Source organism: Perognathus longimembris, chromosome 6 (assembly GCF_023159225.1).
Source record: "Perognathus longimembris pacificus isolate PPM17 chromosome 6, ASM2315922v1, whole genome shotgun sequence".
Lineage (NCBI taxonomy): Eukaryota > Metazoa > Chordata > Mammalia > Rodentia > Heteromyidae > Perognathus > Perognathus longimembris.
The window spans coordinates 15,840,725-15,912,813 of record NC_063166.1 but is presented as its reverse complement, the minus strand read 5'-3'; the positions used below and the strand labels follow the sequence as shown (position 1 = coordinate 15,912,813).

The 72,089-nt window shown below is 37.6% G+C and overlaps 4 protein-coding genes and 2 pseudogenes across 4 annotated transcripts; 3 read left to right on the top strand and 3 right to left on the bottom strand.

Moving 5' to 3' along the window:
• The first annotated feature begins 11,311 nt into the window (after positions 1–11,311).
• On the top strand, positions 11,312–12,274 carry LOC125353594 (olfactory receptor 2W1-like). The gene has a single exon (XM_048349281.1). The coding sequence runs from the start codon at positions 11,312–11,314 to the stop codon at positions 12,272–12,274; it is 963 nt and encodes a 320-aa protein (XP_048205238.1).
• Positions 12,275–17,063: 4,789 nt separating this feature from the next.
• LOC125352229 lies at positions 17,064–17,974 on the bottom strand (annotated as a pseudogene).
• A 7,134-nt stretch (positions 17,975–25,108) lies between these two features.
• Positions 25,109–26,047, top strand: LOC125352228 (olfactory receptor 2B11-like). The gene has a single exon (XM_048347353.1). It carries the CDS (start codon positions 25,109–25,111, stop codon positions 26,045–26,047), a length of 939 nt encoding a protein of 312 aa, XP_048203310.1.
• An 11,547-nt stretch (positions 26,048–37,594) lies between these two features.
• On the top strand, positions 37,595–38,533 carry LOC125352227 (olfactory receptor 2B6-like). Its single transcript, XM_048347352.1, has one exon. The coding sequence runs from the start codon at positions 37,595–37,597 to the stop codon at positions 38,531–38,533; it is 939 nt and encodes a 312-aa protein (XP_048203309.1).
• Positions 38,534–42,097: 3,564 nt separating this feature from the next.
• Positions 42,098–43,027, bottom strand: LOC125353593 (annotated as a pseudogene).
• Positions 43,028–50,856: 7,829 nt separating this feature from the next.
• Positions 50,857–51,795, bottom strand: LOC125352226 (olfactory receptor 2B11-like). Its single transcript, XM_048347351.1, has one exon. It carries the CDS (start codon positions 51,793–51,795, stop codon positions 50,857–50,859), a length of 939 nt encoding a protein of 312 aa, XP_048203308.1.
• Positions 51,796–72,089: the final 20,294 nt, after the last annotated feature.

The window sequence follows — 72,089 nt, the reverse complement described above, 5'->3', positions numbered from 1 at the left end:
AGTCTTCTTTATGTTTCTGTTGACTGAGTGATCATTTATTAATATGTTGTTCAATCTCCTTTTGTTTGATTATTTTCAGTGGGTTCTTTTGCATTTATTTTTATGTTAGTTTATTGAGACCTGATAAAATATCAGGATATTTCAATTTTCTTAAAATGTTAAAGACCTGATAGTGACTTGGGGAACCTTTCGTGAACTTCTGAGTATTTGCATTCTGCAGCGATTCATTGGAATATTCTTTGACCCTCACCGACCTGGATATTTACTTATTTGATAAAATAATGCATTTCATATGACACACACACACACACACACACACACACACACACATAAAACATACTTCTATCTTACATTCTCCCAATCACACTCTCTTTACATGGTCCCTACTTATTTCATCTCCAAATGATTCTCCAGAATCTGCCTGTGTATTTGTCTTTAGGCCTATATTCCACATGTGAGAGCAAACATAATATATTGGGCTTATTATGCTTAACAGGATGAACTCCAGGTCTGTTGATTGTTATACAAATGGCAAAATTTCATTATTTTTTTAGAAGCAATATTCTATTGTATATATACATTTTCTCTATCCATCCATTATTGCACAGCTAGACTTAATCCACATAATAAACTTCCAGGGACCAAGGCTAAATATCAATGTACAACACACACATGTTTAACCAAGTTTCTTGTTAAGATTTTATTATATTTCTTTGGCATTTTGAAGTGCCCTTTAAACTCTAGTTAAAGTTGAAAGGTTGGATAAGAAATGTACTTGCCTTACATAGAAATTGTAACCCCTCTGTACTTCACTTTGACAATAAAGAAGAAAAAATAGAAAAAGGTGAAAGGTTCATTTGACACTATGCTAGAGTACCATAAAATTTTTTCTACACTTCATTCTCTTTCTTTTTTTTTCTCCTTGGTGTATTTTCAGGTAAAGTCTTTGAGTACAGTGATAATGTCAGCTATTGATGCTGCATAAACATTTAAAATTTTGCTTAATATATTTTTTATTTCGTGAGAGACTTATTTTTTAAAAACCTATAGTCGTATGTTTCTTCGGCTTTTACAAATAATTTATATTCTTTTGAAATTCACTGAGTTTTTCTAAAGGAAATGTACTAAATGTAAGAGTTCACCTATACTGGTTGATATCTAATCAGTTTTTGGTATTTTATTGGGTTAGGTTTGGTTATGTTTTCCTGCAAGCGCTTGGTGTTTGTCCATGTGTGCTGTGTCCTGCATAGTGAAGGATTAGTGAGGGATTAGGCATTTATTTCAATCTTTGTAGTCTGGCTTTGTTTTCTGGCTGTTTTTCTAGTCAAAACTGTTATCTCTGAACCGGTAGTCATTTTCATTATTCCAGCTATAATATTGTATATTTCAGTTTTGCTGTCATCTCATCATATCTTGTCTGCATTTCAACACTAGAGGGCAATCCAAGGTCAAATTTGTTCTTTGTCTGATGTTGATGTGTTGTCGCTTAGCAACCAGCCACAAATAATGCTTGCTTGAGCAAAGTCTGATACATTGTCTTCAAGTGTTTGCTAGACATATTGACTGTTCCAGAGACTTTACCCATAGGTACTGGCTTGTCTTTTGTCTGGACCTCTTGGACCCCTTCTCCCCTGTCTCCAGGGGAAAATGCCCGAACCCCAGAAACTATGAAAGAACACTGGCCTTGTCTTTCGCCAGCAGAAGGCAAAGGCGTACCCTCATGGGTTATGCTAACTTGAGGAAAGGTTGCTGATGCCTCCCCTCCCTCCGGTCCTCTCATGTGTCAGGAGCGGCAGACGGGAAAGACATCAGGGAGATGCCTTGATGGTTGAATGGGTCTCACAGGATTTAATTGGGAGAGGGTTTATATAGTGGTAATGGCGGGAATGGAGGGGGACTGGCCAAAGGGCCAATCATAGGCTAAAGACCATGTCCATCACAGTGATGTCACGAACTTCCTTTGGGAAGATTTTGGAGGGGAGTTTTTGGAGAGGGAAGGGATCTGACATGGAGTAGTTTAAGCAACTGAGAGCCTGGGCAGTGAAGATCCAGCAAGAGCACATCCCAATGCCTAATGATCACTACAGAAACAGCGCTGAGCCCACAACTGGTGGAGTGCTCTGGTTCAAGCAGCTGCCCACTGGCAGTGCAATTTGCCACCAATTATAGTTTGAGGCTGAGATTTTCTGTGACATTGGCAATACCAAATGATCACAACGGAGGGAATCTTGAAAACCAGTACCACAAGGTCTGGGAGAAAGAAGCTTACAAGGAGTGGTATGGGGGCTGGGAACGTGGCTTAGTTGTAGAGCGCTTGCCTAGTGTGCATGAAGCCCTGGGTTTGATTCTTCAGCACCACATGAACAGAAAAGACCAGAAGTGGTGCTGTGGCTCAAGTAGCAAAGTGCTAGCCTTGAGCAAAAAGAAGCCAGGGACAGTGCTCAGGCCCTGTGTTCAAGCCCTAGGACTGGCCAAAAAAAAAAAAAAAAAAAAGTGGTGTGGAGAGGAATAGGGTCTGATGGGGACCCAAAGACAAACTCTGATTGGTGACCCTGCTACCCTAACTTACAAGCCTTACTGCCTGAGGATCACTGCTGCTAGCACCAAGCCTGTGACACACGGAGTACAATGGCCTTGGAAGTTTCCCACAAGCCTCAGACATTTCCTACAGAACCAAGTTTAACTGGTGGCTCATGCCTGTAATCCTAGCTCCATAGGAGGCTGGGATCTGAGGATCGCGATTCGAAGCCCGTCCAGGGCAGTAAAGTTGCGGAGTCTCTGATCTCCAATAAACCACCAGAAAACCAGATGTGGCACTGTGGCCCAAGTGGTAGAGTGGTAGCCTTGAGCTGGAGAGCTCAGTGACAGCACCCAGAGTTCAAGCCCCATGACTGAAAAAAAAAAAAAGATAAGAGAAAAAGAAAAACAAGGACTACAGGATCTCAGAATAAAATAGTGGTAACCAGGCATTTATAATAGAGTTGGAAGAAGATTGAGCAAAGATAATTGGAGCAGTATGAAGTTATAGCTGGAGGACTATTGCATATTAGGGTGACTATACATAACAGTGAGGTGCTATACATATACGTTTCAAAAACTAGAAGAAAAGTTTTGGAAGTATTAACTAAAAATATGATAAACGTTTGAAGAGATAAATTTTACTGTGATGAAACTCTATGCATGTACAATATTGCAAGATGTCTCTTATATGAATGCATATGTGTAATTATTAATTTTATGTATCTGTGAAAGTTTAATTTAAAATAATATTGTGCTAACTATACAAAAAAGCCTATATAATAGACAATGACAGGCAGAGGACGGGTCAAATGAGGAGGAGGAGGAACAAATAAGCTAAGTAAGCATGGTGTACTGCAGAAGTCATGGAAGTCAAGAAGAACTTGAATTTTATTCTAACTGGCTGGGAAGTCTTGAGGAATTGCAAATAGGTACATGAACATAATTTTAAAAAGAAAAAAGTAATACAAGTAAACTAAATTTTGGAGTTTATTGTTGGTATTTTTTTAAGGCATGGTCTTAAGGCATGTCCTCAACTCTTTTTAAAACTTTAAAAAAGTTTATTAAAATTAATTTTTATTTATTTTATGTGGTATTAAGGAATTGAACCCAGGTTCTCATGCATGCTAGGCAAGCACTCTACCACGAAGCCACATTCTCAATCCTGTCCTCAAGTCTTGATCCTCTTTTCTTAGCCTCCTGAGGTTTGTGTTGACAAGCCTGTATTACAACATGTATTTTTGACTCGTTTGGTTTTAGTTTGGTTTGGTTAGACTATTTTTTATGACAATGAGAAGTATAGACTAACAAGGAAGCACATTAGCTTAGGGATATATGGTAGGACTCATTTGTGTGATTCAGCAGCCATGGCTTGGTTTATGTTGCTAATAGTAATAGAGAAAATAGCTAGACTTGTGAATGGTTCACATTTTGAAAGTGAAGGCAGAGAAGTAATTAGGATAGCTTCTAGGAGTTCTAGCTAACAATTGGTAGATGTTGATATCATGTGATGCAATGAATAAGACTTGGGTAATAGCAAATTTCATATGGAGGAAATCAAGACTTCCATTTTAGCCACCTCCAAATTCATACTTTCATTACAACTCCAGGTGTGAGTGAGATGAGGCCATTGGAATTATATGTTTGTTTGTTTCATTTCTCATTGATGGGATTTTTTTTCTTATTTATTGTCAAAGTGATGTGCAGAAAGGTTATAGTTTCATACGTTAGGCATTGGTACATTTCTTGTACTGTTTGTTACCTCCTCCCTCTGGAATTATATTTGATATTCAGTGGAAAAGAATTTTTATTTTTACTACATTCACCACCTAGAAAAAGATGCTTAACAAACATTTAGCTTTCTTTCCTATTCAACATTTTGTACCTACTAAGACAGAATTAGTGAAATATCAGGTCATAAAATAGTTCTCCAAATGCGTTCTCCGCTGGCCTTTTCTATGGTACTATACTGGAGTTTCAGGCAATATTGGAAATTTTTTTTCAAATTTTTATTATCAAACTGATGTACAGAGAGGTTACAGTTTCATATGTTAGGCATTGGATACATTTCTTGTACTGTTTGTTACCTTGTCCCTCATGTCCCCCTCCCTCCCCCCCTTCCCCCCCCCCCCCCCCAGGTGTTCAGTTCACTTACACCAAACAGTTTTGCAAGTATTGCTTTTGTAGTTATTTCTCCTTTTTTACCCTGTGTCTCTCAAATTTGATATTCCCTTTGAATTTCCTACTTCCAATACCAGTAAACACGGTTTCCAATATACTCAGATAAGATTACAGAGATAGTGTAGGTACAACCATAGGAAGGTGATACAAGAACATCATCAATAATAGAAACTACACATACACATAGGACGTTGAAAGTAGTTACAACTGTGATATAACAATTGTTTCCATAACATGGAGTTCATTTCACTTAGCATCATCTTATGTGTTCCTAAGGGTATAGCTATTGGGCCTTGTGATGCTCTGCTATGGCTTGCCTAAACCTGTACTAATTATTCCCAATATTGGAAATTTTTGTCCAACTCTTATTCTGCATTACCTGCTTGCTTCTTAAGTTTCTCTATAATCAAGAGCTATTTGCATGTTCATTTAAATTCTGAAACAAGCACTAAGTATTGGGGATGGTTTCATCCCCTCACCTGCAGTCACATGGTAAAGAAGGAGGAGTCCTGAGGAGAATTTCTACCTTGCCACACTTTGGGGCAAGCACAGTTGGCAGTGTCAGGGCAGGGATATCATGATAGAGTACAGCCATGGACGGCAAATGCTTAAATAAGGTGTGTTTCTACACTGAGGACTCAGTCATGGTGGAGACTAGGATATCAAGGTGTGTGAACTATGTGAACTATGGTAACATCATTCTCTGGTACTTCTTAGAAAATCATGTGCCTGGGATGGGAAAAGAAATCTATAGGAAGCTAAAAAGACGTTCATCCCTGTGCATGCGGATTCTGCAGATTTCCTCTCAGAAGCCTGAGAAAAAAGTATTGTACATGTCTGAAAAAAAATCCTTTGTTACTTATATTACAGAGGAAAGATTAAATTTATTCATTATTATAAGGGAAATAAGCTACTTCTTGTTCTTGAACTTTATGTATTTTAGAATATACATAACTTGATATATTTTGTATATTAAAGTTTATATATACTATAAGATATAAATATATTTACGTATAGGAAACTGTCCCAAGTGCTTACCACTTGTTTTTGCCTTTATATATGTATAATACATAACTGATAGATCTTATTTACATATTAAATATACATAAATATAAATAGGACTTAGATCTTTTAAGTCATGTACACTTTTCATAATGTGAAGTATTAAACTATCTGAGGATTTTTATTTAGGACTTTTATTATGCATAATAAGGATTTTTATCACTTCCTGAATTAATCTGGGGGGGGCTATAATGGAAATTATTATGCAATTCACTTCATTCAATCGATTTTAATTTTGTTTTCCTTTTTATTTTTAGGAACTTTTCATTGATGCTTGTTTTATTCAGAACTTAGGCATGCTTATACACAGCAATGTGCCTGTCAAGATAAATATTATTTATTAATTTTTTGTTAAATTATATTAATATTAACTAGTAATTTCTTTACTATTATATGATAAAACTATTGTAATGTATGACAGATTGCATCATGTTTTAGAGAATTATTACTTTTTTTTCCATAGCAGAACTCAGGCTTAAATGATTGTTTCCACAGAGATGTTTCTCAGGCAATCATGAAATAAATTCTTTTTTAAAATATTTTTTATTATCAAACTGAATTACAGAGAGGTTACAGTTTCATACATTAGGCATTGGATACATTTCTTGTACTATTTGTTACCTCATCCCTCATGAAATAATTCTTATACCTACCCTTTAAAAAATATTTTAAACATCTAGCATAGTAACTTTTGAATCATGACCACAATTTTGAATCATTTCCTCATAAGCTTCAAGAAAAATATTTAAAATTCCTAACTTGCAAAGATTTAAGCAAGGATAGAGATGGAGATATTAGTTTGCTATTTTTATTTTTCAATCACCATCAGTTTTTCATTACTTTTTGGGGCAGATTGACATATTAAAAACCTATACATTTTTAATGCTTACAGTGAATCTGGTGATGAAGCCATCACTGCAATCTTTGTCACAAGTCTATCACCTCCACAAGCTTCCTTATGCCCTCCTGGTGTGTGTGTGTGTGTGTGTGTGTGTGTGTGTGTGTGAGAGAGAGAGAGAGAGAGAGATAATAGTGATAATGATGATGACAGTGCCATAAAATTTACCTGGCTATCAAAGTTGTAAATGCCCAAGACAGTACTGGATTGAGCCTTTCTGTGTTTGTTTTGTTTTTTGCCAGGCCTGGGGCTCAGGACTCAGGGCCTGAGCACTGTCCTTGGCTTCTTTTTGCTCAAGGCTAGCACTCTACCACTTGAGCCACAGCGCCACTTCTGGCTTTTTCTATATATGTGGTGCTGAGGAATTGAACCCAGGGATTCATGTATATGAGGCATGCACTTTACCACTAGGCCATATTCCCAGCGATTGAGCCTTTCTGGATGCTCTTATCCTCTGAATGGCAGTGGGGCTTATCTTCATGTACTTCATGACCAGTATTTCTGCTGGTAATTTATGGATTAGTTGTCCCACTGCTGTAGGTTTTAGGAGTGCTGAGAAGCTCAGACTTATCTAGAAGGACTGTGGATAGCACTTGATTCATCTATCAAGTGGAGAATCACGGTTTACATTACTTTCAGCAAACTGAATATGGTAGTTGTTATTATATAGCTTTAAGTCACACTATTTCATGCTCACTTGGCACTTAACCACCATGACATGCAGGTAAGGTCCCAAACCACCCACCTAAGTTTCTAATGTAAAAAAGCTGAAGATTGTAAAGGTTTGAGTATGCTATGACTTAGAAAACTTTCATCCAACTTATTTCTCTCTTCAACACATTTATTAGGAAGTTCTTACATAAAATTTAACTTAGAATTAAAAAATCTAATTTACTAACTTTGTATTTTTTACTATTATTTATAGTATGACTTGTCATATATTAAAATTACAGCTAGAAATATGAGCATGTTTTAGATATACAGGATAGAGGGAAGAACATGTATCTTGTCTGTTTTCTTCTTTTAAGATACATATTTTCTTTGACTAGTTGTACAAAGGAGTTGCCATTTAACAAAATAGTTAATGAACACAATGCATCTTGATTAATGTCACCCCTTCCAACATTCTCCCCATATCTCACAACCCTACCTCCTTCCCTCAATTAAAAAAATTATAAAGGTGATATACAGAAGGGTTATTTATAGTTATACATGTCAGGTAATGAGAACATTTCTTTTTCAACAGTGTCACCTATTCCCTTGTTTTCTCCCCAATTTTTCCCTCTGACCTCTCTTAATTAAACATTAAGTGGATGTTTAATTCATTTTTGACATAATGTGTCATAATGTGTGTATCATTGCTGCATTTGTTTACCCTTTGTCCAACCATTTCTGTGCTTACCCCTTATTCTCCCCACAAACTTACATCCAATATGAAAAGTACAGAAGTAAAAAACAGTGACAAAGGGGAAAAATCTACAAAAAGTAAAATAACAAAAAACCTCTTGTTTCCATTTCTTGGAGTTCATTTTGTTAAACATCATTTTACATGATTGTATGCACAAAGCTACTGCGCCTTTGTGAACCTCTCCTGAGAATATCCTCCTCTGGTCTCACGGTGTGAATGTTTAGAGTCCTGTTTAGTTTATCATGTCCAAGTGTAATTTTTTTTTAATTTTTTACCGTCCAATGTGTTTACTTGTAGGTTGATAGGCACATTCCAATTATTACAACTGAGGGAAACCATGCAACCTATGTTTCTTTAGGTCTGGCTTACTTCACTTAATATGATATTTTTTCCAAGTCATTCCATTTCCTTAGGAATGGAGAAATGTCATTATTTCTGATGGAAGCATAGAATTCCATTGCATATCTATACCACATTTTCTTGATCCATTCATCTTCTGAGGGACATTTGGTTTGATTTCATATCATAGCTGTGGTCAATAATTCTGCAATGAATATAGTTGTGCTGATATCTTGGGTGTGGTCTTGTGGTTGTTTGGGTAAATGCTCAGGAGGGGGATTTCTGGGTCAGAGGGGAACTATATGTTTAATCTTTTGAGGAAACTCCATACTGCTTTCCAGAGTGGTTGAACAAGTTTACATTCCCACCAACAGTGTAGCGTGCCCTTTTGACCCTGTCCCTGCCAGTATGTGTTATTGTTAATTTTCTTGACAATAGCCATTCTAATTGGGTGAGGTGGAATCTCAATGTTGTTTTGATTTGCATTTCTTTTTATGGCTGAGATGTTAAACATATCTTCATGTGTCTATTGGCCATTCTTATTTCTTCTTCTGAGTAGTCTCTCTTTAAATCTTTAGCCCTTTCTTTATTACTTGGGTTGTTTCTTTGAGGATTTCTTTTTTTTTTTTGCCAGTCCTGGGCCTTGGACTCAGGGCCTGAGCACTGTCCCTGGCTTCTTCCCGCTCAAGGCTAGCACTCTGCCACTTGAGCCACAGTGCCGCTTCTGGCCGTTTTCTGTATATGTGGTGCTGGGGAATCGAACCTAGGGCCTCGTGTATCCGAGGCAGGCACTCTTGCCACTAGGCTATATCCCCAGCCCTCTTTGAGGATTTCTTTTTTTGAGGGGGGGTTTAATTTTTTGAGCTCTAACTATATTTTAGGTATGAGGCACTTGTCTGATGCATAGCTAGTAAAGATGTTTTCTCATTCTGTGGGCTTTCTATTTATCTTACCAGCTATGTCCTTTGCCTTGCAGAAACTCTGCAGTTCAATGAAATCCCATTTATCTGGTCTTTTCTTGATTTGTTGTGATTCTGGATCTTAAGTTTTTAGGATGTGCTTTTAATTTTATGAATGGATTCTCTCCTGTTTCTTCTTTTCATTCATTTTCCCACTTTCCCTCTCTCCTCCCCACCTTCACCACTTTCAAGTACCCAAATTGTCTGTTTTCTTAAAGACTCAGTGTCAGGAGAGAATGCTCAACATTTTCCTATATTTTGTGTGATTGTAGTTTGTTCTTATAATAATTCTGGTAACTAAGGATTACTTAGGCATGCTATATTACAAGTATTACTCTGAGCCCCTTGCCATTTATTATTTATATTATTTTCCATTCCCAGTCTGGGCATGTCTATAATCCATGTTTTTTATATTGATGAAACACTGAGCTCAGCCGTGTTATGGATCTTATCTGGAATGACAAGATTTTATTGAGTGTTGTAATAACACAAAGTCATAAGATGGACCTCAAAGAACAAACACTCTCATCAGCATGTAGAAAAGGGATCATAGACATTTAGTTTAGGGAAGTGTAGTGGAAATTTTTTGAATTTTAAAATCTTTAAATAGTTGTACAAAGAAAAGTGTTGCCATTAAACAAAGCAGGTTATGGATACAGTATGTCTTTATCTTTGTCACTCCTTTCGATATTCTTATTCACCCCTCCCATTACACCCTTTCCCTTACTTTCCAATACAGCACAAACAAGGCTATAGTAAAGTCACCAGCACAGTAATGTTCATTGCAGCACTATTTACCACAGCCAAGATATGCAATCAGCCCAGATGCCCTCAGTGGATGGATATATCTACAAAATGTGGTGTATATACACAGTAGAATTCTACTCATCCACCAGAAAGAATGATATTGTACCATTCCTGAGGAAATGCAAAGACTTGAAAAAATTATATTAAGTAAAGTAAGCCAGACCCAGAGACACACAGGTTGCATGGATTTCCTTATTTATGGTAGCTAGAATGGGCCCATAAATCTATAAGCATACACACTGGGTGTGTAAGCCATTACAAATGAGTTGACTGAAGTATAACAGACACTGTGGAGAGTTCGAATAGTACCATTCTTCAGAAAGACTAAGTCAAAGGCTCAAAAAATATGTACCAGGAACTGGGTACTTACAAAATGGGGAGTGAGACCAAGGGGAGAGGAATAGCTGAATGAATCAGGAAAGGGGGATGGAGATGCAATCAAGAATTCATTGTATGTACCACAGAACTGAGAAAAATAAGGGAAGAGGTGAGTCGAAATGGGGGTGAGAATGTCAAAGAGATGACACAGATCATAAACTGATAAATAGAAAAAATCTTAAAGAATTCATTTTGCATTAACTTTAACAGATTTAGTGATAATAACAGGTTAAGGGTGAAATAAAAGGGCTAAGGAGAATAGCATATGTCTTAACCTGACAAATTGAGGAATCAATGATTCTATTTACCAAAGATGGGAAAAGAGGAATTCTTTCTTTCACTCTGACATTAGCTAAATAGTTCACTTTGATAAGTCAATTCACTGACCAAGAAAAGAACATGTTCACTATATCAAGTTAACTGGATTTGTTTTAAAAAATCACAGGTTACATTGTTTTAGAACCATATCTATTTTAAGCTTTTAAATCTGTATGTAACAAAAATCAGATCCTGTGTTAAGAGTAAGATCTAATATTAAACTCATTGCTATAAAAGAATCTAAAATAGATTCCTTAATTGGTAGAAACTTTCACCTTTGATCCAGTAATTTCACTAAATTTCAACCTAATTTTCTTTAGTCTTTTGATTTTTTAAAGTGTTTTAGAAAGTCCACATTGACAAATTGTTTCTTCTGTCTTCTTCCTTTTTCTTCTCCTCTCCTTCCCCTACCTTCTCCATTTAGGATATAGACTTTGAAGGACTATGGATCAAAGCAATCACAGTGCTTTATATAATTTTATTCTGCTTGGCTTCTCTGACCATCCTGAACTGGAGAAGATCCTGTCAGGAGTTGTCACCATCTTCTACTTTATCATACTGGTGGGGAACACAGCTATCATCCTGGCATCTCTCCTGGATTCTCATCTTCATACACCAATGTATTTTTTCCTCAGTAACTTATCTTTCCTAGACCTATGCTTAACCACCAGCATTATCCCTCAGATGCTGGTTAACTTGTGGGGACCTGAGAAGACCATTAGCTATGTGGGCTGTTTCATCCAACTCTATGTTTATATGTGGTTGGGCTCCATCGAGTGTCTTCTTTTGGCTGTCATGTCCTATGATCGTTTCACAGCCATTTGTAAGCACTTGCATTATTCTGTAATCATGAACCCCCATCTCTGTCTCAAGATGATTATCATGGTCTGGAGCATTAGTCTGGCCAATTCTGTAGTACTATGCACTCTCACTGTGAATTTGCCTAGATGTGGAAACAACCTTCTGGATCATTTCCTGTGTGAACTGCCAGCCATGGTCAAGATAGCGTGTGTAGACACCACCACGGTGGAAATGTCTGTGTTTGCCTTGGGCATTGTCATTGTCCTCACCCCCCTGGCCCTTATCCTTATATCCTATGGTTATATTGCCAACGCTGTGATGAGAATGAAGTCAAAGGCAGGACGGCGCAAAGCAATGAACACCTGTGGATCTCATCTCACAGTGGTGTCCACATTCTACGGCACAATTATCTACATGTACCTGCAACCAGGTAGCAGTGCCTCCAAGGACCAGGGCAAGTTCCTCACCCTCTTTTACACCATTATCACTCCAAGTCTCAACCCCCTCATCTACACCTTGAGGAATAAGGACATGAAGGATGCACTGAAGAAGTTGATGAGGGTTCAGCAGGCATCTGCAAAGCTGAAGAGGGCCTGGAAATCATAGAAGCTATGAAAGCAAATCAGGCAGTGCAGTATGCTTTCTAATTACCTTGCTTTTGTGTGTGCCTGTTCTGGGACTCAAACTCAGGGCCTGGACATTGTCCCCAAGCTGTTTTGCTCCATGCTAGTTCTCTATCATTTGAGGCACAGCTTCACTTATGACTTTTTTGGTGGTTAATTGGAGATAAGAGTCTCAGGGACTTTCCTGCCCAGACTGGCTTTGAACCACTCTATTAGCCATGTAAGTAGTTAGGATTACAGGAATTGCAACCAACACATGGCTTTTCTTTTAGTTTTCCTCAATCAAATAGCCCTATGATTACATAGGTGAATTTATATAATAATTCTTATAATACAAGCACATTGTTGCTGCCAACAATATTAGAAGCATTATGCTTAGATTTTTGATATCTCCAATTAACTGTATGGCTTCAAGATATACAGGTTATTAGGAATTTTTATATTTTTTTATAATTTAACATAAAGTAATGTTAGACATAAATTTGAAATTATTCTAGTAAGCTTAATTTATTCTTAAGCCCAGGAGAATTTGCTTTGGTTGTCCTGTTTTGTTACTTCAGTGATAATGATCATACGTTACAATAGACCTAAATGGTTTCATATATACTGTGCTTTCCACATTAAAGAAAAATATGAAAATAGGGTTTTGTATTAAATGTATTGTGATATTTTCAAAACATTAAGTGTGTTTGATTTGATCCAGGCAATGCCTGCTCTTTGGCCGTAATTGTTACAAGCCCCATCTACAATAACTCACTCAGTTGAAACTTGATTTTAATCTCTCTTGTGGAACAAGCACAGTGGCTCATGCCTGTAATCCCAGCCACTTGAGAGGTGGAGCTTGGGAGGTTTTAGGTTAGCATGGGCAAAAAGTTAGGAAGTGTCCACCTCAAAAAGCCAGGTATGGTGTTCATGCTTGTAATTGAAGCTACACAGAAGGCATAATAGGAAAATTGTGTTTTAAGCAAAGAAGTGTGTGATCTTTTCAGATATGGATCTGAAAAGTAACAAAAAAGCACAAAGAGCAAGAGGTTGTAGACTGCTTCCTTAGCAAACAGTATTGGAAAAACCCAACTTTCATAAAACATGTTTAAGTGTATTACTGACTTTACCATTTTATAAGGGATTGAGAAGGCCCAACTTAGAGTCTGAAGGTGACAACGCAGTCTTCCTTATTTCTCATTCATTCACTTGACTTTCACTCGTGATGTGTTAACTTTTTAGAAAGTCTATATGACTAATTAGGCTTTTGACATACCCCTATGGGTTTATATAGCTGCTGTATAATTTGAGAAATGTAGGATTGTTTCTGTGCTGTGGAATTTCATAAAATAAATGAATCTCTCTGTATTTGATTTTGGTACGCTGGGTATTGTATATATGTTTGTCTGAATCAGGAAAGGGAAAGGGAACATCAAAACGGTGAGACAAAGGGTAGAAGGTGAACCAATGGAACAGCAATACTTACAAGACAATATGTTGTAAACCAACTGCACAACTTTGGGGGGTGCGTTGGGGAGGACGGAAGGTGGGAGAAAAATGAGGGGAGGAGATCACAAGTTTGAGAAGAAATCTACTCACTACCTTACAAATGTAACTGTAACCCCTCTGTACATCACCTTGACAATGAAAAATTTAAAAAGTGAATCTCTTGCTTTTCATTTTCCTGGATTCGGTACTTAGCTTTAATGTAGAAATGTAATTTTTGTATTAAACAAGCATTTCTGAAATCTGATGTTTTTCTCTGAAAGGTCACATTTTTGATAAGTTTACCCGTCATATCCAAATACCTTACTCAAATCTAAATGTAATATACTTTCTTCTCCATCACTTTATAGTTGTTGAAATGTAAAGAAACAGATAAGGGATAATTACTTATTGCCCGAGCAGAAAAACAATATAATAATGATTCACTTCAAGTATGCTGAATATAATACAGGACATTGCTGATATTTTTACCTTCTCTTACATTGTCTTCAAAAACCGTACACAAACTGATAAAAATAGTCTACAGAGAAAATTTAAATTTTGTGGTCCAGATGCATGAATAGTATTGCTACCATTATATTTGGAAAGTACACACTTAACAATTGTAAGATTGATAATACATAATATTTGCAGTACATTTATAACTTATTACTACCACCAAGTAACTGAAGTTAGTTCATTCACTTCCTTCAGTAATCCAAGTGTGACAAAAATATAATAGTTCATGAAATTATAGATGAAAAAGAATTCTATAACACATAACAGGACACAGAAAGCCACAAATCAATACACTTTCCAAATCCATTGATTCTGTCATTAATAGGTGTGTTTTTTTCTTTGAGTTTCAGATGTTATAAAATTCTTAGCTTTACGATTGAGGAGACTAGAATTTGCTCATCTTACCCACATATTCTAAGAGTTTTACTTAATACTCAAAGTATGTTAGGATGGATACATGAGTTAAAAGTAATCAGGTAGGGCTGGGGATATAGCCTAGCGGCAAGAGTGCCTGCCTCGGATACACGAGGCCCTAGGTTCGATTCCCCAGCACCACATATACAGAAAATGGCCAGAAGCGGCGCTGTGGCTCAAGTGGCAGAGTGCTAGCCTTGAGCGGGAAGAAGCCAGGGACAGTGCTCAGGCCCTGAGTCCAAGGCCCAGGATTGGCAAAAAAAAAAAAAAAAAAAAAAAGTAATCAGGTAAAAACTTAATAGGGCTAAGATAGTACAGAACAATTTTAACTTTCAACTTAAACAACATTCCATCTTTCTACAATCAGTGTTCTACTTAGTACAGTCAAAGATTCTTCTTTACTTTTGGTGGGTCATTGGGTTGGAGTCAGGGACTGGGCACTATCTCTGTGCTTTTTTGCTCAAGACTGTCACTCTACCACTTCGAGCCAAAGCTCCACTTTTGGGTTTCCGGTGGTTAATTAAAGATAAGAGTCTCACGGATTTTCCTGTCTGGGCTGGCTTTGAACCATGGTCCTCAGATCTCAGCCTCCTGAGCAGCTAGGACTTCAGGGGTGAGCCACTGGCACCTGGCAGGATCTTTAATCTATCTTTTAATCTATCTCTTCTTAAGAGAACTTCATTTCTTAGAAGCAACAGCATCAAATATGAAGAATCACAATTTTCTGAATGTATAAAGTATTTAATTTAGATTACACAGTATACTCAAGTTGATCACATAGACTTGGGGCAACTCAGACTGAGTGGTGTAATATCGTTCAGGTGATGGTTTTGGAACCAACTGGTGGTTGTTTGACATTATATTGCCATGGTGAATAGCTTGAAAGAATAAGTAAAATGTTAAATTTAAAACTATTTAACACAGTATAAGAAATGTACCCAAGACTTAACGTATGAAACTGTAACCTCTCTGTACATCACTTTGACAATAAATAAGAAACACACACGCACGCACACACACACACACACACACAAACCAAAACTATTTAACACAGTAATTTCTTCAGTAGTAGGAACCAGAATAGAACTATTTAATATCTACCTCTCCAATTCAGTGTATTAGCTGAGAATTATCCTTGCTTAACATGATTATAAGGAATATGAGAAATATATGTTTAGTAAGAAGACCATGATAGTTGCGAAGATTAGGACACAAGAATGAGTCATAAAAGAATTCCACAAAACCTACTGCAGTTGTTGAATAATCTTATTTGATGTTACCACTAGTGCCTTTCTGACAATGTTTCTTAACAGCTTGCCTAATGCCATTTAAAAAAATTTTAATTTAATTTTGTTGTCAAGGTGATGTAGAGAGAGGTTATAGTTACAAACACAAGGTAGTGAGTACATTTCTTGTCATACTTGTTACCCCCTTCTCATTTCTCTCTCCTCCCATCTCCTAATGCCTCTCCCCCTGAGTTGTACAGTTAATTTCCAACATATTGTCTTGTGAATATTGCTGTTGGATTGGTTTGTCCTTTATCCCTTGTCTCACGATTTTGAAGTTCCCCTTCCCTTCACTAATTCAGATAAATCTGTATACAATACTCAGGGTACCAAAATCAAATACAGTGACAACAGGGGCTAACCCATAGGAAAGAAAAACAAACGAAAAAAATTTACATAGTACATTAAAAACAACAACAAAGAAAAACCTCTTGTTTCCATATCTTTTTTTCCCCAGTTTCAACAAAGGATTATTTTTTGCTGATCACCCAAGAGCAAAATTCAGAAAATAGCAGCCCCCTGTGAGAACAGTCCTGTGACAAACATTCATAACCACCTCCCCTCTCTTCATAAGCTGTGCCAGTCACATGCATCTGTTACTGGAGAGAGGTGATCAGGGAATACTCAATGGAGAACATTGGTACTTGTCCTGCTCATATCTTCATGTACACCATTCCCTGCCAGGAAGCCTTTTCTGCACACTCTCCATTTAGAAATTTATGGCAATTTCTTTATAGCACATTAATTAAAGACTCTTCCCTGTCACTCTTCTAGTTTCAGCTATTACTAGAGAAGTACAGAATTAAAGTTTTCCCCCCAATCATGATTAGAAAAATACTGAGTATTAAAGAATAAGAGTTTCTCTAAGTTCTTAAGTTATTTACTCAAGACTTACAGAGGAATTGGAACCTCTAATTCTACTGTTATCCAAAATAAGCAATGGAGGAGAAGATTTATTGGATCAGGTCTACTAGAAAAATTGGTAATCACCCCATGACTGAGTGAAGCAAGCTTCCTCACCCAACACTGTATATGACCTTGCTGATTTATAAACCCCGCAGATACAAGATTTAAGTTGGCGAGCCAGCCAGCAGAGTGCTGAGATGGAGGAACAAATAAAATGCTGGTGAAGGCACAGAGTACAGAATCCCAAGAAAGTTTTAGGTCCACTTCCATTTAATAAGCCAGTAGTACAGCAGCATGACGACGCTGGCTGTGATGGCACTGATGTTTCCATGCAACTGCTGGGCAGACTTAGGGCTGGGGAGTGTAGCCGAGGTATTTCTTGCCAGATGGGAGCTCTTTGGTGAAGACACCTTTAGGGAGCAGCGTTTTGGCTTCTTCTTCACGGTTGGTTGGACGGACCATCACACTATCCCCATCCTTCCAATCAACAGGAGTAGCAACCCTTTTCTCTGCTGTCAGCTGGAGAGATATAACTACTCTGAGGCTCTCATAGAAGTTTCTGTAAGTGGTAGCGGGGTACAGGATAGATAACTTCAGTTTCTTATCAGGGCCAAAAATAAACACCACTCACTGTCACAGGCATGCCCGTTCATCCTTCTCTGCAGGGTCCAGCATGCCTAACTTGATGGCAAGGTCCCGGTTCTAATCATCAATAATGGGAAAAGGTAACTTTTCTGTGGGCTCATCACCGTTGTAAGCATTGATATCCTTGCTCCAGGCAAGATGGTCCTCCACACTGTCTATAGAAAGGGCGATCATTTTAACATTCCTCTTGGCAAACACTGGTGCCAGCGTTGCAGCTCTGCCAAGCTCGGTGGTGCACACCGGGGTAAAATCTCGTGGATGAGAGAACAGAATGTCCCATGAGTCTCCCAGATAGTCGTGGAAACGGATGCGGCCGATGGTGGTACTGGCCTAGAAGCTGGGGGCCACGTCCCCAAGAAGGAGCCCTCCGGGCATGGCGGCAGCGGTGACGCGGGGGAACGAGGAGGCGCAGCCACTGCAGCAAGCAGCCCGCTGGCTCCGACACCCGCGCGGCAGAATCTCTTGTTTCCATATCTTAGAGTTCATTTCTTTTGTCATCTTATATGCTCATATGTACAAAGCTACTTAGCTATTGTGATCTGCCATTTTTAAATGCATTTTAAAAATTGTTATTATAAAAGTGATGTACAGAGGGGTTACATAAGTCAGATAAAGAGTACATTTCTTCAGGAAAAATGTCACCCTTTCCCTCATGCTCTCCCAGTTTTTCCTTCCCATTCCCACCCACAAGTTGTACAGTTCATTTCTTTTTTTTTTTTTCAAATTTTTATTATCAAACTGGCGTACAGAGAGGTTACAGTTTCATACGTTAGGCACTGGATACATTACTTGTACTGTTTGTTACCTCATCCCTCATACTCCCCCTCCTCCCCCTTTCCCTTTCCCCCCCCCATGAGGTGTTCAGTTCACTTACACCAAACATTTTTGCAAGTATTGCTTTTGTAGTTGTTTCTCTTTTTTTACCCTGTGTATCTCAATTTTGGTATTCCCTTTCCATTTCCTAGTTCTAATACCAGTATACATGGTTTCCAATATACTCAGATAAGATTACAGAGATAGTGTAGGTACAACCACAGGAAGGTGATACAAGAACATTATCAATAATAGAAGCTACAGATACACATGGGACGTTGAAAGTAGTTACAACTGTGATATAACAATCGTTTCCATAACATGGCATTCATTTCACTTAGCATCATCTTATGTCATCATAAGGGTATAGCTATTGGGCTCTTGTGATCCACTGCTGTGACTTGCCTAAACCTGTACTAATTATTCCCAATAAGGGAGACCATAGAGTCCATGTTTCTTTGGGTCTGGCTCACTTCACTTAGTATAATTTTTTCCAAGTCCTTCCATTTCCTTACAAATGGGGCAATGTCATTCTTTCTGATAGAGGCATAATATTCCATTGTGTATATGTACCACATTTTCCTGATCCATTCATCTACTGAGGGGCATCTGGGTTGGTTCCAGATTCTCGCTATGACAAATTGTGCTGTGATGAACATTGTTGGGCTGGTGGCTTTACTGTGATTTTGTTTGTGTTCTTTTGGATAGATACCCAAAAGTGGGGCTGCTGGGTCATAAGGGAGTTCTATATTTAGCCTTCTGAGGAATCGCCATACTGCTTGCCAGAGTGGCTGAACCACCAAGGAAGTTCCCACCAAGGAAGTAGGGTTCCCTTTTGGCCACATCCCCTCCAACAATTGTTATTGTTAGTTTTCTTGATATATGACATTCTTACTGGGGTGAGATGAAATCTCAATGTTGTTTTGATTTGCATTTCTTTTATGGCCAGTGATGTAGAGCACTTTTTCATATGTCTTTTGGCCATTCTCATTTCCTCATCAGAGAAGTCTCTTTGTAAGTCTTTAGCCCACTTGATGAGGGGGCTATTGGTTCTTTGCAGTTTTGTTTTGGAGGAAGGTAATTTTTTTAGTTCTGCATATATTTTAGATATGAGGCCTTTGTCCGTTGAATGGCCGGTAAAGATCTCCCAGTCTGTGGGCTTTCTGTTTATCTTGCAAGCTATGTCCTTTGCCGTGCAGAAGCTCTGCAGTTTGATGCAGTCCCATTTGTCCAACCTTTCTTTGATTTGTAGCCTTTCTGGGTCTTTGTTAAGGAAGTTCCGTCCTGCGCCAAGGAGCCCAAGTGTTTCTCCTACTTCTTCCTTTAGTGTTTTCAGGGTGTCTGTTTTGATTTCGAGGTCTTTAATCCATTTGGAATCGATTTTGGTGCAGGGTGATATATAAGGATCTAGTTTTAGTTTGTTGCATGTGTTGAACCAGCTTTGCCAGCACCATTTGTTAAAGAGGCTATCTTTCTTCCAAGCTATTGTTTTAGCTCCTTTATCAAAGATTAAGTAGGCATAGTTCTGTGGGTTCATTTCTGGATCTTCAATTCTGTTCCATTGGTCTTCAGGTCTTGTACGGTTCATTTTCAACATAGTGTTTAGTGAGTAGCATTGCTGCATTTGTTCACCCCTTGTCCCACCATTTCTGTTCCACCTCTTGCCAACTGAAAAGAAAGATAAATGAACAAACAATACAAAATGAAAAAACCCACAAAAACAGCAACAAAGAAAAGAATCTCCTGCTTGCATTTCTGGGAGTTCATTTTGATAAATATTATTTTATATGACCAGATGAATATAGGTATTCCCCCTTCTCTCTTAAGAATATCCTCATTTGGCCTCACTGTGTATGAATAACTACAGACCTGTATAATTTACTATGTCCCAGTGTATGGAGATGGGGTATGTGACCAGAAGAACAAGGAATAGAGGAAGTCTAGCCAAGGCAGGTCAGCAAAACTTAATAGAATGAACTCCTGAGGATGACTTTGATTAATGAATACCATCTTTGCTATTTTGCTTTTCCTACAATATAGATGTTGAAAGAATGAGCATGAGGGACAAGGCAACAAACAGTACAAGAAATGTATCCAATACCCAACGTATGATACTGTAACCTCTCTGTACGTCAGTTTGATAATAAAAATTTGAGAAAAAAAAAGAATGAGTTATGAGGGACAATAATGTACTATAATGTATTGATTATGCACAGACAGAAGCTAGATTGTAATGACTCTTTGGGAAATAGTATCAATGTTCTTGTACCAAGTTATCTAATTTCTTTTTGCAACACTATCAATTAAAATCGGCTACCTTCAACAAATAGCATCACCATTCTGCAACTGAATTTTTTCCTCTGTATAGTAAATCTATGGACATGAATTCTGACTGGGATTGAATGAAAAGTACAAGTTATTGGACTTTGAAAACTGGCAAAGTATACTTTTCAAACTTTGACTATATAAAAATTAGGAGAGTAGGCTGTTGAAAATATTACTTCCTATCTTCAGGCATTTTACAGAATAGATGTGGCTTCAATTTGCTTTGTAGCTACAAAACAAAACAAAACACCTCAAGAAAATGGTGTCCAACCTCAGTCACTCAGTGTCATAATTTTAGCCAGAGGGAGTCAAATATTCTTTGCTATTAAACAATCAACATAAGCTACTTGGAATGGAACAAGGATTCAAAAAACATTCAACCAGCATTTGCTCCATTATGGATAGAGGCAGTTAGCTATGATTAGAAGATTTCCCATGCTCAGGGATTTGACTTCCATGTAATTTTTTCTTGCATAATTACTTAGTTTGAGCATTGGGTATTTGATTTTATATGTTGAATATGAATAAATAAACCCAACTTATAGGAATTTTCTTTGATTCAGTGGGATCATCACCTTGGTATTTTTTTTGGGTCAGTCCTGGGGCTTTGGACTCAGGGCCTGAGCACTGTCCCTGGCTTTTATTTGCTCAAGGCTAGCACTCTACCACTTAAGCCACAGTGCCACTTCTGGCTTTTTCTATATATATATGGTGCTGGGGAATGGAACCCAGGGCTTCATGTATACGAAGCAAACACTCTACCACTAGGCCATATTCCCAACCCAATCACCTTGTTTTTTAATAGGAGTTGAGCAGTGTTGTGACCACTGAGTATGTACAATTAAGCCTGCAATTGTGAATGCCAGGTAACTGGATAATTGAGTAACTGCAGAAACCAGTGTCTTAATTCAGAGGGGTTCAGAGCCACAAGCTGTTTTACATTTTGAGGACATACATCTTCCTTTGTTTTTAGCAAAAAAAGAGGCACATTTGAAACAACAAAATCCAGTACTTGAGTACGGCAGCATTGTGAGATATTAAATGATGAATGAACGATTTTGTTTACATTGTGCAAATCCTCTAATGGGGAAGTGTTTCCTGAAAGCCACATGTGTGTGATATTCAGATGCAAAGTAAAGATAGGATTTAGTGACAAAACTCCAAGTTACTCTACAAACCAGTTACATTATTGTGGTTACTAAGTACACTTTGATATTTTTCACTGAATGTTCAAGACCATGCTGTGACATGCTATGCTAAGAGACCAGTGCAACAGTGAGTCTTTGATTGTACAGTATTCTAGACAGAAGTGTTCAATAACAATAATGATCCCAATGAATGCTAATAATCTGTTTGTCAAATATTTTAATAAGGTTTTTGTATGCATTCAATCAATTTATAACTAGGACCTACTCAAAACTTATGATAAATGAACTTTTTTCTTTTTTTTTTTGGCCAGTCTTGGGCCTTGGACTCAGGGCCTGAGCACTGTCCCTGGCTTCTTTTTGTTCAAGGCTAGCACTCTACCATTTGAGCAACAGCACTGCTTCCAGCTTTTTCTGTGTGTGTGGTGATCAGGAATCAAACCCAGGGCTTCATGTATACAACGCAAGCTTCATGTACACTAGGCCATATTCCCAGCCCCTAAATGAACTTTTATTATATAGAAATATAAACATATATCACTATGTACCAACTAAGAACAATAGTGAAATATGACATCATAGAATAATTCTGTAAATGCTTCCTTAGCTGTCCCTTTCTATGGCACCAAATTGGAGTTTCTGGCAATATTGGGATTTTTTGGTCCAATTCTTATTCTGCATTACCTGGTTGCTGCTTACATTTCTCTATAACCAAGAGGTATGTGCATGTTCGTTTAAAGACTAAAGCAAGAACTAATCAGTGGGAGGGTTTTGTGCCCTCCTGTGAAATCACATGGTGCTGAAGGAGGAGTCCTGAGGAGACTTTCTACCTTACCACACTTTGGTGCAAGCAGAGTTGGCAGTGTCGGGGCAGGAAAAGCATTGGAGAGGAAAGCATGCAGCCATGGAAGGCAAACACTTAAACAAGATCTGTTTCCACACTGAGGGCTCAGTCATGGTGGAGACATAGGACATCAAGGTAACTGTGTGAACTGTAGTAGTGTCATTCTCTGGTGGTACTTAGAAAATTGTGTGCCTGGGCTGGGAAAGAAATCCACAGAAAGCTAAGAAGATGTTCATACCCTGTGTGTGCTGATTCCGTTGATTTCCTCTCAGAAGCCTGAGGAAAAAGTATTGTACATGTTTGAAGAGAAATCTTTTCTCATCTATGTTATAGAGGAAAGATTAAATTTATTCTTATTATAAGTGGGAAACATGAAACTATTCCTTGATCTTTATATATTTTAATATATCTAAATGGATATATTTGGTACATTAAAGTTTATATATAATATACAAATACATTTCATGAGTGAAACTATCCCAAACTATTATTCATATTTTTGCCTTTATATATATAAAATATAAGTTGTACATTTTATTTACACATTATATATATAACTTAGTACTCAGATCTATTTTTTCTGTATATATTTCTTTTTCTGTTGTCAAAGTGAAGTACAGAGGGGTTACAGTTTCATATGTAAGGCAGTGAGTATATTTCTTACATTTCATGTCCAACTTGTTACCCTCTCCGTTTCCCCCACCTTCCCTCCCCATTTCTCTCCCCACCATGAGTTGTACAGTTGGTTTACACCATATAGTTTTGTAAGTATTGCTGTTGCACTGGATTGTCTTTTTTTATCCATTGTCTCTGGAATTTGGTATTCCCTTTCCCTTCCCTAGTTGCAATACACGTATATACAATATTACAGTGATATCAGGGGTAAAACCATAGGAAAGGAATACAAAAAAATGGCACGGTTTCACATGGCATGTTGAAAATAACTACAATGATATACCACTTGTTTCCATAACTTGTAAGCAAAATGAACTTCAAGTCACTCAGATCTTTTAAAGTATGTATAATTCTCATAATGTGAAATATTAAACTATGGGAGGATTTTTATTTAGGACTTTTATAATTTTTATAATAAGGTTTTTAATAATTATTTTTAACACTTCCTGAAGTAATCTTGGGGAGCTGTAGTGGAAATATTACGAAATTCAGTGCATGCAATTGATTTTTATTTTCAGAGTTCTCCTTTTTTGTTTTTAAGGTCCTTTTCACTAGTGCCTGTTTTATTCAGAAGTTGGGTGTGCTTATACAAAGCAATGTACCTGTTAAAGTAAATTTTATTTATGGTATTAATCAAATCAATATTTATTTTTATTATTAGAAGTTAATTTCCATACTATGATATGAGAAAACTAGAGTAGTATTTGACAGGTTGGATCATATTTTAGAGAATTATTACTTTTTCATTCCAGCTGGATCCGGAGGAGAACTCAAGCTTAAATCATTGTTTCTAAAAAGATATATCTTAGACATTCATGAAACAACTTTTATACCAACTGGCTTAACCAAAATTTTAATCAGTTAGTATATAAAAGTTTTGAATCATGACCACAATTTCAAATCATTTCTTTATAATCTTCAAGAAAAACACTTAAAATTCATACTTTGCATATAGCACAACTTGTAGAGAAAGAGACTAAGAGGATAGAGATGGAAATACTAGTTTGCTATTTTTATTTTTTAATCAAATACCTTAGTTTTTCATTACTTTTTTGAGTGGACTGATATATTTAAGACCTATACACTTTTAATGCTTACAGAGAGTTTGGTGCTGAAGCCATTACCACAATCTTTGTGATAAGTCTATCAATTCAAAAAGCTTCCTTTGGGCCACCTGGTGTGTGTGTGTGTGTGTGTGTGTGTGTGTGTGTGTGTGTGTGTGTGTTTGTTTGTGTGTATATGTGTATGTGTGTATGTTGGGGGTGGTGATAATGATGATGACATGATCATAAAATCTACTTGGCTATCAAAACTGTGAATACCCTTGGTAGTATTGCATCAAGCCTTCCTGGATGTTATTTTCTTCTGGAGTGGGGGGGTTATCTTCATGTACTCAGTGACCAGTCTTTCTGGCAGTAATTTGTGGATTAGTTGTCCCATTGATGTAGGTTTTGGCAGTTCTGAGATGCTCAGACTTGTCTTGAGGGCTTGGATCTGTATAACATTAGTGATTATCATGCCCATTGTGACGAGAAAACAGGAATTTCCAGCCTAACATACAAAAGAGGACATTCAGTATCTGAATGGCTTAAGAAAACTGTTTCTAATATGTTTCTGTTGGAAGGAAACCTAAATCATCCAGTGTTAGATTATGTTAGGAGAATATCACGTAACCCTCTTTCTATGACTAAGCAACCAATGTGCTATCCTTGTCTTTTCACCACTTTGTTAAAACTTCCCTAGCACTTCTCTGTCACAGGTGAAATTAAGTGAAGAATATGGCTCTCATTAATGGAAGTCACCCTAAGGAGTTCATTCTACTAGGATTTGCTGACAGACCTTGGCTGGAGCTTTGTCTATTCCTTATTCTTCTGATCACATACCCCTTGGCCTTGATGGGAAACATCATCATCATCCTGGTGTCCAGGTTAGACCCCCGGCTCCACAACCCCATGTACTTCTTCCTCACCAACCTCTCCTTTTTGGACATGTGTTACACCACCAGCATCGTCCCTCAGATGCTGTTCAACCTGGGGAGCTCTACAAAAACCATCAGTTACATGGGGTGTGTGGTTCAGCTTTATCTCTTTCACATAATGGGGGGCACAGAATGTTTCCTCTTGGCTCTCATGTCCTTTGACCGCTACGTGGCCATCTGCAGACCTCTGCACTACACCCTCATCATGAACCAGCGCCTCTGCATCCTCCTAGTGTTCACTGTGTGGCTGTGTGGAATGCTCATAGCTGTCTCACAAGCCACTCTAACATTACAGCTGCCCCTGTGTGGCACAAATATACTGGATCACTTGTTATGTGAGATTTCAGTCCTGCTAAAGACTGCCTGTGGTGAGAAGAGGGCCAATGAGCTCACATTGTCTTTAGTGTGCACCTTTCTATTGGCTGTTCCACTGTGCTTAATACTTGCCTCATATGCTAGCATTGGACGTGCTATCCTAAAGATTAAATCTTCTGAGGGAAGAAAAAAGGCCTTTGGAACATGCTCCTCCCATCTCATTGTAGTTTTCTTATTTTATGGTCCAGCCATTAGCATGTACCTTCAGCCTCCTTTCTCTATCACAACGGACCAGCTGAAGTTCATGGCTCTCTTCTATGGAGTAATGACTCCTACCCTCAACCCCTTCATCTACACCCTAAGGAATAAGGATGTGAAGGGGGCAGTATTTAAGCTGGTGAGGCACATCTCCCATTCAAAGTGAAAATTTGTATCTTAAGTTAATATTTTAACACTCAGGTTTCTGTCATTACATTTTTGTTCATCTCTTAAAATGTGTCATTTTGGACTAGGAATGTGGCTTAGCGGTAGAGTGCTTTCTTAGCATGCATGAAGCCCTGGGTTGGATTCCTCAGCACCACATCAACAGAAAAAGCCCAAAAGGGCCCTGTGGGTCAAGTGGTAGTGCACTAGCCTTGAGCAAGAAGAAGTCAGGGACAGTGATCAGGGCCTGACTTCATGCCCCAGAAGTGGCAAAAAGCAAAAAAAAAATCTGTCATTTTACTGATGTGTGCTATAATCACGTTAGAAGGGATTATACTTAGCTAGTTTGCATCACTATGGCATCACGCTCTGGATACTTTACAAATATGATTTAAGCCAGACATGTGTATGACTAGTTATCCCAGCTACTTAAGAGGCAGAGAACAAGATTGTGGTTAAAGTCCATCTTGACAGAAAACATGTAACTCTCTTTGAAAATTAACTAAAGCAAAAACAGATCACAAGCACAAGGCACAGAGCTCCTATCTCACCAAAAATAATAAAAAATATTTTTATTTGCGTTAGTACATAGTGAACAATTCCATTTATTAAGCAGACAAATATTCATAATATAAAATATTATGCATAACTCTGCTAACACTAAAAAAGAAAATAATTTAATTAGAAGCAGCCAATTAATTTAATTACAGTTAATTGGATTATCATAAAAATAGCAGTACAAACATTTACTAGCTGGTTTCCTACCTGTGTCATATGAGAAATCTGTCACTCTCTTCTAGTTGTCCTAAGTCTCTGGGAAGCCTGGCTATAGCTCTCATTTTTTGCCAAGTACTCACAGCTTAAAAAAATGTTGTATTTTATATGTCCTATATCAATTTATGTGGATTTTATTGCTCCTCAAAAATGCATTATTATGTATCATGTTTGGCTTTCTGATTTTGTCTTACCTCCTCCAGTTCTACACATTTTTCTGATAAAAAGTATTATTGTGTTTTCTTTGTAAGCCCTCTGTGTAAGAATTTTAGTTTAGGAATTTTTACTGCCTTGGCGTCTGAAATTATGAAAAGACATCTGAACCACATACACACTGAAACAATAATGCTAGCTTAAAGAAATGTAAATATTCGATCCCATATGTTGCACATCAGTTTGAGCAATGGTCAGGAATGCAGACAAGCCAGAACTGACTTAGACTTTGGAATAAATACTTTCTCTTCCTCCCTCATATCCCTGGATCCCATGCTTCTCTTTAAAACATTTATTGGTGTTATTTCTTTCTTTTTTTTTTTTTTTCTGCCAGTCCTTGGCCTTGGACTCAGGGCCTGAGCACTGTCCCTGGCTTCTTTTTGCTCAAGGCTAGCACTTTGCCACTTGAGCCACAGCGCCACTTCTGGCAGTTTTCTATATATGTGGTGCTGGGGAATCGAACCCAAGGAGGGCTTCATGAATACGAGTCAAGTACTCTTTCCACTAGGCCATGTTCCCAGCCCCTATTGGTGTTATTTCTGATGATTTTTTTATATACAACATTATGGGGAAAGATTGAGTGTGCCCTAATAGTGCCCGCTATGTAGCCTTTTGGCATATTGGTTCTTGTTTCCTCTCTGGGGAGACCAGAAACTGTTATCACAGAGCTGAAGAGAGTATACATGTGTAGACTTCAACCTAAGAGCTCCCCTAATAAAATAAAGTAAAAAATAGTTTCTTTATGTAAGTGTACATTCTTCAGAAGAGGACTAGAGATACTATTGTAAATTAAATGGACTCCCTACTTTTATTACTAAGTTTTACTTATATATGGCAGGACATTTATTATTTTTATTTGTATAAAACATATCTTGTTCATTGAACTGTTATTGGCTAATTTTTTTCCGGTGAAATTAATGTGTTTTTCTCAATAAAAGACAATATCTCCTGCATATAAAAAGTGTATGGTTATTTTTGCTTCATGCATAATATGCAGTCATTTTATATGCTTAATTAATAAAAATATCAGTAAATATTGAAAGGGATGAATAAAAAGTGGGAGAATTTTGACTAATTTCTTAAAATATTTTGAGTCTTTTGCACCAGTGAAAGAACAAGGCAGTTCTATCATTATTGGAAACCTGAAAACTTTTCTGTGTATAAATTTAAATAAGAAGTAATATCTTTTAAAAGTACAAAAGACTAAATTTGAAAAAGCAGTAAGACTATAATTTATAATAATTTATTTCTTTGATAAACAACATGAGTGCCTGTTGATAATATAGTCTGGACATATGTATTGTTACAATTTGAAAGTGTTAAAACACATAGCTAGGACTCATTCCAAAAAGTTTGAACTGCTGCCAAGTCTGAGCCCGCCTGAGGCCCAGAGCATGCCAGCGTGGGGCCGAGAGCACACCAGTCAGCGCTGCAGCCCCTCACTCCAAGGACAATAGATACCAGTTTGGGATGGAGAAGGCGCCAGATTGTAGTGGGGACAATTTCCTGCAGTGCCCTGTGGGAGCCCGACCCCTTCAAGGCCCGCAGCTGCCACAGTCAACCTCCCATTAAAACATAGTAGGGACCTGCACTCCTCCCCCAGGGTCAAGTGAGATCTGGGAGCTACCCCTGGTCCCTCTGAAAATAGACGCTAGTTCAGGACTCAGGCAGGAATGAGTTCTTCACTCTGACTATTGGGAATCTGCTACCTCAGACACAGAACTGGACCAAGACATTAGACTATTGTGTGCCACATAGTGGGAACACAACACTGGGCTTAAACCTAGGCCAGGACACCAGGCTACCCTGCACAGTACAGAGCCCCAACAACGGACCAGGACCCATTATACTATCTGCTCCACCCAGAGCTGAATGTGGCCAAATGCAAAGTCTGACAGAGATCCATCCAGTGAATCATACTCCACCAGTGCACTTCACCACAGTCTGAAACATCTTGACAATCCCTGAACTCAAATGTGTAAATCACAATGAAAGATTACAAAATTCACCAACAAAAACCAAATCCAAAAGCCAATACACCAAGGAAGGTCCCTCGTGAGAGTGAAGGAGTTGAGATGGAAGAACAAAGAACCATTAGTGTAATGATGAGGATATTGGCCAACAAAATAAAAGGAGATATAAAAAAATTGAAGAATGAAAGGAGGAAATGACAAGAAATATACAGGTAACCCCAAAAGCTATGGAGAGAAAGATGGAAATGCTACACACTTGACCTCAACATAGACCTTAGAAGCATTAAAGGTTCAGTTTCCCTATTGCAAACCACATTTGACAGCATTACTAATAGAATAAATTAAATAGAAAATAGAGTATCAGGAGTTGATGATAAAACAGAGCAAAAAATCAAAAGCATGGAAAAAACACTCAGAACAAGCCAGTGGCAAATCCAACAATTGGCAGTTTCATCCAAAAGGTCAAATTTACACATAGTTGCGATTGATGAGGTTGAAAAATTAAGACTAAAGACACTGAAAACCTATTCAACAAAACAATAACACAAAAGGTCCCCAATCTCAAGAGAGAAAATCTCACCCACCTGACTAAAGTATACAAAACTCCTATTAGACAGTACCCAAAAAGAAATACTCTAAGACACATCCTAGTGAAAATTCTGGATTTAAAAAAGAGAATTAATTTTAAATGCAGTAAAATCAAAGAAAGAGCTATATTGTGGAAAAAAAGACCAGAATCACTGCAGATCTCTCCACACAATCCCTTAATGCAAGGAGAGTCTGGAATGGTATACTTCAAATCTTGGTATACTTCAGTCTTCCAACCCAGACTGGTGTACCCAGCAATCATTCTCAATGGATGATGGAACCAAGATCTTCCATGACAAACAAAGAGAAAAGGAATTCATGGACATGAAACCAGTATTACAAAGAATACTAAAGGGAAGCATAATATCAGAAGATAACAATCAAGTCAACCAAATACATTAGACAAAAACCTCTAGAAGACTAGTATAGTAAGTATAAGAAGAAGAAAGAACTAAAATACAGGAAACCAAGAAAACAGCAGGAAAATCAACACATCAATCCATAATAAACTTTAATAGACTCAATTTCCCAACCAAAAGAAGAAGAGCAGCAGATTGAATGAAGAAACATGACCCATACATCTGTGTCTCCAAGAGACCCATCTCAAAGTCAAAGGTAAAAACAAATTCTGAGTGAAGGGGTAGAAAAAGTTCTTTCATGCAAATGAATCTTCCAAGAAAGCAGGAGTAGCCATATTGGTATCCAATCAAATAGATTTTTTTAATTAAAATCAGTACAAAGAGACAAGGGCATTACATATTAACGAAGGGAAAAATCCATGAACAGAAAACATAGCGGTCAATATTTATGAGCACCAAGCAATGGAGAACCTAAACACATTAAACAAGCCCTTTTGAACTTACAGAACATGATAGACCCTAACTCAACAATCTTAACAAGACCCTAACTCCATCTCACCAAAAGACAGGTCAAAGAACCCTCTGAATTAAATGATGTTATAACCCAAATGGACTTAACAGATATCTACAAACTATTTCACCCACCAACAACCCAATTCACATTCTTCTCAGTAGCCTAAGGAGCATTCTCTAATATTGATTATATCATAGGACACAGCAAGAACCTGAGGAAATATAAGAAGATTGGGATAACACAGCATCCTTTATGACCGCAGTTCTCAACAACAAAACACACTGGAGAGAAAACCCAAATGCATTAAGACTGAATAACAGCTGAATAACACATGGGTCATAGAAGAAATAAAGGCAAAAATTACAAAGTTCTTGTAATTCAACAAAAATAAAAACATATCACAACATAAACTCTTGGATACAGCCAAAGCTGTGCTGAGTGGAAAATTTATAGCTCTAAGTGCACACATAAAGAAAACAGAAACAGCTCAAATACATAATCTCATGATGGAATTAAAAGTGCTAGAAAAACAAGAACAGACTAAACTCAGAACCACTAGATGGAGTGAGATAGCAAAGGTTAGGGCAGAAATCAATGAAATAGAGACTTAAAAAAACTATACATAAGATCATTGAAACAAAAAGGTGGCTGTTTGAAAAATTAATACAATTGGCAGACCACTAGCAAGACTGAATAAGAAGAGAGGAAAGGGGCTGGGAATATGGCCTAGTGGCAAGAGTGCTTGCCTTGTATACATGAAGCCCTGGTTCGATTCCTTAGCACCACATATATACAAAAGGGCCAGAAGTGGCACTGTGGCTCAAGTGGCAGAGTGCCAGCTAGCTTTGAACAAAAAGAAGCCAGGGACAGTTCTCAGGCCCTGAGTCCCAGCCCCAGGACTGTCAAATAAAAAGAAAAAAGAGAAAAGAAAGGGGGGGTGGGATTCAGTGACTCCATCGGAAACATTACAATAATCATCCAGAAATCCAAATGCTTATAAAGGACTACTTTTACAATCTATAATCAAAACAGAAGAAAAACCCAGCAGATATGGACAAATTTCTAGAAACATGCAACTGCTAAAGCTGAACAAAGAAGGTATAAACCAGTGAAACCAGGCCCATAACATGCAATGAGATTGAAGAAGTAATTAGAAGTCTTCTAACAAGATATGGTAAGGACATCTGCACATCCATGTTCATTGCCTCACTATTCCCAATAGCCAAGATAGGGAAACAGCCTAGATGACCCACAGTGGATGAGTAGATCCAAAATATGTGGTACCCAACACAGTGGAAATTCACACAGTCATTAGAAAGAATAAAATAATATATTCAGGGAAATAGATGGAACAAGAATAAATTGTGTTAAGTGAGTTAAGCCAATCTTGGATAGATGAACAGCACATGTTCTCTCTGGTATGCAGAAATTACATCTAAAATTCACTGGACTATGATAAATTATACAGGATTCTAGATGCAGCAAGACCAAAAGAAGGTACTCTAAGGAGAGAAACACAAAGACACAATGTGTAAGTGCCTTTTCATATTTATATAAAATAATATACATTTTGAACAAACACCAATGTATGGGAACAAGAGATCTCTCTTTTTTCTTTCTTTTTTTTCCTTATTTATTGTCAAAGTGATGCACAGAGAGGTTACAGTTTCATATGTTAGGCATTGGGTACATTTCTTGTACTGTTTGTTACCTCCTCCCTCATTCCCCCCTTCCCCCTCCCCTTTTCCTTCTCCCCCCATGAGTTGTTCACTTGGTTTACAACAGTTTTGCAAGCATTGCTTTTGTAGTCGTTTGTGTTTTTATCCTGTGTCTCTCGATTTTGGTATTCCCTTTCACTTTCCTAATTCTAATACCAGTATATACAGTTTCCAATGTACGCAGATAAGATACACTGATAGTGCAGGTACAACCACAGGAAGGGGATACAAGAGGATCATCAACAACAGAAGCTACGGTTTCACATGGCATGTTGAAAGTAATTACAACAGTGATATATCACTCATTTCCATAACATGGAGTTCATTTCACTTAGCACTATCTTATGCATTCATAAGGGCATAGCTATTAGGCTCTTGTGATCCTCTGCTGTGACTAGCCTAAACCTGTGCTAATTATTCCCTATGAGGGAGACCATAGAGTCCATATTTCTTTGGGACTGGCTCACTTCACTTAGTATAATTTTTTCCTAGTCCTTCCGTTTCCTTACGAATGGGGCAATGTCATTCTTTCTGATAGAGGCATAAAATTCCATTGTGTATATGTTTCTTTGTTTTTTTGTTTTTTAGTTTTTGATGATTCTGTCTCCTTTATGTGTGGTGTTATCAAATGTACATCTTCAGAAGGCAGCAGTGAAAGTGAACTATTCAACTCATGGGTGGAGACAGGAAGGAGAGACGGAGAGAGAATGAAGGAACAAAAGACACTGCATGAAAAGAAATGTACTCATTTTCTGACTCATGTAATTATAACCTCTCTGTACATCACCTCTTTGATGAAAGGGTACTAGACAGAAACAGAAAGTCAATGATCTTGAATGTTACAAGTAAACATTAGACTTCATTGTCATGTTATAATCATTTTTATGACTAAAAATAACCTAGTTTTAAAAATATTTTTGCACTGTTTGGTGTAAGTGAACTGAACACCTCATGGGGGGAAAGGGAAAGGGGGTGAAGAGAGGGGGGAATGAGGGATGAGGTAACAAATAGTACAAGAAATGTATCCAATGCCTAATGTATGAAACTGTAACTTCTCTGTACATCAGTTTGATAATAAAAATTTGAAAAAATTTTTTGCTCAATAAAGTAAAAATTTCAAGAAATTCTCACTTAAAATCCTCAGACGTATTTTCCCATAAGCTCATTTTCATGTGTACACTATTTTAATCTGGTGTTCAGTGTGCTGGGAAATTGAATGTTTATTTCAAAACACATCCAATAAGAGAAGATACTTGCTACTGACTCAGCTCAGCAGATACCTAATGGTGCACAGGAACATTTCCATAGAGTTCTATTCCCAGGATCTGTCTTATCTGGAAGAGGAATTTATGAGCGTCCTGTGAAAAAATAAGGCTCAAGGGGCCTCAGGCATAGCAGTCAAATAGCATACTCACAAACCTTTGTGAGTTTTTTCTATATTGTCTTCCTTAACTAAACATTTTCCTAGTTAGTATATTAACAGTTCTGTAGAAGATTTCTCTGTCCATCTCTCAAAGTTTGAACAACTCAAGTATCTTACTTCATATTTTTTAAAATCCAAGATTATCAAAATAAGGTGCGTAAAAAGATCATGTGATCACAATGGCTAATGCATATGGTCAAGAAAATCAAAGTCCAGCCAGATTAAGCACCAGGAAGCTGGTACTTGAATCAAAGGGAGAGTAGTAGATGAATGAAGAGGAGAAGAAGGGGAGAATACAGTCAAGAATTTAATGTATATCCTACAAAATTATGAAGAGTGAGGGAAGGAATTGGTAGGAGGGATGATTAAGAATGATGAAAGAGGTAACCTTGATTAAAATACATTATATTCATAAACTGCTTTGTTAAATGACTCCTCTGTATAACTAGTTACAGACAATAATAAAAAGAAAAAAATAAAATTTACAAAAAGGAAATAGCATTTATTTCAAGGAGCTTCTTCTAAACTTTGGAACGATTTCATTCAGTGGCTCTCAGGAACAATTAGACTTTTATTTGTAGTCTCTCACTTGAAAAGTATTTAAGTTTGTATTAGTGCTACTTTTCCTCAAAATAAAACACTAAATCTTCAATGTATGAAGTCTTCAATCATTTAAGTTTCTAAAATATATTTTCAAAATTTGATTAATAGACTTGCCTATGTGTTTCATTCAAGTTCTATGGCCTCTAATTTATTTTATTTATTCTTACGGTTTATACTCTAAAAAGCTAAGATATGTTATAAGTGTAAATGAAATACAGTGTGATGAAAATAAAGTGTGACTAAGGCACAATGTAAAAAAGTATTTGGAAATACAAGCAAGATGTTACAGCCAGGTGATTTATTGGAGAAATGTTGAATATTCCTGGAAAAATTGATCCCTAGGTATTGACATAGTGATTAAAAACTCACTGGAAGTACAAAATTCAAAAGTTATGGAATTTAAAAATGAAATAGCATGAAAAAGCCCACAAATCATGAGAATTCAAAGGATAGGAATACAGACTTTAGATAAACCACAAGAGTAAATCTGAAGGAAAATATCAAGACCAATAGCAAAGTGCAAAGGGATTACCAATCACAAACAAAACTGCTCTTAATAAGTAATTAATAAAACCCAAAGGTACAATGCCTAAGTGCCCATTCATATTTATATAAAATAATATACATACCAAAATGAACTCCAAGGTATAGAAACAAGAGACCTGTTTTTTTCTTTTTTGTTTTTTTTTATGCTTCAGTTTTTGATGATTCTGTCCTCTTTACCTTATGTATGTGTATTCAAATGTACATCTTCAGAAGGGATGGGGGAAGGGCACAGAGCTTGAGGGAAAAGGGGTGAAAAAGTGCAGCTGTGGAATTCACTGTACACTGATGGGTGATACAGCTCATGGGTGGAGATGGGAAGGAGGGACTGGGAGAGAGTGAGGGAACAGAAGACACTGGACAAAAGGAAATGTACTCATTATGTGACTTATGTAATTGTAATCCCTCTGTATACCACCTCTATAATAGCAATAAGGTAAATTGATAATTTTTAAAAATAAGCAAAGAATATGAAATCAGCCTCTCAAACAACACAAATTTGCTATTGTTGCTGAGGCATTCTGAATGAACACTGCTTTTTTTAGGCTTAGATCAAAGGAATTAGAGAAAAATTGTTGGATATTCAAATTTTGAATTTCTCTTTAAAAAGTTACTGGCTGATCCAAGCCTATATATTTATAATACAAGAATTTAACAATGATAAACGAATTCATAGCAGGTCAAGTATCACAATTTTTCTGTTACATGGGTAGATCACAATATTCATGATTGTCATTTCATAATCAAAGTAATTAGCATCATTTTTATTTTATATCTCATGTACAAAACAGGATATTCATGAAAAATAACTTAGGTCAGAGATGATTCTAAATGGCTGTGCAGACATTACATTTTGATCATTGGGCTCAAAAAATTTGTAGGGGCCACAGTACTTCAGGTGATATTCTTAGAATACCGATGCTTTCTATAGACCCTCAAAGTACTGTGTTCGTGGATGATCACAATATCTAACTTAAGGCATAGAGAACAGATGGATATTTAGATTATTCCCAGTTATTTAGTAAACACTGAAATCTATGTTTTAAAATAGCCTATGATGCAGATATAATATTTCCTATATTGTACATTTGGGGTGAGCAACAGATAATTTAAAAGGATGAGGAGCGTTGTGGAAGAGTTTAACATAAATTACACACTAAGAACTTGTTGGAATTATTACTTTATAAGTTATGACATTAGTGTTATTTTTACTTCATATTAACGTACAATGAAAGGGCAAGGCTCACATTTTGGCACAGAAAAATCTTGGGTGGCAACTCCTAGGGTGTTTTTGAAAATTTCTCAAAAAAAGAGTAAGGAAATTTTACCTTGTAGCTTCAGAATATAATCTAGGGCAATGAACTATATGACTACAAGAGTAACAATGGATATCATCATCAGTGAGATATTTTCTTAATTTGACATCTAAATATCCTTCCCTCTACAGAAGATTTTTGCTTTCTCTGAGACACTAGTGGAGGAAAATAGGCAAATGAAATTTAACTCTTCCTCTCTTAAATCACTGTTTTCTTCCTCTCATCCTTATGTCATTTTAGATGAAAAACAAAGAAATTCATCCTGAAAAGGCAAAGTAACTGAGATTTCAAAGTCACTTAGCTTGAAAAATGATCTCTTTTGACATGTTTACCAGCAGTTGAAAATGTATTTGTAAAACAAATGTGTACCTATACAAAGACTTATGTTAATAGAAAATAATAAATAATATTTATTAAAATGATTACAAAGGAATGGAAACAAGAGTTCTTTTCTTTGCTGCTGTTTTAGTTTCTTTTCATTTTTTTTCTTGTTAATTTATCTGTATTTGGGAAGGTAAGGTGGAGCACAAAAATAGCGGGATAAAGGGTGAACAAATGCAACAGTGGTACTAGACACTATGTTGAAAAAGAACTATACAACTTGTGGGTGGGGATGGAAGGCAAGAACTGGGAGAAAGCACGAGAAGAGGTGACACTGTTCAAATAGAAATGCACTCTTTTTCTCACTTATGTAACTGCAATCCCTCTGTGCTTCACTTTTATAATAAAAATTGAAAAATACATGAAATGAGGTCTGAATGTGGCTTAGTGGCAGAGTGCTTGCCTAGCATGCATGAAGCCCTGGGTTTGAGTCCTCAGTCCCACATAAACAAAAAAATGCATGAGATGAAAGAAAGTAATATTATTGGTAAAAACATTCTGTGCTGAATAGATAAGCAATGAAAATCCAACATAAAATATTAAATACCAAAAGTTTGACCAAGCAATTATAGAGAAGTACATCATGCAAAAATAAATCCTCCTTGAAGGGTGCTCAGAGCCTTAAAATTTCCAACCTCGAAAATGAGTGGCTCACTAATAATTATACAAACATGACACGGTCAGTTTTTAAATTTCTTTCTTAATTTCAAAACCCAAGATAAATTGCATTAAAATTCAAAGTCTTCTCTCTCCCTGTAGAGAAGACACAATTTTTTTGAGAAGACATAAATTTTCATATAACTAAATCAAGGCAGCCACATGTATTTTGCTGATTGTATAACTTCAGGTTTTTTCGACATCCTTCTTATGTTATTTTATACTATCACTACCTTAGTACTTCAGCTATTGTCAGACTTGCCCACAGAAGAAAAAATTCTGTGTGAAGGCATTGGATTACTTATTTAGCATAATTTCTTTGAATTTTTAGTATCAGGATCTGGTGGCAGATCCTTTATGCTATTTCAAGATGGCATTACTATTCAATTTTATATGTTATGTTGCTTATGAGTCAACAAGCTTTGTTATTTCTCTCTATGCTACATTTGTTAACACTGCCTTATTGCAGGAAAAAATTTGAACATAATGGCTCTTGTTAATGGAAGTCACCCTAAGGAGTTCATTCTACAAGGATTTGCTGACAGACCATGGCTGGAACTTTGTCTATTCATTGTTCTTCTGATCACATACCCTTTGGCCTTGATGGGAAACATCACCATCATCCTGGTGTCCAGGTTAGACCCCCGGCTCCACAACCCCATGTACTTCTTCCTCACCAACCTCTCCTTTTTGGACATGTGTTACACCACCAGCATTGTCCCTCAGATGCTGCTCAACCTGGGGAGCTCTAAGAAGACCATCAGCTACATGGGGTGTGCAGTTCAGCTTTATTTCTTTCATATCATGGGAGCCACAGAATGTTTCCTCTTGGCTCTCATGTCCTTTGACCGCTACGTGGCCATCTGCAGACCTCTGCACTACACCCTTATCATGAACCAGCGCCTCTGCATCCTCCTAGTGTTCACTGTGTGGCTGGGTGGAATGCTCATAGCTGTCTCACTGTCCACTCTCGTATTACAGCTGCCCCTGTGTGGCACAAATATACTAGATCACTTGTTATGTGAGATTTCAGTCCTGATAAAGACTGCCTGTGGTGAGAAGAAGGCCAGTGAGCTCACAATATCTTTAGTATGCACTTTTCTATTAGCTGTTCCTCTGTGCTTGATTCTTGTCTCATATGCTAGCATTGGACGTGCTATACTGAAGATTAAATCTTCTGAGGGAAGAAAAAAGGCCTTTGGAACATGCTCCTCCCATCTCATTGTAGTTTTCTTATTTTATGGTCCAGCCATTAGCATGTACCTGCAGCCTCCTTCCTCTATCACAACGGACCAGCTGAAGTTCATGGCTCTCTTCTATGGAGTGGTGACTCCTACCCTCAACCCTTTTATTTACACCCTGAGAAATAAGGATGTGAAGGGGGCAGTATTTAAGCTGGCGAGGAACATCTCCGGTTCAAAGTGAAAACATTGCTTTCATATTTTAACACTCAGATTTCTATAGTAAAGTCCTTGTTCTTCTCTTAAAATATGTCATTTTACTCATGTGTTCTATTCATGTGTCAGTAAGGATTGTACTTGACTAGTTAGCATTGTGTATATTATACGAATAAGATTTAAGTCAGGCATGTGTGTGACCCAGCTACTTAAGAGGGAGAGAAGAAGATTCTGGTTTAAGTCCATCTTGGCAGAAAACACGAGACTCTCTCTGACGTTTAACTACAAACAAGAAAGGTCACAAGTGGAAGGCACAGAGTTTATATCTCAGCATCCCCACAAATAATAAAATACAAATAAATAATAATTCTATGTGAGTTAGTACACTGTAAAAATTCACTTTGTTAAGTAAGACAATATTCATAATCTAAAATATTCATAACAAAATATGTATGATTCTGGTAATAATATAAAATAACACAATAATTACAGGTAATTAGATGATCATAAAAGCAGCATTACAAGCATTTACCAGCTGACTTTTTACGTGTGTCATCTGAAAAACTTCATCACTTTCTTCTAGGTATCCCAAGTCTCTGGGCAGCCTAGCTATACAGATCATTCTTTGTCTATCACTCACAGCTTAAAAAAACCCTATGTTCTATATATTTTACTTCAATTTATGTGGATGCTTTTACTCCTTAAAAGGTACATTTTTTGCTGAACACATAATATCCACTAATTTTGTCTGGTGAATGAATGAAAGTATTGGTAAAATTGAAAGGAACAGAATAAAAAGGTGAGAGTTTTGAGTAATTTCTTAAAAATATTTTGAGTCTTTTGAACCAATGAAAGAACTAGGAAATGACGTGAATTTTGACAATCTGAAGAAATTTCTGTGTATGAAATCAAATAAGAAGAAATACCTCTTAAAATTAAAAAATGATGAAACCCCAAAAAACAAAACATTATAATGTATAATTATTTATACATTGTTACTGAAGAAGATTGCAAGTCTAGGCCAGTTTGGCGGAAAAAAAAATCAAAGCCCTATCTCAAAAGTGACCAGTGTAAAAAGGGCTGGAGGCATGGATCAAGCAGTAGACTATTTTTCCAGGTGAAATTTTTTTTTTTTCCAATCTTGAGGCTTGGGGCTCAGGGCCTGAGCACTGTCCCTGGCTTCTTTGTGCAAGGCTAGCACTCTATCACTTGAGCCACAGCTCCACTTCTGGCTTTTTCTGTTTATGTGGTGCTGAGGAATTGAACCAGGGGCTTTGTGCATGCTAAGGCAAGCACTTTACCACTAAGCCACATTCCCAGACTTGAAAACTATTTTTCAAGGTGGAACTCAAGTTGAAATTCCAGAACCATACAGAACCATTTCTGTTTTTCTGTGTCTGTTCCCACACACATATATATTTGTTGAATATGTAGATGATGTTGAGATATAAAATTTGCATATACATGAGTATATTATTTTGAAAAATGAATCCAAATATATCCTATAGTAGGTACAAATGGAAAGAGTTCCTATGTACAATTTCTTCCTTTGATCTATGATTTCAGTTCATCATCTCAACATGCACATTTGTACTCTATGAGTCTGTATTTTACTATGCTGAATGTTTGCTGGGCATTTCCCACTATTTCAGGTGCTCTCTTATACTCTAGAGGTATTCTTTCCCCCAATATACTCTTTGTGAAGAGACAAAATAACAACAGATTTATTTACAATAACAGTGGATTTATTTACCTTTTTTATGATTTGTGAGTCAGTACAGCTTCCATTGTTCAAAACAGACAGAGGAATCTCTGGATAATGGCAGAACAAAGGGTTTTCAAAGTTGGGGACAAGGAAAGAAAACAACAGAAAAAATGAATTCCTGTCACTAGGTTACTATTATTACTACTACTCCTGCCATTAGGTTACTATTATTATTTTGGGTGGAAAGAGGGCAAAATGGAGCACATAGTCCTATTTCATTATATCACATACACCAGTGTCATATCTTTTTAGGAGAAACTGGTTTGCTTTGGGACTGATCTATCTTAATGTTTTAGATAAATTATAAGACTATTAGCATAAGTGACTATTTTGGTTTGATCTGTTATATTGGGGGGTAAAGCTGGAGTTCATTTTAGAAAAAAATAACCTTCCATACTTAATAGTTTCTTTACTGTGTTCTCACAGAGGGTGGATTAAGAGGCTTTCTCAATATCTGATTTTTGATTATGTTCAGCTGAGATTTAGAGGATAGAGTGCAGCTAGACTGAGGTGTGGCTTTCTAGCTCCTTCTTAGCCCAAACACACCATTCTTCCTCTGTTGTTCAGTCAATGGTCACTGCCTTATAGGTGATCTTGTCTATTTAGTAGTTACTCTTTTCTCTTTCTGATCTCCAATATGATGTTTGTTATTCTAGGCATTGGTTTGGCAACAAGCTCCCCAATGTTGATAGATTCAAGGAAGATTGTTAATGATATATATGAAAAAAAAACCTGACTTGTGTTTCCCCAATTTTTCCTAATGTCATGTAAATGCTTCCCTATTAAACTTCCCTCCACATCTGGTTTGGTGTGTGTAGTCTATTTTCTGTTGTGACCTGGGTGGTACAGTTCTCTATTCTAAATTGAGATAATTTTCCCCTCTTTCAGTTTTTCAATTTTTTTAAATTAGTAAGAAATCACCTATCATTTCCATGTGTCATGTAATGTTTTGAGAACATGACTATTGTGTAATGAATGAATCTAGTGGTTAACATATGCATTATGTCACAGTGGTGATTCGTGTGTGTGTGTGTGTGTGTGTGTGTGTGTATGTGTGTTGAAAACATGGGTATCTTTTCAGAATCTGTCAGTAACATATTGCCATTGGCTATAGTCAGCATGGTGTGGACTGACAAAATCTAATTGAGAGTAAGTATAGGATCAGAATCATGATTTACTCAAAGCAGCCAGAACATGAAGAGTAGCCAAGGCTTTGCACATAGACACATAATTCTCTAATGATAAAATGTTTGTCCAGTGACATTGACTGTTGATGAATGTTATTGTGAAGATTAACTTGAATGAATGAACTTGTTTTTCATTTTTGTTTTGTTGTCTTTTTTTATGCCTGCCTGAGGATTAATTCATGGCCGGGAGCTGTCCCTAAGCTTTTTTTTTGCACAAGGCTAGCATTCTACCAATTGAGCCACAACTCTATTTCTGTTTTTATTTTTGTTTTTTTTGCTGGTTAATTGGAGATGAGATTCTCACAGACATTCCTGCTGGGGCTGGTTTCAAACTGTGATCCTCAGATCTCAGCCTCCTAAATAGTTAGGATGACAAGTATAAGCCCTGTGCCTGGCTGTTTCAATTTTTAAACTACCACATACTATTTCAATATATAGGAAGACTAGAATTAGTTATTCAGAAAAGAATATATCATCTGAGTAATAGTTTAACGAACAGAATTAAAGAATGTGAGAAATGTATGTTTTACAAGAATAATATATAACACGAGATGTGAGTATGATAGAAGAATGAATTATAAAAAATAAAACCAAACAAATCCATTCTAATGTTCAAGAAATTTTTTTTTAGGTATTTGTTTTAGGTATCACTTGACACAGATGTTCCTCCCCAGTTTTGCATTGCCCCCTTGGCATCCTTATTCCTCAGGGTGTAGATGAAGGGGTTGAGGGTAGGAGTCATTACCACATACAAGAGACCCATGAACTTGGGCTGGTTTCTAGACATGGAGGAGGGAGGCTCAAGGTACATGCTAATTCCTGGGCCATAAAATAGGAAAACTACAATGAGGTGGGAGGAACATGTGCCCAAGCTCTTTTTCCTCCCTTCAGAAGATTTTATCTTCAATGTAGCATGTCCAATACTAGTATAGAAAGCAAAAATTAAGCATAGAGGAATACTGTTATAAAAATGCATGCTACAGAGAGTGCAAACTCCACAGCTTGCTTATCACCACAGGCAGTCTTTATTAGAACTGGAATCTCACAAAACAATTGATCCAGTTTATTGTTGCCACACAGGGGCATCTGTAAAATGACAGTGACCTCAAAGACTACATAGATTGCTCTGCACAGCTACACGGTGGACACTAGTAAGATGCAGAAGCATCAGTTCATGATGAGGGTGCACTGCAGAGGCCAAGTAGCGGTCAAAAGACGTAATAGCCAAGAGCAGAGATTCTGTGGTTCCCATTGTGCTGAAGAAATACAGCCGAACTGCACACCGCATGTAGCTGATGGTCTTATTAGAGCAACCCAGGTTAAATAGCATCTGTGAGACAACCCTGGTGCTGCAACAAATTTCCAGAAAGGAGAGATTTGTGAGGAAGAAATACATGGGGCTGTGGAGATGAGGGTCTAATTTGGACATCAGGATGATGGTGGCCTTTCCCATTATGGACACAGGTTATGTTATGAGAAGAAGAATGAACAGAGGAAGCTCTAGCCAGGGTTGCTCAGCAAAGCCCATTAGAATCAATTCTTCAGGGTGACTCTTGTTAATTGCTGCCATTCTTTTCAAGTTGTTTCACCTAAAATAAGGAAGTGGCAAAAAAGAGAGAGACTCATGAACACTGATATAACATGATTTATGCCTTCATTATGTACTCATTGAAGAAGGCATGCAAAAACATGTGAGGCTATGAATATGATTTATGTGTGCTAATTACCTACAGTCTGTTAGCCATTCATTCTAAAGAGAATTTGTTCTTTTCAATAAGCCTGGTAATGGATATTTGCTTTAGTTTTATTGAGGATTAAATGAAAAGTCCATGTGAAGATATTTGGCAACTTCCCAAACAATAATTATTATTTTTTTATTGCTACAAAACTCAGCTGAGGTGTAGTTAAAATGACTGTGATTTTCTATCCATAGGCCTTTGACACAGTAGATATAGCATCAGGAGAATGGCTTAACTATTTAGAAGAATAAAGATATTCAGACAGCAATAGTAGAAGAAGAAAGAAAAACCCCGGTACTATCAAATAGTTGTTTGAATGTTCTTATCTCTGTGGGAAGGGAAAGGACTTAAGTTTAAACAACTATGTCTTGGCTCTGTTATTAAGCAAAAGTTCCAACCTTTTATCATTTGTTTTTTACAGTATTAAGATAAATTTATGACACAGGATTTCCAAAGGATTTATTTTTGCATTCCCCCCCCCCTCTATTTTAGGAAACACACTCTCTTTGAATGTTCACTTAATGCTCATCAAAAATCAGGAAAATACTTATCAACAGACATTTAGTTTTTCTTTTGATATTTATATTAAATTTTAGTGCATTTGTCTTTAAGAATTTTTCCATTATAAAGTGAGCTTATCCTGTTCTCATATTCCAGTGTTATCAGTGACCAACTGATGATATATACCTCTATATCTTTTTTTGTAGAAGTCCATGTACCTAAATTCAGGAGAGAATTCAACATCCCAATTCAGACCTAGAGGCTTATTCAGACTCACCTATTATTTTACATTTTCAGGATATAGATATTCCTTTGTTTCTAAAGTAAATGCTATGCTGTAGCAAAAAAAATCAAGTAGGTAAATAAGATGGCATTTTGTAAAGATAAATGAAGAAAATAAAGGTTATACACACAGGCACATACCCACACGCAATCTAGATGTTCACTGAGGGACATCTAAGTTGATTCCATTTCATGGAATGCTGCAATAAATCTGGTTGTGCTCGTGACTATAGTTTGGCCTGGTTTGTGGTCCATTGGATAAATGCCAAGGAGTAGAATTTCTGGATCTATATGTTTAGTCTTTTAAGGAAATTCCATACTACTTTCCAGAGTGGTTGAACAAGTTGACATTCCCACCAACAGTGTAATAGGGTTTGGCCACATCCCCACCAGCATTTGTTATTGTTAGTTTTCAGTTAGCTTTCCAACTGGAGTGAGATAGAATCTCAGTGTTGTTTTGATTTGCATTGCTTTTATGGCCAGATATGTAGAATTATTCTTCATGTGTCTATTGTCCATTCCTTATTGATTGGATTGTTGTGTTTTTGAGGGTTGATTATTGTCTTTTTGAGGGTTTATTTTGGGGGGTTTAATTTTTTGAGCTCTAAGTGTATTTTGGATATGAGGTCCTTGTCTGATGTATAGCTAGTGAAGATTTTCTACCATTCTATGGGCTTTTATTTATCTTGCTAGCTATGTTCTTTGATAGGCAAGCTCTTCAGTTTTGATATAATCCCATGTATCCAGCCTTTCTTTCATTTGTTGCAATTCTGGATCTTTGTTTAGGAAGTTTCACCCTGTGCCTCCAAGGTTTAAGGTTTCTCCTACCTCTTCCTGTAATATTTTCACAGTATCAGGAATTACATTGAGTTCTTTGATTATTTAGAGTTGATTCTGGTACAAGGTGACATGTGGGTATGTAGCTTCAGTTTTCTGCAGGTAGATAGCCAACTTTGCCAGCACCATTTGTTGAAGAGGCTGTCTTTCTTCAAACCTGTGTGTTGTTGCAGACCCTGGGGTGCCAGGAGCAGGCATGTTGTGAGCAAAGGCTCCACCACCACTGACTCCAACCCTCAGGGCTGCCAATATTCACCCTTTTGTGTTGGGGGAGTGCTTCTTTCAGCTTCTGGGTATGGGGCTTACCTGGGGGGAGCATGGTAGACAAGGATTGATTGAAATAGAATGAGGAAGGATGCCTGTAGTCTGCACTTCCTCGCCCACTTCCAGTGGGGGTCCTAGGACAACATTATGCAAACGTGATAAATATAGAAGGTGTATATAGCCAAGGCTTTTTGCTAAAATAAACAAACAGCAGCCTTCTCTCTGCCTCCATCATCAATCACCTTGCCCCTGGGAACCCTTGTTAGTGCTGTAGCTGGCAAGGAAATCATTGGAAGGACTTTTCTCGCACAGAACTAGGGAGGTAAGGGGACCGCGAAGTGCAGTCACGGAAAAGGAAATAGAAAAAGAAAAAGAGTAAGAATAAGAAAAAGAAAAAGGAAAGACAGAAGGGCCCTTCTAAAAACAAAACAAAACAAAACAAAAAAAAAAACACCTTGTAGCCCTGAGCGTTGGAGTCAATGGCGGTGGAGCCTTTGCTCACACCGTGCCTGCTTCTGGCACTCCAGGGTCTGCAACAGTATGTTTTGGCTCCCTTATCAAATACTTGGTGGCTATGTGTTTGTAGGCTTATTTTTGGGCCGTCTATTCTGATTCATTGATCCTTAGGCCGATTTTTGTGCCAGTATTAAGCTGTGTATTTTTTTTTATTACTATGACTTTGTAATAAAGCTTGAAGTTTGGTATCCAACTTCCTCCAGTTCACATACAGTTTTGATATTCTGTATTTCATGGCATTGTCAAAGAAGCTGGACTAGTAATTCCAAAGTTTAGAACACGCTCTGTGAATTGAAAAAACACCTCTATATTTGTGTTTGTATAAGAGACTGTTCTACACCTGTTCATATCTTCCTCAAAAATGTATAACCTTTAAACAAGTGCCTTTTTCTTACCTTGTTATAAAGGTTTTTCAATAAAAAGGAACTGAAGGAATATGCTTGAAAATTTCAAACCAAGAAACTGTGGTCCATAGAGGCATCTTAAAGAATTGGCTTCAGAACAGTTAGTGTTTCACTTAATACAGTAGCTAAGGTGGTGGGAGGTTAGGAAGACAGTAGCAGAAGATAGCAACAATGCTTAATGGCACATTATTCATATGAATTTTCTTGAGATCTCTTGGGCATTATCCCACATAGGCCATTTATATATCTTTATCTCAGAAGAGGCAACAGAGAGTTCCTTGGGAAAATGGTGTTTGTGAAAACACTTCTGTATAGTCACTTAATGTCTTGAGGGTCAGAGAAAAATATGGTGTTAGATGTAACTGAAACTCATTCAATTTCCAAACACTAAACTTTTATTTTTAAACAAGATAATACTAGTAAACAAAGAGATAAATAAATACAGAAATAGTACAAAATAAAATATTATTTAATTTGAATAAATATAATAAGAGATCTCACATTAGTTTGTTTTCTTTAATTCTCATAATATGATGCATTAGACTAGTTACTATTTTTTTTTTTTGGGGGATGTATTCCCATTCCGAGGTTTGAACTCGGAGGCTTGGCTCTGTCTCTGAGCCTTTGTGCTCATGGCTAACATTCTACCACTGGAGTCACAGCTCCACTTTCAGCACTTTGAGGGTTGATTGGAGATGAGTTTCTCCAACTCTCCTGCCCAGGCTGGCTTTGAACCATGACCCTCAGATCTTAGCCTCCTGAACAGATGGGATTATAGGTGTGAGCCACTGGCACCCAGCACTTTTTAATTGACAGAAAATGATATGCCTTTTCCATGTAGTATTTTAAACAATGTATTCATGTGCAAGGATTAAGTCTAATTAGGAAAAACACTATGGAGGTTCCAGACAAAAATGACAGTAGAAGTACCATAGAAACAAGGTCAATAAAAAAGAAAGATATCTACAAATTAATATTTATTAGACAACTGTTCTATGCTAAGATGTAGAATTAGCCTAGATGCCAATTTATATATAAATAGAAAATGTCTGTGTAGATGTTGAAGTGGTTTTCATCCATAACTGTAAAAAATCCTGTCATTTACAACCAATGTGATAAGCCATAATTATTATGCACAATAAGTCAGACACCAAAAGACAAGTATCACATATTGTCTTGTATTTGGAAATTTAAAAAAAGTCAGCCTGAATTAGGATATTTATTATGAGGTTCTGGGAATGGTGTGAAGGTGGAGGTAGATGTGGAAAACAAGGGGTTGGATAGAATCACAGCTTTCTGCATGTATGGAAATACCACAGGGTATCCCATTATAGCATTTATATTTCTTTACATCATTTATACTTGTTAATACACAAAAGGAGGAAAAATAATCAGTGAAGCACAACTTCATTATTTCTCAACACTGGATAATACATATCTTGAAGTGTTCTTGAAGTTGGTATGTAAGATTTTGAATGCAAACCGTCCAAAACATTCACTAACTCATGCCAGCTTTATAATACTTGTGACTGGTTTTCCTGTACCTGTCTTTTATTACAGTGTTCTAACAGGTCACACACACACATGCACACACACATGCACACACACACACACACGAATGTGTAGTCATATTCCTGTATAGGGTTTTTATACATAGCAGAGTATTTCTATATGCTCCTAGAAACTATGTTTACTTAACCATTTGGGGAAATTATATGTACTTATTTATGCAAACTGAATGTTCCAAAAACATATTTCTGCTCTATTTGTATTCTATATTATAGTTCATGATCAAGTAGAACTTAGAAAAGTGGAAAATTGGGACAGCCTATTGAAAACAAATAAATAGGGAAGGGTTAAAAATGGAAATATCAATATATGGTGGTTCATATTATACTTGATGATAGTTCTAAAGGAGGGGTAAATGTGTTTGAAAATGAAGAGTAATGGGTAGGTGTGTGTGAAATAAAGTGATTCTCAAGCAATTATGTACTTCAGCTTCCTATCTTTGTAAAGCAGTTAAAGCTAATTATGAAGACAGAGTCCTTTACAAACCTAGAATAGTTTAAAATATTTTTCATTGCCTTCCAATAGTAAAAAAAATGCATGAGGTTAAAATCATAATAAATATAAGCGAGTTTGGGAATTTGGACCTAAGTAGATGGAATAAACTCTTAAATGACTTACTGAATACTCACTGTACATCCAAGTTGCATTTTGTGTTTATGTGACTTTTGTACTTAATTCTTACTTAATTCTGCTTAGATAAAAAATTTGAACATTAAGCAAAATGAGCCCCAAGATAAGGAAACAAGAGGTTTTTCATTGTTGTTGTTATTTTTAATGTACGATGTGAAATTATTTCATTTTTCTATCATTTATCTTTCCAATGTTTTATCCCATGATGTCACTGTATTTGATGTTGGTTCTCTAGGTATTGTATAAACATTTATCTGAATTAGGAGAAAGGAGAATATCAAAATGGCGAGACAAGGGATAAAGGGTGAACCAATGCAACAGCGCTACTCACAATATAATGTGTTGGAAATTAACTCTACCATCAGAGGAGGGGAAAGGACTGGGGGATGGGGAGGGAAGGGGGGAGAAAATGGAGGGAGCAGGTAACAAGTTTGATGAGAAATGTCCTTGACAATAAAATTAAAAAAATTGAGCATTTACTCAAAGTACATGTTGTTATATGTTAATAAAATATTTCTTTCTCAAGTTATGATAACAGTTAACTTTCTATATAATATCTTTTATTCAAGCAAATGAGTTTATTTCACTATACTAATTCTTCTCTACCCAATATTGATGCTCTTGTGTTTTCCAGGGATCCACCAAAGCACTGGAATTCTCAATATCACAGTTTGAATATGCATTGAATTTATTGCAATCTTAAAGATACATGTTGATTAGAGTCCTGGTTTACATTTATTTGTTTATTTATTTATTTATTTATTTTTGGCCAGTCCTGGGGTTTGGACTCTGGGCCTGAGCACTGTCCCTGTCTTCTTTTTGCTCAAGGCTAACACTGTGCCACTTGAGCCACAGCACCACTTCTGGCCGTTTTCTGTATATGTGGTGCTGGGGATTTGAACCCAGGGCCTCATGTATACGAGGCAAGCACTCTTGCCACTAGGCCATATCCCCAGCCCCTGGTTTACATTTATTTACATCATCTCTTTCAGAATAGGTTGATGCACTACTATGATGCAATTATGAAAAAAATGAGTTCTAAAAGATTATCATTTCTATTCATATCCATGTCAATATCTATCTATCTATCTATCTATCTATCTATCTATCTATCTATCTATCTATCTATTTGATCATCTATCTACCAGTCTATGTATTTATTTGTGATACTTGAGATTGAATTTTTCTGCCCAGGCAGGCCTCTTCTGGCAATCTTACTGTTTTTAGCTTCCCCAGTAGTCTAGGATTACAGGTGTGAGCTACTGGTACCCATTTTAGTGCTCATTAATTCATTATGCATATGCTGAAGTCTAAACATAAGCATCTCATACCACACAATTACAAAGTCCATAAATTATAGTCTGTTTTGTACAATGTTTATTTACATTTTGGAAGCTTCTTAGTTTGTCTGTAACAAAATAATGGAAACTGCTTACTGTGTATGCAATTTATTTTGTTCACTTCTGAAAGATGGCAGTTCTAGTTAAGTAGCCAGCAGAGTGATCTCTGGTAAGGACCCAGGCTCAGCTCCCAGATGGCAAAGCACTGCTGCATCTTTCGGATTCTGTAGCACTGCGTTCTCACATGGTACTTAGAAGGACACATAAGGAAAAACTGTGTCAACTCTGTTTCATTAGGTCCTTAATCCCATTCATGAGTGAGGAGTCCTCATGACCCAAATATCTCCTGTATACTTCTCTCTTAACACCATCATGTTGGACGTTAAGATTAGACATAAGAATTTTGGAGAAGCACAAAAAGAAAGTGAGTGCTAGTCCTGGCGCTAAATTTTAGCACTATTAACCAATGATGATAATTTTGAGCATCCTTTGTATCCCAAATTTAAATAAAAATGTTATTATGTAAATTAAAAATAATTACAAATTATTCATTGAAGTGAGCAAGTTGCCTTTCATTCCAGAAACACAAATACTTTCTTTCTAGTACTGATCTTTTTGGATCAAAATGCATTTTACCTGTTCTAATTCATGCATGGAAATATGTTCCATCACTGTTAATAGTACATTGCTTTCTCACTTATTTGGAAATATTCACTTTATTATTTTTATTCAATTCATTTGAGTGTTTTAGTATGCATTATTTAAGCATATAAATACTGTATTCACCAGCAGAAATTATAATGTTCCAGTAAGCGGAAACAGGTGTTGAAAAGGAATTGTAATGCTTTCTTTAAAAAATAGTGGTACAGGGAGGAAGTAGCAAGTTGGATAAGAAATGTACTTGCCTTGCTTATGAAACTGTAACCCCTCTGTACTTCACTTTGACAATAAAGAAGAAAACAACAACAGTAGTACAGGTAAATTGAAGGTAATGTGTGAAACTCATGATTCTTTGCATTCAGACTTATAAAGTGTGCAGTATGCATCTGGTTTTGTGTACAGATAGCGGCCAAAGATTTAGTGGATATGAGGTTTCTAAAGTGAAACTTAAAGTAATCACTACCTGAGTAATAAGAGCTAGTGATCCCACGCCATTGCTTATGATCTGAGCACCATCCTAAAATGATTATAAAGAATATAAGATATGCCACATCATTTTCAGGAAGAACATATAACATGAGATTAGATTATGAGACAAAAACGAGTCATTAAGGAAATCCAGATAAATCAATCAGTTCATTCGATGTTGACCAGCTGTCATTTAGAATTGAACATATTCCTCACCAGGTTGCCTAAGGCCCCCTTTACATCCTTATTCCTCAAGGTGTAGATAAAAGGGTTGAGTGTAGGAATCACGACCCCATAGAAAAGAGCCATAAATTTGGGTTGGTCCCTTGAGATGGAAGATGGAGGCTGAAGATACATGCTAATGGCGGGCCCATAAGATAAGGAAACTACAATGAGGTGAGTGGAGCATGTACCAAAAGCTTTCTTCCTGCCCTCAGAAGATTTGATCTTCAATATAGCACGTCCAATAGTAGCATAGGAGGCTAGAATTAAGCACAGAGGAACAGCTATTATAAAAATGCATGCCACAGAGAGCGCAAGCTCATTTGCCTCCTTTTCACCACAGGCTGTCTTGATCAGAACTGGAATCTCGCACAACAAGTGATCGAGTTGATTGACACCGCACAGAGGCAACTGTAACGTAAAGGTGGCTTCAGATATGGCATAGGCAATTCCACACAGCCACATAATGGACACTAATAGGAAGCAGAGGCGCTGGTTCATGATGAGGGTATAATGCAGAGGCTTACAAATGGCCACGTAGCGGTCAAAGGACATAATTGCCAGTAGAAGACATTCAGTGGCCCCCATTGTGCTGAATAAATAAAGCTGCAGGGCACACCCCACATAACTGATTGTCTTCCTAGAACTTCCCAGGTTGAACAGCATCTGAGGGACGATGCTGGTGGTGTAACACATGTCCAAAAAGGAGAGGTTGGTGAGGAAGAAGTACATGGGGCTGTGGAGCCGGGGGTCTAACCTGGACACCAGGATGATGGCGATGTTTCCCATCATGGCGATGGGGTATGTGATCAGAAGAATAACGAATAGAGGAAGATCCAGCCAAGGCAGGTCAGCAAAACCTAATAGAATGAACTCCTGAGGATGACTTTCATTAATGAATACCATCTTCCTTATTTTGCTTTTCCTATAGTACAGAAGTGGAAAGAAGAACGAGTTATGTACAGGAAGGCACAGTAATGTATTGATTATCCATTGATGGAAGATAGATTGTAATGCCTCTTTGGGAAATAGTATCAATGGTCTTCTTGTACAAAGTTATGTCATTCATTTTCACAACATTATTAATGAAAAGTAGCTACCTTCAACGAATAACATCAGTACTCTGAAGTGATATTTATTTTTTTGTATAATAAATCTATTGACATGAATAATGACTGGAATGAATGAAAAGAAGTTTACTAGACTTTGAAAACTGTCAAATGATACTTTTCAAACTTTGACTATATAAACATTAGGATAATAGGCATTGAATAAATATTGCTTCCTATACTCAGGCATAATACAGAATAGGTGGCATGCCTTTTGACGGCTGTGCTCCAAAGCATTGCCAAAAAATTAAAAAGAGTTAAATTATTGAGTAGCAGTAGGAAAAACCATGAAGCTCTAAAAGAAAAACCCACACACCTCAAGATAGCTCTGACCAACCTCAGTCACTCAGTGCAGTAATTGTATCCACAGGGAGTTAAATATTCATTACTATTAAACAATCTACACAAGCTATTTGGAAGGGAACAAGGATTAAAAAAAATTTAAACCATCATTTTTCTCCATTTCTAATAGAGACAGTTGACTACAGTGAGAAGGTTTGGCATGCTGAGGGATTTGACATCCATGTAATTTTTTCTTGTATAATTACTTAGTTTGAACATTGGTTATTTGACCTTATATGTTGCATTTGAATAAATATATCCCACTTATAGAAAATTTCTTTGATTGAATGGGCTCATCACCTTGTTTTTCATGTGAGTTGAGCAGTATTATGACCACTGACCATGTACATATAAGCCTGCAATTGTGAACTGCAGGTAACTGGATAAACCAGTGTCTGAATTCAGATTCAGATCCACAAGCTGTTTTACATCTTCCTTTGTTTTTCAGCAAAAAAGAGGCACATTTGAAACAACAAAATCCAGTACTTGAGTAAGGTAGTATTGGGTGAAATTAAGTGAATAATGAAGGATTTTGTTTACATTGTACAAATCGTCTATTGGGGAATTGTTTCCTGAATGCCACGTGTGTGATATTCAGATGGAAAGTAAAGATGGTATTCAGTGACAAAACTCCAAGTTACTCTACAAACCAGTTACATTATTGTGGTTACTAAGTACACTTTGATATTTTTCACTGAATGTTCAAGACCGTGCTGTGACACACTGTGCTAAGAGACTTCACTGCAACTGTGAGTCTTTGTCTTTGATTGTACAGTATCCTAGACAGAAGTCTCCAATAACAATAATGATTCCAACTAATCCTAATAATCTCTGTTTGTCAAATATTTCACTAAGGTTTGTGTATCTATTCAATCAATTAGAACCTACTCAAAACTTATGATAAATGAAATTTTATTCTATATGTATATATTTCACTATGTTCCTATATTCTGAAAGTCACTGAGAAATTATAAATATCAAATAATTACAAATGCCATAAAGAAAGTAATAAGATATTCAGCCAAAAGGTTGAGAGTTTCAAGATTAAACAGAAAGCCTCTCTAAGAATGTTTCTTGAGTAAGCATGACTGTTCTATTTGATTTAACTTTATTTTTATAGTGCTAGGAGGAAAACCCAGAGCCTTGTGTATGATAGGCAAACAGAGTTACTTGGTATTATTCAAGATGTTGTTTTAGCAACTGTTTAGATACTTAGCCTGTTTTATGGCAAAAATTCTATGCTGTAGTTGGGATATGAAATAATCGTGGCATGAATTAAAATGCAAAAATGAATATATACGTATTCCAAATCCACCTACATTATTTTATAATTGAACTATGCTATCTACTATATATTCATTTAGCAATGCTAAATTAATCTTTTTCCTATTATTTCAGATCATAAACCATCTTTGAAAAGCATTTCTTTTGTTGTTGTTGGCTGTGGGGCTTGAACTCAGAGCTTGGGCACAGTCATTGAGATCTTTTTGCTCAAGTGCTCTACCACTTTGAGCCACAGCTCCACTTTCAGTTTTTGAGTGGTTAATTGGAGATTAGAGTCTCATGGGAACTTTCAGCTCAGGCTAGCTTTGAACTGTGATCCTCAGATCTCAGCCTCCTAAGTAGCTGGGATTATAGTTGTGAACCACCAGGACTCAGCTATCATTCAAAAAAATTTTTTTTCATTTCTTTATTGTTAAAGTGATATACAGAGAGGTTACAGTTTCATACATAAGGCAATGAGTACATTTCTTTATAGAGTAATTCTAGACTTTCCTCTATGAGCTCTTCATACTTATTTATACCTACCACTAGTGACTGCAATCAGTGAAATATTCTTTCAGCAATTTTATTAAATTTTTATTGCTTTTAATTATGCTCCTTATTATTTGCTGGGTTATTGTAGCTTTTTCTTAAGAATGGTCATCACTCCTGTCCAAAGATAAAATTATAACACATTTAATTATGGCTTTAATAGCCTTACATGCAGTTTATGAATCGGGAGAGACTACATTCAACAATACAAACTGGATAATGATAATGCGCCATCAATTCTGTAATGTAAATAAGCAAACAGAACATGTGACAGACAACTGGATAATATCAGTCTACATAAGGTGGTGATTATTATTATGGCTTTGTAATATAACAACGAAAGAGGATATTCTTATTCTGCCACCTCAGGTAGACAGCAATCCTGTGTTTGAGGGTCTGTCTGCTTTTCAAAACTTCCCTTTGATTGTGTGGTATTCAGTGATGGACTCTAATTTGGTTTGATCTGGTAGGTTGTTTTATTCTCTTGTTTTCCTTACAAAAGTCATGATGCTACTCTTGTTCAGTGGGAGCTTTTATTCTATTTTACTGAATGGAGTCTTGTCTGATTCACAGATTACAAATAAAACTATTCAATTTAAATGCTTTTCTTGTTTTCATAAGTGAGAGACTGAAAAGAGAGTATGTCATGGAAAGAACTATAGTTTTTCAAGAAGCCACTAAAGTAGTTATTTCCTAAGTTTAGAAAAGATCCACTAAAATAAAATGTTCTCTGTCTTTCACAAGCACCCTGATCTACACAATTGAGCCTTTCTTAGGACTGCTTATAAATAAATACTTTGGATGCCATGTAGGTATATACGAATGTATTAACTGAAATACGGTAGATTCAAGTGAGAACTTAATGTTATTCCTTAGAAAAGCAAAGGCAAAGGTGAAATTCAAAATAAAAACCAGAAAGCAGTCAAGGGGTAAGGGGTAGACAAAGAGAAGAGAGGGAGAATGCTGTCAAAAATTCAATTTATATCCTACAACATTAAATTAAAGAGTGAGGGAAGGGACTGGGGAAGGTTGGGTGAGAATACTGATTATGAATGCTGATCAAGGTGCATATTATTCATAAACTGCGTTGTTAATGGTAACTCCTTTGTATCACTAAAATAACAAAGAAAGTTTGTGGAAAAATGCATGATCTATAAAACAAATCACTTTACTTACCATTTTTTGATATTATTCTTCAAGGAACTATGAAGGGATTTATTAGAATTTTTCATATGAGAATTAAGAAGCTTAACTGCATAGAGGAGTATAATATTTAAAAATCAGCTTGAAAACTTATTTGTTTTCAAGTAAGAAAGGGCCCCCAAAAGGACAGACATGATATTTGACGGCCATAGTAGAATGTATGTGGAGCACTTTGTAAGTGTTCTATTTGTACGCTATTTCTAAAACCTCGTGGGAATGATTTTCTAGCAGACCATTATATATGTTTATCTCTGTTGAATTAACAGAGGATGTTTCTTGGGAAAGAATTCTTTAAGGAAAGTACAATTAGCTACTTAGTGAATTACACTGGAAACAAGTGTTTCCTATTGCTAGATGTGTTTTTAAATGAATTCAATTTTCTGTCACTGACTATTTGTTATGTTTCACTTAGGTATCTATGTAAGAATGTAAAGATTTCACTTTTGATTAATGTTACATATAGTTTCTCAATAAAGTGGTGTTTCAGTAAATAATATATACGGTGTGATGATCAGCTGAGGATAATTAGGTTACTCATCATCTAGTTTATCATTTCTTTATGATAAATATATTTAAATATTTTCTAGCCATTTTCACTTATGTGATTTTAAAACAATTATCACCTTCTATGTAATAGAACACTATTTTTCCTTGAAACGATGAGTTTTCAAACCACTAAGTAACTTACTAGTAGTTGTAAGATACTGGGTAGATACTCCTTTTCATTGGACACATAGATTGCAAATTCCTTTTCTCACCTTGTAGATAGTCTGCTCACTATGCTGATTTCCTTACTATGCAAATGTTTTCTATTTTACCTGTTTCCTTTTCTTTTGTTGCCTATGCTTTTATATTGTGGTTCAATGACATCAGTGTCATAGAGTATTTCTCCTATATTTTCTTCTAATATTTTTACAATGTTTTTTGTATAAGACTTTATATTTAAGACTTTAATGCATTTTGTGCTGATTTTTGTTTATGATAAGAGCAACAGATCTAGAATCATTCCTCTACAGCCACACATCCAGTTTGCCCAATAACATTTTTTTTTAAAAGAAGACATTTTATTTTATTTATTTATTTATTTTGCCCGTCCTGGGGCTTGGACTCAGGGCCTGAGCACTGTCTTCTTTTTGCTCAAGGCTAGCACTCTGCCACTTGAGCCACAGCACCACTTCTGGCTGTTTTCTGTATACGTGGTGCTGGGGAATTGAACCCAGGGCTTCTTGTATATGAGGCTAGCACTTTTGCCACTAGGCCATATCCCCAACTCCCACTACCAATTTTTAAAGAAATATGTCTTTGCTCAAATGTGTATATATTCTTGTCATGATGATAAAAATTTTGATTGTGTGTGAATTTATTTCTCATTCTTGCATTTGTCCTTTGTGTCTCTTTATAAGTAAGTATCATGCTCCTTTGCATCTTGCACTTTTTACTATATTTTGAAGCCAGGTTTGTGTTACTCCAGCTTTATTCTTACTGCACATTGCTTTGGCTACTTTGGGTCTTTCATAGCTCCATATAAATTCTAAAATTCTTTTTCTACTTCAGTGAATTATGGCATTGAAGACTAATTGTAAATAGGATATTTTATGGAGAAATTGATTCTAGGACCCTAGTTATGGAAATCCAGAAATTCTTAAGTACCTATATAAATGGCACAATATTTGCATACAACATATGCACATTCTCCTATATGCTTTCATTTATATATAAATTAATTTGAATACCCAGAAAATGCAAATTTCATGGAGATGGTTGGTATTAAAAATCTTTAGGGAATAATGACAAGTTCAGCACAACTATAATCATTTTTACTTAACTGTATTACACATAATTTACTTATTATTTGTATTCATAGCTACAGAACCCATAGACTTGGAGGGCTAATTCCACAATTACATAAATATTCAGGAAAATATTAAGCAGATCTAGATTAAATAAATGATTTGTAAAATATAAATGGAGGTTTTCAGATATTATTTTTCATTTATTCTTAGAATAGCTCACAACATTTCATGATATCCAATAAGATGGTTATTGTTGTTGCTGTTGAGTTGTTTGATTTTCATATATATAGGGAAGTAATCTATACTCAGATAAATAGTTCTGTATGTTGTGTTTATAGTGAACTTCTTTCTGAGTTGACATTGGTTGTTAAACTTTAACAATGCTATCTAAAATGTAACAAATACATAGAGTTACAACTACTAAGTTTGGTATCTTCTTTCTAATTTGGACAAGTGGTAGTTGTCAACATATTTCTTTATCATGTATCATAGGGTCACTATAATTAAAAAAAAACACACTTTTTTTGTGCTGGTACTAGGGCTTGAACTCAGGGCCTGATACTGTAGCTTTCTTACTAATGGCTGATGCACTACCACTCAAGACATACTTCCACTTCCAGCCTTTTGATGATTAACTGGAATTAAGAACCTTATAGACTTTCCTGCCTTGACTTTGAACCACTATCTCCAGATCTCAGCCTCCAGGGTAGCTAGCATTACATGCGTGAGCCACTAATATCCACTGGTTTTATTTTTTAATATCAGTATCTTCACCTCCTGCCAGCTAATCCTTATGCAGTGCTTCTTACACTACTTTTATTAACATGAGAATCCTACTACTATTACAACTTTCTATAATTTGGGGTATATGCTATGTTAGAACTTATTAATAAAAACTCCTGAACTTTCATCTACTTGAAATAATAAAAGTTTACTTTCTACCAATGCTATTTGTCTATCACTGTAGAGCTAGCTCTACATTGTTATCAATCTGGTTCAGAGTTACTAAGAACTCTCTAACATCATTTTGACTGGTAGAGAGAAAGAAAACATAGATTTTAAGGTCATCATCACAAAGTGGGCCACACAACTTTGTTTATGCTTTCTTGGGAAAATAAATTAAGCAACCAGGTGGGCATAAACAGGGAAAGTAAATACATTCTATTATCTCTCTAGAAGTGTGTGTGTGTGTGTGTGTGTGTGTGTGTGTATGTTTGTATCAAATATTATGACCATCTGTTTTCTACACTTGAAAAGTAAATACTCTTCAAAGCACTCTAAGAAAGAAAACAGGAGCTATACAGTTCTGTACAAAATTAGCAAATGTCTCAAAAGATAACTCATAGAGTTTGTAAAAGGTCATGTGCTATATACAGGGAGTGTAGGAATATAGAATGCTATATAATTTTTGCAGTGCCACTTGGCACTGTATATTAATGCTTAGATTTTCTAAGAAATGTATTACTTGAACCAAAAATACAATTTCTAAGAATATGAGCTGATATTTTAAGCCTCATTCACGTGTACTAGGTTCTTCATGTATTAGCTATATTGGTCAAAGCAAAGAATTTAAATATTTGACAATGCAGAAATGTCAAATGAATTTTGTAAACCTGCAATGGAAATTCAATTTGTAGCTCCTTAAGTTATGCTTTCAGGCATATTGGAAAAATACAATTGCTTTTACTGTGCTGTATTTATCACTTTTGGAGAAAACTTATTTTTAAGCATTACATATTCAAATTATCTCCTTTTGCTATGTATTTGAAATCTTACCTCTCATGTAAAGAAGTATACATGAGCCATATTTTGTTTTTCAGGTTTTTAGTGATTTTTCTACTGCAGATGCTGCCTGTTATGTTTCAGTTTTTCTGCCTAACTGTATTTTTTGTACTGTACAAAATTACCTATAAAATATATAGATTGGGATGGGAATATGGCCTAGTGGTAGAGTGCTTGCCTCACATACATGAAGCCCTGGGTTTGATTCCTCAGCACCACATATATAGAAAAAGCCAGAAGTGATCCTGTGGCTCATTAGTGGTGCTAGCCTTGAGCATAAAGAAGCACACACACACACACACACACACACATATATATACACACATATACATATATTATAAACTTTTATATAACTTCTAAAATGCTTTGCTTGTAATACTTTCTCTGTTGGCTAAAATATCAACTCATCTATGACTTTACATTGCCAACTCCAAATAATTACTTAAGAAACTCAAGTTCAGGGTTACTTCCTTCAGGAACTAGAGGCTTTCTTTAGTAAAACTATGTGATTTTTTTCCCCCCTCAGATTTGATAGAATTTAGGAAAATTCAGGAATTTGACAAAAGGGGGATAATGAGAAATTGTATCCTGAGAAACAAAGGGTTGGAAATAGAATTGGAAGTGAAATGCAGCCGACATTGTGAGTGCACACTTAACTAGCTTAAGGCCTGCTTGATCTGAATCAACCTACAGGCTTAGAGCAGTTTGGGGAGAGTGCATGTGATGGATCTTAGCAAGAATATATGTGAGTGTAAAGTCTTTAAAGATTTGGATTCGGAGGGGAAAATCTTTTGTTGAGATCCCTGATTATTTAATCACAAAACACAGTCCAATCCTATGTAAGGAACAGAAAAGTGTTTCTAGAGCAAACAGAATACAAGTTGAAAGGCTGAACCTCCACGTTCTGACTTCTATGACATTGATTGCCAGATAGTAGCCTGACTTAGACCAAAGGATCAGAATGCATGTGAGGACTTCTGGAAGATGAAGGGATTTTAAATTTACCAATAATATGGTTGAAATGCTAAGTGAGGTAGAGATATAACAGTTGTACTTTAGTCTTCAATTTATTTAAAGACATTCTGAAAAAAAAGAGAAATTCTTCTTTTTAGTAATAGCTCCATGGTACATTTTTGAATTGTGTCTTTCTCTTAAGTGACACTTTGTGCATATCCAGGTTCTCAAAGAACATTCGTCAAACAATTAGATGCTTTGATTTATGGTAAAACCTTTCTATCTCATTTACAATATGCAATAGTGACCAAAACTGTCTTTGTTCACAATCTGCAAATGTACTTTGATGAAAATGTTAACACTGATATAATTTCTTTTATAACATAACAGAAACTTCTCAGTAACTAACATACATCCTTTCTAATTCTTATTCACAGTAGTTATTCCTCACATTTTTTCTTTTGTTCTGGTACTGGGGATTGAACACAGGCTCTTATACTTTCTGTTGGCTTTTCACTAAAGGCTGGGGCTCTGCCATTTGACTCATACCTCCAGCATTTTTTTCTGGTTAATCGGAAATAGCATCTTGTGTACTGTCGGGACCGCTTTCACCTTCATGTGTTTCTCGCCCCATCTTGCCGGGCAGAAAGCTGGAGTGCGGCCCAATGTGCAAACCTTGGTGGTGCGTAGTTGCGAGATGCCCCTCCTCCCCTCACACACTTAAGAAATGACAGGGGATTTATGTGGGCTGTCTCGGGGTAAGCTTCTGGAACTTCCACTGGTTTTACTCAGGGGAGGGGTTTATATAACAGTAATGGCGGCAGGAAGGGAAGGGACTAACTACATACTAGCGATAGGCTCATAAGCTGCCCATCTTCGTGATGGCACTGAACTTTCTCTATGGGAAGTCATCACATCCCATAGGACCACCTCTTGGGCCTGGCCAGTCACCATTTTCACACACAGGTGGCTGAGGCGGAAGACGGGGGTGTCTTGCTACCTCTTCCGGTCCTGGACCTGGAAGGTGTAGGAGTGGCTAACAGCCAAGCAGCCCCAGGGCGGGAGAAGAGGCAGGCATCTCGGGACTGCCCCTTAAAGGTATAGCCAGAGCCCAACATGTCCCCCTTTTGTTTTTTTTAAATAGCAGGGGGCACTGTAAACAGAAGGCGCATGTAGACATGAGGCAAATGTTGACATAAGATATATGTGAGGCCTCTTCCATAAAAAGGGGGGTAAGTGAAGGGGCCACCCATTTGGCTCAGTCCGGAGAAATTGGAGTTCTCATCTTGTTTTTCTGCCACTCAAGACAGTGTAGACAGCATTCCCTTCTTCTGGTGGTGAGGTAGAAGCAAGTTCAAGCTTTAGTGACTGTGGTGGTCCACAGAAGCCAAGACACTGGTAACTTAACATGTGTGGTTAGTAAAACATTTTATCATAAGCAGTGAGGCAAGGTGTCAAAAACCTCAACTCCTATTTCCCTCCAACTAGAACCCCTAAGTTTAGCAGCAGGGGAGAGACAAAAGGGAGACAACAATGTGATAATACTCCATTCCAATTTTTTGTAAGGCTGTGGGCAATATTGCCACAGCAAACATTATGCCAGAAAGATGTCAAGCAGAGTCCAGGAAGCAAACAGGGAAGGAAAGCTGGCTGCCTCCGGTGTCGTCTACCGCTGATGCACGCAGGCAGGCTTCCCATATCCCCATGGAAGAGCAGAAGAAATCCAGCACGGTCTTTGTTTTTCTAGAGAGGCAGGCTTCCCATATTCCCAGGGAAGAACAGAAGAAATCCACCACGGTCCTTGTTTTTCTAGAGAGAACAAGAAGGAGACATTTCTCCAGAGCAAGTGCTCCGGGGTTAATTTCCCAATCTGGAAAGGCACATACAAGGCTCCTTCCCGCACTGTTTTGGGAATATTTAATTTTTTTTGTGTAAATTTAAGATATTTACTGTAAGCATAGCTGTCCTTAACTGGTCATGGGGGCTGTTCCCCTCCCCCCCCTTTTAAAAAAAATGGCACAGGAGGGCACCAGGCTGGGAGTATGGGCGAACGTCATTTCTTCTGGAACTACTTCCTGCTGAAAGGGGCAAAGTAGTCAGGGGCCTCTGATTTGCCTGGTACCATCCAGTTTGGTTGGTAAAAGTCCTCATCATTACTACGAGAATGGTTATTAGGGCCAGGGGGTATCATGGTCTCCTCTGCCCAGCTCCTGTAGCTTGGGCACATCAGGAAGTTCCTAGGGCTGGGGCCTCCAGGGTCCAGATCTGTATTGAGCACAGCAGTGTAGAAGGATGATGGCTTTGAACTGCAAGTTCCCAGGTGGTGACCTCAGTGAGGGATGTTATTCTGTTAAAAGAGACTTTTGAAAAGGTGAGGCAAAAGGCTGACAAGTTCACAGGGCTAGTTAACATGAATGGTATAGGAGAACATACCGTGGGCATAAGCCAGAAAAGTTCCATTTAGAACATGAACCCAATTGTGGCCAATTAAAAGGAAGGAGGGATAGCTGAAGGAAGTGTTTAGGGATAGTGGTCCGGTTTGGAGTAGCCAGTCAGAGGCTAAAATAAATATATATATACATATATACAACAGGCAGGAAAAGGAAAACGGACAGGTATGGGCATTGGGTAGGTACAGCTATTCCTTCTGATCTCCCGGCTCTGATTAGTTTTGAAAGGGCAAGACAAGGCGACTCCGTTTAGGATGTGACATCATTCTCCTCTTACTCCTCTCCATATCCCTGTTTCCTGGACTGGCTGAATCCCAGGAGGGCAGGTGCTTGTTGCTGGGATGGCATGTTCCCATTGGCATTCACGGAGTTTGAACTCAGGGCCTGAGCACTGTCCCTGAGTACTTCTCCTCGAGGCTAGTGCTCTACCACTTGAGCCACGGTGCTGCTTTTAGCATTTCTCTAGTTCTCTTGAGCCAAGCTTCCAGTCTGGGTCTTTGCTGGTTAATTGGGAGATGGAGTTTTAGAGAGATTTTCTGCCCGGGCTGGCTTCGAACTGCAATCAGAGGAGTTCTAGCCATAAAAGCCCTTTTACATCCAATTAAAGCAACAAGGAGAACAATAGGAACAGAGCCCCATCTGTAACCTGTCGAGAATTGACCAGCAACTACTTGTCAGAGTTCTGTCGTAACACTTAGAGAACAGCAGACTGAATGAGATCTATGTGCCATTAATTTAAACCATACCATTTGATCTTACCAGCAGGTGGAAGAGAGCACAAATGAATAATAATTAGGAGGGCAAAAGGTCAGGACAATGTAAAAGTGTTAGCGTCGGTGGATCTGAAGTGGCTGTGTCTTCCATCCAAAATTAGCAGGCCGGCAGGAGAGATGGGTTGTATCTGGGAAAGGATGTAGTAGGATCTCAGAGAGTCCTCTGGACAGGCTGTCACACCTCCTGCAAGATTCTACACAGACTGTTTAAAGACATTTGAAATCCCCCAGTATTTCCTGGTTGGTTGGTCTGAGTATTCTCTGGCTTTTGGAGGCTGATGCCCTTCTGGTTCAAGCAGGGTAAAAAGATTTTCCTAGTCACAAAACCCACATAGCTAGCACACATTTTTAACCGGTATTCTGTGAAGCAAAACGTTAATATTTGGTCAGGAAAATTTAGGTTAATAGTCACATTTGTATAAAATGATTTTGATCCCTCGATCTAAAAAGAGTTTTAAGCGAGTTAACATAGTAGTTAAAAAGGCAGTAATTCTTAAACCATGATGCTAGATTTTATATGCTTTTACCCTCAGACAGATATGCAGACAGACACATACACAGACATGGTTGTGTACAAGCTTTGAGCACTCTTAAAATTATTTTTTGATTGGCCATGTAAGTTTTCTGGAATTCCACTAGCAAGATGATATTATTTTGCCCATATTTTTAGAACCACGTGATCAGTTAAAAGGCAAAAAAAAAAACAACCCAAAAACCTTTCCTAGGAAACACAAACTTTCACAGTTTATCTGGCAAGGAAATGAAGAAGCCACATTTTGAAAAACCAGTTTGGAGAAAGGACATGAACAGAACACAGACACGTGGCACAGCTTAACACAGCAAGACATCTTTAAGCCCCTGCCCAGCCTTGGGGGATGTGGCATGCTCATCACCTGGGGTGAGGGTGGGAGGAGGCCACTCCAAACCTATCGCCCATGGCCACTGAGGGCTCCGGCGGTGGCCGCACCGCTCCGGGGGGCTCCGTATGCGCCTTGGTGCCCCCGCGCTCTCCCCCGTAGCCCTGGTCCGCGCTGTCTGTGCCACATGGCACCACTGGCCTCCGCTCTCCAGGGACGCTGCCGCCACCAGGATGCTCCCTTCTCCCTCAGCCACTGCCCGGCCAAAAATGGCGCCAGAATCTGGCAACACCTGCTCCGCACTGGCGGCCTGGGAGCGGCTCTCTCCACCCACCACCACCAGCGCCGCCATCCATCCCGTGTCCCGGGACCACTGTTCGCAAATCAGGACCCAGAAATGGGGGGGGGGGGCGGACTGGATGGCAGCACTTGTTCCTTGCACCGCTGGCCTCCCGCCTCCGCAGCTGCCCACCTCAGGACTTGGATCGCCTGCCCCGCTCACCGTGAAGCCACGGCAGAACCCGCACGCGAGCCCATCCACCCTGGGCAGGGGAAAATCTGTTCCTCTCCCTAGCGGCCCATTTAAAAGGGCCAGCAGCATGTTTTGAAATCCCTCGGTCCTCAGCCTGAGGGTCCCACAAGTCCAATCCAGTATTTTTGGAGTGTGAATCTACTTGAGCTCTGCCCCACCATTCCCACCAGGGTGGGGGGAACTACACATACCGGGAAAATACCATTCATGAACCAAGGGCTTGCTGGTTTAATCTATGTTTCCCATGGGCCCCGTGCCCCACATTGGGCGCCATTTCTGTCGGGACCCCTTTCACCCTCGTGCGTTTCTTGCCTCATCCTGCTGGGTGGATAGCTGGAGTGCGGCCCAATGTGCAAACCTTGGCGGTGCGTAGTCGTGAGACGCTCCTCCTCTCCTCCCACACTTAAAGAATGACATGGGAGTCACACGGGCTGTCTCGGGGTAAGCTTCTGGAATTTCCACCGGATTTACTAAGGGGAGGGGTTTATATAACAGTAATGGTGGCAGGAAGGGGAGAGACTAACTGTATACTAGCGATAGGCTGATAAGCTGCCCATCATAGTGATGTCACAGAACTTCCTCTATGGGCGGCCATCACATCCCATAGGACCGCCCCTTGGGCTTGGCCCATCGCCATTTTCACACACACGTGGCAGAGGTGGAAGGCGGGGCTGGTTTGCTACCTCTTCCAGTTCTGGACTTGGAAGGGGGTAGGAGTGGATAACAGCCAAGCAGCCCCAGGGCAGGAGAAGAGGCAGGCACTGGGACTGCCCTTCAAAGGTATAGCCAGAGCCCAACAGTGTACTTTTCTGTGCAGGCTGGCTTTGAACTGAGAACCTCATATCTCAGCCTCCCAAGTAGCTAGACTTAAAGGCATATACCACTGGCATCCAGCATAATATACATTTTATTGCTACTGTGACTCTGTAAGAACAATTTTTACCTGCAGTAAAGGTTATGCTAAGCCTTGAACCTAGAATTAAGAGATTCTTCTTTCTTTGTATAATATATTCCCTCCAACATACAGATAGTGACTGCATATAACACAAATTAGTCATAAATTAAAATAAGAACACCACCAAAAATCATATTTTCAAGTTGATTTCCTTCATTCTGCATAAATTAACAGTTGCTTGCTTTAAGAGCTTAACTTCACCTAACTTGCTGCAAATTACTTTGCATTTTAAGTGCAATATCTTTGGGATGACTGTACTATTCAATTTTATTAGCACACAAATATAAAATAGAAGCTAAAATAAGAAGTTTTGGTACTTTACCACACAAGGATGAGTAGGCATGAAGAGATATTCCATCAGTCACATTGATGTAAAGGCATATCTCTAAGACTTGTTATCTTCTTCAAAATTTAATTGCTTTTTAAATTTCTGGTTTTAACTTTGGCTTTTAGTTGAAGGTATACATTATTTCTTGGTAAACATTGGTTTCACACCTTCAACTGCAGAACAGAAGAGGATAGTATTTTAGACTGGTTTGAACTGTCTCATAAATTTCAAGATTCCATTAGCAGTACATTTAGAGATAAAATGAGTTAATGATCATTTCAACAAGTGGAAGGATAAAATTAATTGCTTCCAAGGAAATAAATTGGACACTGATTATTTAATGCACTGTAATATGTGATTGAGGTGACCTAGGGAGATCTTGCCCAGTTACCATAAGGTAATTTTCTGCAGTAGATAGACCACTCACCTTCTTTTTCTGTGTCAGAGCTGCACCTTTCTTTGTACCATGCATGGAAGGAGGTCTGGCCCAAAGGCACACTGATAAATGTAATGCCTTTTAGAGTTTTCAGCCATTGTGACATTCTTACTCAGTTACCTTTTGTACTCCAACCAAGAATGAGATTAAGATGTAACGGGGGCTGCATCAAGATCCTATAATGAGGGGGAAATTCTTATGATGAGATTCAAGCACATTCTAGACCCTGTCTACAATGATTGAGGAAATTATCACTGACATGGACTCTCCTCACCAGGATCTCAATGGCTTTCTATACTGAGAGGCTGATTCTAGAAAATATAAGCAACATTGATACCTTTTAATAAAGCAATGGATATTTACTATGGGCCTACTGTTCACACCATGATGTCTTCTCTCCTTAGGGATTTCATGGTTCCTCAAGTTTAATTGGTCAGCATGTCCAGAGAGACATTGACTATTTCCAATTATCTTGGTAGCATAGTACTGGCATAAAAGTTGTTTCATAGTTCTTACAAGTCATTTGAACACTAAGATCATAAAACATAAACCATGAAAACTAAAAACTGCAGAATTGTTTAAATAAAACGAAAATGTGAAAATAAACTCTTAGACGTATAACCACCTTAAAATGGTTTCAGGGCAAAATAGTCTGATGTTGTTTATGTGAAAAAAGTACACATTATCTGTATTGGGGTTTGAACTAAGGGCCTTGGATCTTGACATTTAAAAAAAATATTATTGTCAAACTGATGTACAGAGGGGTTACAGTTTCATACGTTAGGCATTGGATACATTTCTTGTACTGTTTGTTACATCCTCCCTCACTCTTCCTTCCTCCTCCCACTTTACCTTTTCCCCCAATGAGTTGTTCAGTTCATTTACACCAAACAGTTTTGCAAATATTGCTTTTGTATTCGTTTGTGTTTTTACCCTGTGTCTCTAGATTTTGGTAATTCCTTTCAGTTTCCTAGTTCTAATACCAGTATACACAGTTTCCAATGTACTCAGATAAAATACAGTGATAGTGCAGGTACAACCACAGGAAGGGGATACAAGAAGATCGTCAATAATAGAAGCTACGGTTACAAACAGCATGTTGAAAGTAGTTACAACAGTGATATAACAATCGTTTCCGTAATATGGAGTTCATTTCACTTAGCATCATCTTATGTGTTCATAAGGGTATAGCAATTGGGCTCTTGTGATCCTCTGCTGTGACTTGGCTGAACCTGTGCTAATTATTCCCTATGAGGGAGACCATATAGTCCATGTTTCTTTGGGTCTGGCTCACTTCACTTAGTATAATTTTTTCCAAGTCCTTCCATTTCTTTATGAATGGGGCAATGCCATTCTTTCTAATACAGGCATAAAATTCCATTGTGTATAAGTACCACATTTTCCTGAACCATTCATCTACTGAGGGGCATCTATGTTGATTCCATATTCTAGCTATGTGCTATGTGCTGCGATGAACATTGTGCTGGTGGCTTTAGTGTGTCCTTGTTTGTGGTCTTTTGGGTAGATGTTCAAAAGTGGAGCTGCTGGGTCATAGGGGAGCTCCATGTTTGTTTGTTTTTTTTTTTTTTTTTCAAATTTTTATTAACAAACTGATGTACAGAGAGGTTACAGTTTCATAAGTTAGGCATTGGATACATTTCTTGTACTGTTTGTTACCTTGTCCCTCATACCCCCTCCCTCCTCCCCCTTTCCCTTCCCCCCCCCCCCCGGAGGTGTTCAGTTCATTTACACCAAACAGTTTTGCAAGTATTGCTTTTGTAGTTGTCTGTGTTTTTTTACCCGGTGTCTGTCAAATTTGGTATTCCCTTTCAATTTCCTACTTCCAATACCAGTATACATGATTTCCAATATACTCAGATAAGATTACAGAGATAGTGTAGGTACAACCACAGGGAGGTGATACAAGAACATCATCAATAACAGAAGCTACGGATACACATGGGACATTGAAAGTAGTTACAACTGTGATATAACAATTGTCTCCATAACATGGAGTTCATTTCACTTAGCATCGTCTTAGGTGTTCATAAGGGTATATCTATTGGGCCTTGTGATGCTCTGCTATGACTTGCCTAAACTTGTACTAATTATTCCCAATAAGGGAGACCATAGAGTCCATGTTTATTTGGGTCTGGCTCACTTCACTTAGTATAATTTTTTTCCAAGTCCTTCCATTTCCTTACAAATGGGACAATGTCATTCTTTCTGATACAGGCATAAAATTCCATTGTGTATATGTACCACATTTTCCTGATCCATTCATCTACTGAGGGGCATCTGGGTTGGTTCCAGATTCTCGCTATGACAAATTGTGCTGCGATGAACATTGTTGTGCTGGTGGCATTACTGAGATTTTGTTTGTGGCCTTTTGGATAGATACCCAAAAGTGGGGCTGCCTGGGTCATAGGGGAGTTCTATATTGAGCCTTCCGAGGAATCTCCATACTGCTTGCCAGAGTGGCTGATCCAGTTTACATTCCCACCAACAATGAAGTAGGGTTCCCTTTTGGCCACATCCCCTCCAACAATTGTTATTGTTAGTTTTCTTGATATATGACATTCTTACTGGGGTGAGATGGAATCTCAATGTTATTTATTTATTTATTTATTTTTTTGGCCAGTCCTGGGCCTTGGACTCAGGGCCTGAGCACTGTCCCTGGCTTCTTTTTTTTTGCTCAAGGCTAGCACTCTGCCACTTGAGCCACAGCGCCGCTTCTGGCCGTTTTCTGTATATGTGGTGCTGGGGAATCGAACCTAGGGCCTCGTGTATCCGAGGCAGGCACTCTTGCCACTAGGCTATATCCCCAGCCCTCAATGTTGTTTTGATTTGCATTTCTTTTATGGCCAGTGATGTAGAGCACTTTTTCATATGTCTCTTGGCCATTCTCATTTCCTCATCAGAGAAGTCTGTTTGTAGGTCTTTAGCCCACTTGATAAGGGAACTATTGGTTCTTTGCGGTTTTGCTTTGGAAGAAGGTAATTTTTTTAGTTCTGCATATATTTTAGAAATGAGGCCTTTGTCTGTTGAATGTCCGGTAAAGATCTTCTCGCAGTCTGTGGGCTTTCTGTTTATCTTGCGAGCTATGTCCTTTGCCCTACAGAAGCTCTGCAGTTTGATGCAGTCCCATTTGTCCAACCTTTCTTTGATTTGTAGCCTTTCTGGGTCTTTGTTAAGGAAGTTCCATCCTGCGCCAAGGAGCCCAAGTGTTTCTCCTACTCCTGCCTTTAGTGTTTTCAGGGTGTCTGTTTTGATTTAGATGTCTTTAATCCATTTGGAATTGATTTTGGTGCAGGGTAATATATAAGGATCTAGTTTTAGTTTGTTGCATGTGTTGAGCCAGTTTTTCCAGCACCACTTGTTAAAGAGGCTATCTTTCTTCCATACTATTGTTTTAGCTCCTTTATCAAAGATTAAGTAGGCGTAGTTCTGTGGGTTCATTTCTGGGTCTTCAATTTTGTTCCCTTGGTCTTCAGGCCTGCTATGGTGCTTAATAATACAGCTTTAAATTGGGTATTGTAATTCCTCCAGCACTGTTCTTTCTGCTTAGGAGTGTTTTTGCTATTCTAGGTCTTTTATTGTTCCATATGAATTTCTGGATTGCTTCCTCTGTTTCATTAAAATATGGTGTTGGGATATTAATGGGTATTGCATTGAATTTGTAGATAGCCTTTGGCAATATTGCCATTTTGACTATATTAATCCTTCCAATCCAGGAGCATGGGAGGTTTTTCCATTTCCTTAGTACTGCCTTAATTTTAGTTTTCATGATTCTAAAGTTCTCGTCATAGAGGTCTTTCACTTCTTTGGATAAGGTTATTCCTAGGTATTTTATGTTGTTTGGGGTTATTGCAAAAGGTGTTGCTTTCCTGATTTCAGCCTCGTTCTTCAGGTCATTAGCATATAGAACGGCCATTGATTTTTGAGGGTTATTTTATATCCTGCAACTTTGCCAAAGTTTTGAATTACCTCTAGTAGCTTGGGAGTAGAATTTGGGGTTCTTTAGGTATAGGATCATATCACCTGCAAAGAGAGAAAGTTTAACTTTATCTTTTCCTATTTGGATCCCCTTTATGTTTTCTTCTTGCCTAATTGCTCTGGCTAGGAATTCTAGTAGTATGTTGAAGAGGAGGGGAGAGAGTGACATCCCTGCCTTGTTCCTGATTTCAAAGGGAATGGCTTTAGCTTTTCACCGTTTAGAATTATGCTTGCTTTTTGTTTGTCATAAACTGCCTTTATTATATTCAGGATTGTTCCCTGGAATTCCAATTTTTCCAGGGCTTTTATCATAAATGGGTGCTGGGTTTTATCGAATGCCTTTTCCACATCCAGAGACATAACCACGTGGTTTTTTTACCTTGCTCCGGTTGATGTGGTGGATTACATTAATTGACTTGGGTATATTGAACCAACTTTCATCCCTGGGATGAATCCTGTTTGATCATGGTGTATGATTTTTTTTGATGACTTGTAGAAGTTGATTGGCCAGAATTTTGTTGAGAGTTTTTGCATCTATGTTCATCAGGGAAATCAGAAATCAGTCTATAGTCCTCTTTCCATGATGAGTCCCTGCCTGGTTTTGGGATGAGGGTTATACTGGTTTCATAGAATGTGTGCTACAAATCAAAGAAAGGATGGACAAATGGGACTGCATCAAACTGCAGAGCTTCTGTAGGGCAAAGGACATAGCTCGCAAGATAAACAGAAAGCCCACAGATTTGGAAAAGAACTTTACCGGCCATACAATGGACAAAGGCCTCAAATCTAAAATACACACAGAACTAAAAAAATTACATTCCTCCAAAACAAAACCACAAAGAACCAATAGTCCCCTCAAAAAGTGGGCTAAAGACTTAAAAAGTGACTTCTCTGATGAGGAAATGAGAATGGCCAAGAGACATATGAAAAAGTACTCTACATCATTGGACATAAAAAAATGCAAATCAAAACAACATTGAGATTCCATCTCACCCCAGTAAGAATATCCTCAATCAAGAAAACTATCAATAATTAATGTTGGAGGGGATGTGGCCAAAAGGGAACCCTACTTCATTGTTGGTGGGAATGTAAACTGGTTCAGCAACTCTGGCAAGCGGTATGGAGATTCTTCAGAAGGCTAAACAAAGAGCTCCCCTATGACCCAGCATCTCCACTTTTGGGCATCTACCCAAAATACCATAAACAAGAACACACTAAAGCCACCAGCACAACAATGTTCATCGCAGCACAATTTGTCATAGGTAGAATATAGAACCAACCCAGATGCCCCTCAGTAGATGAATGGTTCAGGAAAATGTGGTACTTATACACAATGGAATTTTATGCCTGTATCAGAAAGAATGGCATTGCCCCATTCATAAGGAAATGGAAGGACTTGGAAAAAATTATACTAAGTGAAGTGAGCCAGACTCAAAGAAACATGGACTATATGGTCTCCCTCATAGGGAATAATTAGCACAGGGTTAGGCTAGTCACAGCAGAGGATCACGAGAGCCTAATAACTATGCCCCTATGAATGAATAAGATATTGCTAAGTTAAAGGAACTACATGTTATGGGAACAAGTGATATATCACTGTTGTAATTACATTCATCATGCCATGTGAAACCGTAGCTTGATGATCCTCTTTTATCCCCTTCCTTTGGTCATACCTGCACTATCACTGTATCTTATCTGAGGACATTGGAAACTGTATATACTTGTATTAGAATTAGGAAAGTGAAAGAGAATACCAAAATAGAGAGACATAGGATAAAAAGACAAACGATTAGAAAAGCAATGCTTGCAAAACTGTTTGGTGTAAACCAAGTGAACAACTCATGGGGGGAGAAGGAAAGGCGAAGGGGGCTGGGG

Excerpts from the sequence above, each read along its gene's own strand:
- LOC125353594 (XM_048349281.1), top strand. The coding sequence starts at position 11,312 with ATGGATCAAAGCAATCACAGTGCTTTATATAATTTTATTCTGCTTGGC.
- LOC125352228 (XM_048347353.1), top strand. The coding sequence starts at position 25,109 with ATGGCTCTCATTAATGGAAGTCACCCTAAGGAGTTCATTCTACTAGGA.
- LOC125352227 (XM_048347352.1), top strand. The coding sequence starts at position 37,595 with ATGGCTCTTGTTAATGGAAGTCACCCTAAGGAGTTCATTCTACAAGGA.
- LOC125352226 (XM_048347351.1), bottom strand. The coding sequence starts at position 51,795 with ATGGTATTCATTAATGAAAGTCATCCTCAGGAGTTCATTCTATTAGGT.